The sequence below is a fragment of the Mustelus asterias genome, chromosome 7 (genome assembly GCF_964213995.1).
Source record: "Mustelus asterias chromosome 7, sMusAst1.hap1.1, whole genome shotgun sequence".
Taxonomy (NCBI): Eukaryota; Metazoa; Chordata; class Chondrichthyes; order Carcharhiniformes; family Triakidae; genus Mustelus; species Mustelus asterias.
Window position 1 is genome coordinate 139561677 of NC_135807.1, and position 72089 is coordinate 139633765.

Genomic DNA, 72089 nt, shown 5'->3' on the forward strand with positions numbered 1-72089 from the left:
CCTAAAAGTCAAATAAATGTGTCCATTACTTGGACTATGTGAACAACTAGAGTTAGAAATAGAACCATAGAAAATTACAGCTCAGAAACAGGCCTTTTGGCCCTTCTTGTCTGTGCTGAACCATTTTTTGCCTTGTCCCACTGACCTGCACTTGGACCATATCCCCCCACCCCCCTCTCATCTCATTCAACACAGAGATTGCGTCAGGCAGGCAAGAGAAAGACTTGCATTTTATATTGCATTTTTCATGCCCTCAGAACATCCCAAAGTACCTTTCACAAGAACAAGAATCCCTGAATACGGTCACCTTGGTCCAGTGGTCAATGTACAGCGAGAGTACTGCATTGTTGGAGATACACTATCTCTCAGCTGAGAGGTTAAATCGAGGTCTCCTGTCCTGGCCAATATTAATCCCTAACCAACATCACTCAAACCAAGTTAGCTGGCCATTATCTCTTTGCATTTGTGAGAGCTTTCTGAGCATAAATTGGCTACTACTTTTTCCGACATCACAACAGAGGCTTATACTCCAGAGGTATATTGCAGAACATTATGCCACATTTTTACAGACAGGAGGGGGTTAATTTAAACTGCTCTAATTTCTCCTCTCATTACCTGTCTATAAGCAGAAAGGTGATTTTGATTTGATTCCCTTTTATGAGCAGTAACTTATTTCCCAACTCCTCAGTTTTGATGCGACCCAATTTTCTATTAATAACTCCACAGCAGACTGGAGATTGAATGAACTCACAGGGTTAGTTTATTTACGAGGAGTGCAGCAGTGTTGCCCCCTTTGCATTCACACAGTAAGAAAGGGATAGAGAAAAGAAAGATTTACCGTGCAGACAACACAGAGAAACAAAGTATTTCAGAGTCCAGAAGCCAATGGGATATTCCTTTACAAAGGTCAGCAGGCTGCAAACCAATGCTAGATAATGTTTCCAGTGATTCACACAGTCAGATAGGCACACAGGGCTGAATCGGTCATGTTGGAGATGGTACAGAATTTCCAGTGGAAACAGTGTAAATGGGGTTAGATGTTCAATCTGGGCAGAGCTCCTTTCCTGTGAGGCTGCTGGTTAGATGGTGAACATCAGACTGAGAATTTGCAATGCAGCAAGGCAATGTTTATTGGTTCCACAAACTAGAGATCCATGTCACATGTTTCCTTTGTCATGGACAAGGGATCTGCATCCCTTGTCTGGTCCCCAGGATTGTTAAATGTCTCAACTATTAAGAATCAAAAGGAAGGTTGGGGAGGGCCTTTGTCCTAGCAGACAAGCAGACTCTGGTTGGCCAACCCAGGTCACGAAACACAGATGGCCCTTGCATAGCTCTCTTTGAATTCAGTCTGTGCCCAGCCATAAGGGAGTCATTAGTGTCTCTTCAGGGATAACGAGGCATGCACCTAGAACATAGAACATAGAAAAAATACAGCACAAACAAATACAGCCCACAAGTTGCGCCGGTCATGTCCCTACCTACCTAGGCTTATATATAGGCTTACCTATAATCCTCAATCCTATTAAGTTCCATGTACTTATCCAGAAGTCTCTTAAAAGACCCTATCGAGTTTGCCTCCACCACCACTGACGGCAGCCGATTCCACTCACCCACCACCCTCTGAGTGAAAAACTTACCCGTGACATCTCCTCTGTACCTACTCCCCAGCACCTTAAACCTGTGTCCTCTCATAGCAGCCATTTCAGCCCTGGGAAAAAGCCTCCGAGAATCTACCCAATCTATACCTCTCAACATCTTGTACACCTCTATCAGGTCACCTCTCACCCTACGTCTCTCCAAGGAGAAAAGACCGAGCTCCCTCAACCTATCCTCATAAGGCATGCCAACCAATCCAGGCAACATCCTTGTAAATCTTCTCTGCACCCTTTCAATCATTTCCACATCCCTCCTGTAATGAGGCGACCAGAACTGAGCACAGTGCTCTAAGTGGGGTCTGACGAGGGTCTTATAAAGCTGCATCATTATCTCCCGACTCCTAAACTCAATCCCTCGATTGATAAAGGCCAGCACACCATACGCCTTCTTAACCACCTCCTCTACCTGCGAGGCCGATTTAAGAGACCTATGGACCCGGACCCCAAGGTCTTTGTGATCCTCTACACTGCTAAGAGTCTTACCCTTGATATTATATTCCTTCATCCCATTTGACCTGGCAAAATGGACCACTACACATTTATCCGGGTTGAAGTCCATCTGCCACTTCTCCGTCCAGTCTTGCATCCTATCTATGTCACGCTGCAGCTTCTGACATCCCTCCAAACTATCCACAACACCACCAAGCTTCGTGTCATCGGCAAACTTATCAACCCATCCCTCCACTTCCTCATCCGGGTCATTTATGAAAATGACAAACAGCAAGAGTCCCAGAACAGATCCCTGGGGCACTCCACTGGTGACTGACCTCCATTCAGAAAAAGACCCATCTACAACCACTCTCTGTCTTCTGCAGGCAAGCCCCAGTTCTGGATCCACAAGGCAACAACCCCTTGGATCCCATGCCCTCTCACTTTCTCGAGAAGTCTTGCATGGGGGACCTTATCGAATGCCTTGCTGAAGTCCATGTAAACCACATCTACCGCTTTTCCTTCGTCAATGTGTTCAGTCACATTTTCAAAGAACTCCCCCAGGCTCGTAAGGCACGATTTGCCTTTGACAAAGCCGTGCTGACTACTTTTGAGCATACTAAACTTCTCTAAATGTTCATAAATCCTGTCCCTCAGGATCTTCTCCATCAACTTACCAACCACTGAGGTTAGACTCACCGGTCGGTAATTTCCTGGGCTATCCCTATTCCCCTTCTTGAATATAGGAACTACATCCGCAATCCTCCAATCCTCCGGAACCTCTCCCGTCTCCATCGACGACACAAAGATCATCGCCAGAGGCTCTGCAATCTCTTCCCTCGCCTCCCACAGTAACCTGGGGTACATCCCATCCGGTCCCGGTGACTTATCTATCTTGATGCTATTCAAAATTTCCAACACATCCTCTTTCTTAATGTCCACCTCCTTGATATTGCCAGGAAACCCTTTCTATTTGAGGGTCACAGATATATATAGACAGCCAACCATTCCAAAACGTCTTTATGCAAATTCCAGAAATGGTTCTGAGAACATTTATATATATTTTATAAAAAATATACAGTGTGAGGTCTTAGTCCCTTCACAGATATCCTGAGAATATAAAAGTACCAGATAAATACAAATGTGTTTTTGTAAAGAATACCCCATCTTGGGTAACCAGATCTTCTCATTAGGATGGCATGAGAGTTCAAAGTCACCAATACCCACCACCCGCCGGCATTCTCTCTACAAGTCGATATGGAGAAGAAGCATTTGTGAATTCTTTGCCTAATATTCCTGCTTTAAAGATAATTAAAGATTATCCGTAGCATCGAACAATGAGGTTGTCCGAATTTGGGTTAGGAAATGAAACACCTTCTCCCACATTGCTTTAGCGAAAGTTGACTTCCTAACTCTCTGGATTCAGCCTTTATCAGGATCTGCACAGGAGACAAAATCAGAATGAAAACACTTGTATCTGATTCCAAACCGATTTCTTCGTCAGAACTTAGCGGCCCTTGTTTAACTCCTTCAGTTCCTGATTCACTCACTTTACACCATCTCAGAGTCTGGTTGAACGATGCAGTTTAGTGAAGCATTGGGTACGTTATCCTTCCAAACCCTCTCAGTGAAAATTACAACATTGCAACATGGCCACGGAGTGTGAATAAACCACAACCGAGGGTTAAAACTGAACCCTTGTCCCAAACCCTTCATCATAAACTCTGCTTCTCGGTAATGATTTTTGTGTTAAAGTTCCTTTCAGCTCCTCAAAACAAGAGCTACCTTACAACTTTCACAGGCGTTTACAATGATTCAATAATTTTGATCAAATGTCCCGGATTAAGCGGCAAAGAATCACACGTCAGCTTCTGTTCCAATCTCCAGATAGTTGAGGACCGGGGCTCTGGTTCCAGCTCAGCCTCGGTGAGTTACTCCGGGATTGGGGGGAAGGGGGGTCGCTCCTCGCTGTCTGTGACAGTGCAGCAACGATGTGGAGATGCCGGCGTTGGACTGGGGTGAACACAGTAAGAAGTCTCACAACACTTTCTACAAACATGCAAGAAAGCCAGTATTCTGCAACTTGATTCTGTCTGTTTGCACTGTTTGAGAGCACATTTCCACTCCATCTGACGAAGGAGCAGCGCTCCGAAAGCTTATGGTATTTGCTACCAAATAAACCTGTTGGACTTTAACCTGGTGTTGTGAGACTTCTTACTGTGCAGCAACATCAGGACCTTTGTCACATTCTGCAGCTAATCTGAAACATATCCCCGTGCGGGTTCTGGCCAACTCCACTGGCTGGGATTGCCGAAGATTTTGTCACCATCAATTCTCATCGTTCAATGTTGCATTTAATTCCCCCTAACTTCCCCCCACAATCAGCATCGCCCCCCGCACCCCCAACCATCCCCACCCCCACCCCCCATCACCCCCCCACACCCCACAATCACCTGCCTCACCCAATTACCCCCAATCACCCCCCGCCCCCCCAGTCACCCCCCCCACACCCCCAATCACCCCCCACCCCCCAACCACCACCCCCTGCCCCCCAATCACCCCACCCCACAATCACCCCCACCCCTAATTACCCCCACCACTACTCCTCAATCAACCCCACCCCACCCCTACAATCATCCACAACCCCACAATCACCCCCACCCCCCCAATCGCCCCCACCCACCATCACCCCAACCCCCCAATCACCTCCACCCTCACTCCCCCAATCACCCCCACCTCCCAATCACCCCCACCCCCCAATCACCTCCACCCCCACCCCCCCAATCACCCCCACCCCCCCAATCACCCACACCCCCCAATCACCCCAACCCCCCAATCACCTCCATCCCCACCCTCTCAATTACCCCCCAATCACCTCCACCCCCCCAATCACCTACACCCCCCAATCACCCGCACCCCCACCCCCCAATCACCCCCACCCCCAAATCACTCCCACCCCCACCCCCCCAATCACCCCCACCCCCCCAATCACCCCCAACCCCCCCATCACCCACACCCATCCCATGGCTGATTCAACATTCCTCATGTCCACTTTCCTGCCCTTTCCCGTAACCCTGGATTCCCTTACTGATCAAAAATCTATCTCAGCCTTAAATATACACAAGACTCTACCCCCACAGCTCTCTATGGCAAGGAGTTCCAAAGATTCAACCCTCTGAGAGAAGAAATCCCTCCTCATCTCAGTCTTAAATTGGTGTCCCTTTATTCTGAGACTCTCCCCTCTGGTCCTAGACTTGCCCATGAAGGGAAAACATCCTCTCAGCATTTACCCTGTCAAACCCCTTAAAAATCCAATATGCTCCAATGAGATCACCTCGCATTCTGTTAAATTCCAGTGAGCCCCAACCTGTTCACCTTTCCTCATAAGACAATCCTTCCATACCGGGGATTATCCTGGTGAACCTTCTCTGAACTGCCTCCAATGAAATAATACCTTGCCTTAAATAATGGGACCAAAACTGCTCACAGCTCCAGATGTTGTCTCACCAGGACCTTGCACAGCTGTAGGAAGACTTCCCGACTCTTATTCTCCACCCCCTTGAAATAAGGACCAACATTCCATTAGCCTTCCTGAATGTCTACAGTACCTGTGTGCTAACTTTCTGTGTTTCGTGCACAAGTCCTCTCCCCAAGTCCCTTTGTGTTGCAACTTTCTGCAGCTTTTCTCCATTTAAATAATACTCCGTTCTTTTGTTCTCCGTTCCAAAATGAACAACTTCACATTTTCCACATTATACTCCACTGGCCAACTTTTTGCCCACTCACTGAACCAATAAATATCTCTCTGCAAACTGTCCGTATCTGTCTTGCAATTTGCATTTTCACCCATTTTCATGTTATCTGCAAATTTGGCAACAATACATTCGCTTCCTTCCTCCAAGTCATTAATCTATACTGTAAACAGTTGTGGTCCCAGTTCTAGTCTCTGTGGAACTCCACTGATTACAGGTTCCTAACCTACAAAAGAACCCTTATCCCCACGCACTGTTTCCTGCCCATTGGCCAATTCCCTCTCCATGTCAATATGCCACCGCCATGGGCTCTTATATTATGACTTAACCTTTTGTGAGATACCTTGTTGAACACCTTCTGGAAGCCCAAATACATCTACATGTACTTGGCCATGATTGATGCACACTCGAAGAGGCCAGAAGTTGTTATTATGAGATCTTCTACATCTGAACAAACCACTGAAAAACTTGACAAAATGTTTGCAAGGTTTGCTAAACCAGAACAGATTGTTAGTGATAATCATTCACAGTTTACTTCACAAGAGTTTGAAGATTATTTGAAAGTAAATGGTGTATTCAGCATATAACATCCACACCTTATCATCCATCAATCAATGAATTAACTGAAAGATTCGGACAATTCTTGAAATATTCTCTAAAAGCTTCAATAGAGCAAGGTTCATGATCACGTCATGTGAATAGCTTTTTGGCATCTTATGGAAACACTATTCATATAACTCACCAAAGTTCACCTGCATTACTATTAAGGGGAATGATGTGGAGATGCTGCCGTTGGACTGGGGTGAACACAGTAAGAAGTCTCACAACACCAGGTTAAAATCCAACAGGTTTATTTGGTATCATGAGCTTTCGGAGCGCTGCTCCTTCATCAAGTGAGTCTAAAGAGAAAGTTGATTTGTTATTACCTCCAGAAATTTCAGAGATAGTAGAGCGTCAACAACAATCTCAGGTAGCTCGATGAGAAATGAGGGCAAAACAGCACTGATTTCCACACGGAGATCGAGTGTTAGCGTGTAACTATAACACAATTGAGAAATGGGTACCAGCCATAATTTTAGCAAAAACAGATCCAATTTCTGACACAGTTTAAACTGAAGGTGAGCTAGTTTGGTGATGCCATGCTGACCAACTGACATCTCAAACTGACTTCTCAGAATCATCTCCAGACGTGCTAATTTCTTTGGTCCCTAATGTGGTGAATAATACTACGCAGGACATAGTTGAATCTGAGTTGCCTTATGATTGCATCTTAGATACTAAACTGAGTGAGAATGATGCAGAATTAATTCCAAGAGAAGAAGTGTCTACTTAAATTCCAAATCATATGGCTAGGGTCATAGACAGCCAAATTCCAGAACATTGTCTAGTCGTGTGTCGAGAATATTATTGATCCAATGTACAACATTCTAGCAATTTGTTGTCATCACCACAGAAGTAAAGGGGGAGGGATGTTATATATTTAATGGTTGTGTGATTGTTTTAAGAGCCTGTCACATGATTTGATGGTGATATCATTGTGGTGTTTCACCAGCTTCTGTCTTAGTTTAATTTTCTGTTCTGTGCAGGGAGCATCACTTTCAATAAACCTGTTGTGTGTTATTTTGAATCCATGTGTGCAAGCCACATCCTTTTCTTTTTATTTAAAATCCGCAACCCCTAACATAGTTAGGACATTACAGTAGGACTTTTAATGTCATCCAAAAAGATGGCCCATTGGCAGTGCAGCACTCCCTCAGTGCTGCGCGAGAGTAATTGCCTGGATTTCTGTGCACAGATCCCTGGAGTGGGGTTTGAGACAACAACCTTCTGACCCAGAGATGAAAGTGTAACCAGGTGAGGCAGAGACTGGAGATCTGCTGGGCTTGGAGCCTCTCGCTTCTACATGTTCACTTCAGTATTTCAAGAAAGCACGGCCACATAACTGGAAGTTTAAACAATGTGGTTCCCTTGAGTCAGGAAGATACCCTTAGCTCAAGGTTAATTGGTTGTCCCAGAGGGCAGATTGAAGGATGAGCCGGAGACTCAAAGCCCCTGATGGCTGTGAGTGACAGTTATGGAGAAGTTAATAATAATTTGTAACTTTTACCTCTCAGGTAGGGGCTGGAGTTTTGAGTAGGTAACTCAGAGTACATCGGGTTTTAAAAACATGTCCTGTCTCAAAGCAGTTCTACTGGATTTTGGATCCGTCCCATTCAATACAAGTTCCTTTATGTGTGGACAGGAACAGGGATGATTGATGCATTAGGAGCAGCTGACAAAGCCACACACGAACTCTGGAGAAGTCACAGGCTGGATATTGCATCTTTATTCTGGATATGTTCTCCCAGCCGCACTGTATTCCCTTGGGAGGTCAGGATGCAAAATCGTGGCTGGAATTTGGGAACATTGAATATCGAAACTATCGGATTGCAGATTCAGCAACATTTATCCTCATGAGCAGAGTTTTCTTAAACTGTTCATTTCTCTCATCTATCAGTGCTGGAGCTCAGCTTAATTCTGTTCACTGCAATCACCTTCGCAGTCGCTGGGTCAAAATCCTGGAATTCCCTCCCTAACGGCATTGTGGGTCAACCCACCGCACGTGGACTGCAGCGATTCAAGAAGGCAGCTCACCACCACCTTCTCAAGGGCAGCTAGGGATGGGCAATAAATGCTGGCCAGCCAGCGACACCCATGAACAACATTGAAGATAAAGAAATGTCACAATGTTATTCGAAGAGAAACTGGTGTCCAGGCAGAATTTATCCTTCAACAAACATCTAAAAATCAACTCCAATTCTCCGATCATTGGCACCTTGCTGTTTGTATGAAATTTGCTGCAAACATTATGGCCACAGGGGCAGCTTCAGTTCGCCAGCACTTTGAAATGTCCTCATGTCACAACAGGTGCTACATAAATGCAGAGTCAGTCTTTCTTTCCTTTGCATAGCAAAAAACATAAGTAACTGAGGAGGGAGAGAGATGGAGGAGGGAGGGAAATGGAGGAGGGAGAGAGATGGAAAAGACAGAAAGAGTTGGAAGAGGGAGGGAGACGGAGGAGGGAGAGAGGGAGAGAGATGGAGGAAGGAGGGAGACAGAGGAGGGAGAGAGATGGAAAAGACAGAAAGAATTGGAGGAGGGAAGGAGATGGAGAAGGGAGGGAGACAGAGAGGGAGGTAGAGGAGGGAGGGAGAGGGAGGTAGAGGAGGGAGGGAGATGGAGAGGGAGAGAGACGGAGGAGAGAGGGAGATGGACAAGGGAGAGAGACGGAGGAGAGAGAGAGATGGAGAGGGAGAGGGAGATAGATGGAGGAGGGAGGGAGATGGAGAGGGAGAGAGATGCAGGATGGAGGGAGAAGGAGGACGGCGAGATACGGAGGGGGAGAGAGGTGGAGGAGGAAGTGAGATGGTGGTGATGATTTTGATTCGAGTTTCTGGTGGGTAATTGAAAATTGCCTCCATTGAATTGTTTTGTTCTAAAACTGGGATTCTTGTTATTTTTTGCCACTTATTCTTATCCTATGTGGCAATTCAAACAGAAGCACCAACAAAACTGCACTCCATCAGCACTGCTCTACAATGTCACCTCAGGCTGTAGCACTGATTCTGTTCCTGGGCAGATAGATGGAAATGGTCCTAGGATTCTTTTCCAAGGATAGTAAATGCCCTGGCTGATAGTCATCCCTTGACTAGCACTGCAGGAAGCAGATTAATCTGTCATCTACCTCACTGCTGTTGCTGGAATCTTGCTGTGCACTCTTTACCTGTACAATGACAGCGACTGGACTTTGGAAGAAATTCATTGATTGGGGAGATGCTCCCTGAGAATGTGAAAGACGTACAGACATTCCTCTCCACCTCTCCGCAATTGCAATGCTCTGGAGCAGTTGGTGATGGGAGATGGAGAGAGAGTCTCCAAACCGGATCCCTGAACCATGGGAGGATCACCCTGGCCTCAGAAACATGATTCAAAGTTTCGAATCTTGGGCCAGCTCAGTCGAGTCTGTTTTCCCTGTATTGGGAGCAAAATGATTCACTGAGATCCTGACTTGACCTCAATGTGAAGAAATATAACTCCAGACAGCTGAGAAAACTGGGCCTGCTGGAGGAAGATTGGAAGATATCTGTGGTTTGATTTGCTTATTGATTAGTAAGCAAGAATAACATATTGTCAGAATCTGGACTTTGCTGGTGTCTTGGTTACATGTCCCACCATCCAGTCCGTCACTCTGTTACAGGATCATTGCATATTCTGTAACATCAGGAGATTACAGAGATTGTCAGAATGTCTTTCTCCCCTTATCTGCTGCTCCTGAAAATTGCCCACCTGAATACAAAGTGGAAGTTGTTATTCGCAAAGAATTCTGCCTTAACTTGGCTGCAACCTCCTCGCAGCCGGAATATAGTAATGGATGACAACGGGAGGTTACACATGATCTATTATGTCACTTTGACCAGGTCCACAAAGTCTTTGTGGACCAGCTGTCACATGGGATTAGAAATGTTTGTTTTCCTCTGTATACTAACCAGGATAAATCAGAAAAGATGAGAGACAGAGAGCATGTTAAATGGCCCATTATGAACTTCAGAGTCTAGAGATGCTCTAACCTAATGAGGATAGATCCTGTGCATTCCATACCCAATTAATTATTCATGGCAGCGGCATCAATCGGCTTTCATTTTGTTTTAGAGCCAGTAAGTAACTTAGAAAATTACATTAATGTGCAAGTGTTGTCAGAAGTCTTTAGTTTATTAAGACATCCTGTAAAAAGTGTGTTCAAAAATAGACAAATTCAGGCAAAGGATAAACAAATCATTTCTACAGAAACTGCCTTTAAACTTTCCATTCTACTGAGTATGAATCAGTTACCTGGTGCTGCCTTTAGAGGGAAAGAACTTGCATTTCTGTAGCACCTTTCACATCCTGAGGCTGTCCCCAAATGCTTTTTAGACAATGAAGTCTCTTTGAAATGTGGTCACTGTTGTAACTTAGGGAAATAAAACGGCCAATTTGCACGCAGCAAGATCCCACAAACAGCAGTGAGGTATCAACCACTCCCCTGCTTCTCTTTGATCTGATTTATTATTGTCTCACATGTGTTGGGATACAGTGAAAAGTATTGTTTCTTGCGCGCTATACAGACAAAGCATACTGTTCATAGAGTACATAGGGAAGAAGGAAAGGAGAGGGTGCAGAATGTAGTGTTACAGTCATAGCGAGGGGGTAGAGAAAGATCAACTTAATGCGAGGTAAGTCCATTCAAAAGTCTGACAGCAGCAGGGAAGAAGCTGTTCTTGAGTCGGTTGGTACGTGTCCTCAGACTTTTATATCTTTTTCCCAACAGAAGAAGGTGGAAGAGAGAATGTCCGGGGTGCATGGGGTCCTTAATTATGCTGGCTGCTTTGCCAAGGTAGCGGGAAGTGTAGACAGAGTCGGTGGATGGGAGGTTGGTTTGAGTGATGGACTGGGCTACGTTCATGACCCTTTGTAGTTCCTTGCGGTTTTGGGCAGAGCAGGAGCTATACCAAGCTGTGATACAAGCAGAAAGAATGCTTTCTATGGTGCATCTGTAAAAATGTGATCTTTTACATCCACCATGAGAGCAGACGGGGTTTCAGTTTAACATCTCACTTGAGGGACGGCACCTTGAATCCAGATGTGTTCAAGGTTCTTGATCCACCAAACATCTCACTGATAGGCCAGCGTACCCTTACAATGAAAATGCTGACAGCTGTAATCCCCGAGTTTAATCGCTCAAACATTCTGATTAGAGAATATTTCTGCAGCTGTGAGGTAACTCACTGAGGGAGAGAACCACATCTGGACCCCCCATACTTTCCAGATGTTGTGATCATTGGAACCAAACATTGAACAGCAAACATCTCTCATTGAGCACCTAGCCCAGGGCTGAGGGGCTCTTTAAGCTAAATGAATTAAAGGTGAGTTAGTTGCAATGCTGGGTGGCGGGAGAGAATTCTGGAGAGGAATTCTAGAAATGTCTGCTTCAGAAACAATCAGTGGGGTTCAGCAGGTGGTGTTTGATGTGTAGATGGACAGTGACCCACACTGAAACCTCTGACTCGCCACAAACCAGCCCCTTGGTCCAGATAAAAGAGGCAAATTGTTCACTGGGATTGACATCAAAGTTTGGAGAGTGTAACTCTTCTACAGACCTCATGCTTCTGTACGATTTAACAGACGCTGCCAGACCTGCTGAGATTTTCCAGCATTTCCTGTTCGTATGTCCAAACTCACCTGCTCCTCTTGAGTTAAGCTGCCTTCACCACATGTCAATGACTTATATGCTGAGCCCCAAAACATCATTTTCTGAAAGGAATCTCTCTAATTTACATTTGAATTGAGGCTGACAGCCGCCACATCTCCTTAAACTGACCACACACTGATCAGGCTGTTGAGTTGGACGATCAGCCATGGTTATAATGAATGGCGGAGCAGGCTCGAAGGGCCGAATGGCCTCCTCCTGCTCCTATCGTCTATTGCTCTATATGAGTGTATACTGCGTGTACGGAGAATTTATGAGTGTATACCAGTGTGTACTGGGTGTATATAGGAAATTTATGAATGTATTCTGGGTGTACAGAGAGTTTATGCGTATGCCAGGTGTACAGAGAGTGTACACCACAAACACAGGGAATGTGTGAAGAGGGTAAGCGGGGTAGAGGATTGGTTGAAGGTGTGCAGAATAATTGGAGTGGCGAGTTTCTGCACTGTAAGGGTTCTGTGATTCTTTAAGTTGGATTGTAGATTTGTGTTAATTCTGCATTAATGAGAGTTAATAATCAGAATCCTTTGCTTGTGGTTACTTGTAAGTTGCAATGTTGCGAAAGCTGGCGTTGTGTACTTGTTCTTTGCTTTGTCACGAAGGGAATGTACAGACGGAGTGACTGAGCTGTAAATCAGAGATCAACATCGGACTCTGTGACCCTCCATCCTCGGACCAGCAATTCACATTTATCTATTGCTCCTCTCCTTGTTTCTTTCTCCTGCTGCAGAATTTACATTGTCCAGTTCCTGCCCTTGTCAACCACTCTGATGTAATCTGTGCACTCCACTTTTAGCAAACGTTTCCCAGATTCCTGGCAATCTCTTCCAGGTTCCAAGGAGAGGATAGAAAGATGTTTTCGCGATTTGAATAAAGTGTTTCTGCTGGCTCTCCTTCAGCCAAACATTTCCAAATACTGGCTCATGTACTCAAGGAGGGAACGGATATTTAGAATAAAGTGTGAGAGTTGCAGTAAATGGCTCCCCGATTAAATATTTATTTTTATATTAAATCAGGAATTCAGGAGTAACCTCTTTACCCAAAGAGTGGTGAGGATGTGGAACCCGCTCCTGCAGGGGAGTGGTTGGGGTGAATAGTGCGGATACATTGAAAGGAAACTGGATAAACACACACGGGAGGAAAGAATGGAGGAGATGAAGAGGGGGTGGGAAGTGATTCATGTGGAGTAGAAACACTAGCATGGAGCGATTGGGCCGAATGGCATGTTTCTGTGTTGTACAGTCAATGTAACTAGGCTATGAATTTTCACAGCTGATTTGTACATTTACCCTCCAATATGGGATGGGAATTTTTCTGTATTTAATTCCAACCAATCCGTGGATACACAACGAGATCAGCCTTGGTGTAATTCACGGAACTTAACTGAGCAAATGTTACACACACAGAATGTTACCGTGAACTTTAAACCCCAGCCAATGAGGAGGTGTGTGGTTTGGAGGTGGGAGGGGAACCTCCAGGTGGGGGTGTTCCCAGGTATCTGCTGCTCTTGTCCTTCTAGATGGTAGCGGTTGTGGGTTTGGAAAGTGCTGTTGAAGGAACCTTGGTGAGTAGCTGCAGTGCATCTTGTAGATGGTACACACGGCTGCCACTGTGCATCGGTGGTGAGGGAGTGAATGTTTGTGGAAGGGGTAACGATCTAGCCGGCTGCTTTGTCCTGGATGGTGTTGAGCTTCTCGAGTGTTGTTGGAGCCGCACCCATCCAGGCAAGTGGGGAATATTCCATCACACTCCTGATTTGTGCCTTGCAGGTGATGGACAGGCTTTGGGGAGTCAGGAGGTGAGTTACTCTCTGCAAGATTCCTAGTCTCTGATCTGTTCTTGTAGGCACAGTAAGTAGTCTCACAATACCAAATTAAAGTCCAACAGGTTTATTTGGTAGCACAAACTTGGTGTTGTGAGACTACTTACTGTGCCTACCTCAGTCCAACGCCAGCAACTCCACACCATGACTGTTCTTGTAGCCACAGTGTTCATGTGGCTGGGTCCAGTTCAGTTTCTGGTCAACGGTAACCCTCAGGATGTTGATTCTGTGGTGGATTCAGTGATGGCAATGCCATTGAATGTCAAGGACTGTATACTGTGTAACCATGTGTGACTGTGTGGCCATGTGTGACTGTGTGGCCATGTGTGACTGTGTGGCCATGTGTGACTGTGTGGCCATGTGTGACTGTGTGGCCATGTGTGTAACTAGAAAGCCAGGTTGGATCATTGTATTTCTAACCAATGTGAAGCATTCACAGTCGAACAGCAAGAGCAGAATGACCCTTGAGGACAGACTGACACTGCAAAGTGAGTTCCAGAATTCAGGTTTTCCCAAGGAAGCAACATGCCATCAGAAAGCAGAATTCCAGAGGAGGGGAGCTTGGCATTCCCAATTCTGGGAATTCCCACTTCCCTTTTCCAATCAGCATTACTGAAGTTCAGTGAGATCAGGTGAATCAGCTGTGGGTTCATGTAGTTTAAAGTTTATTAATTAGTGTCACAAGTAAGCTTACATTAACACTGCAATGAAGTTACGTGAAAATCCCCCAGTCACCACACTCTGGCGCCTGTCCGGGTTACACCGAGGGAGAATTTAGCATGGCCAATGCAGCTATCCAGCACGTCTTTGGGACTGTGAGAGGAACCCGGAGAAAACCCATGCAGACACGGGGAGAACATGCAGACTCCGCACAGATAGTGACCCAAGGCTGGGAATCGAACCCGGGTCCCTGGCGCTGTGAGGCAGCAGTGCTAACCACTGTGGTAGCGCTAATGATTCATGTTGCCAAGGTACCTGCACCAAGGGTCCTCCAGAAATCGATAAACCTCGTTCCATGCATTGCTTCTTATCTCCAGCTCTGAGGTACCCAGTAAATTTGTTAGAAGGTAACACAAGAGTAACTTTGGAATACAAACTCTGGCTTGGTGTCATAGTTGATCTCAGAATGGTGAACACTCACACCCACAATGATGACATCTGGAAGTCCCTTGTTGGCGAGTTGCTGGGCAGGATGGGGTTAAAAGTTCACACTGTCTGACCCTGCCAATAGACCAGGAGAAAGAGTAAAAATATCCAAACTCGGGCTTAACGCCAGCTGCTGTTACTGCTCCAGATTAGCTACACAAGAAATAGAAGCAGGCATAGGCCATTCGGCCCCTCAATCCTGTTCCACCACTTGAAAAGACCATGACAGATCTGAGTGTGGCATCAACTCCACTTTCCTGTCAGCCCTCCATAACTCTCGACTCCCTTATTAATCCAAATCTAACCCAGCCTGGAATATATTCAATTCCCCAGCTCCCTTTGCTCTCTGGGGAAGGGAATTCCACCTGTGAGAAAAAAATTCTCCTCATCTCCGAGTTAAGTGGGAGAGCCCTGATTTTTAAACTGTGTGTCCTAGTTCCAGACACCCCAAAAGGGGGAACCACCCACTCTGCATGAACCCTGTCAATTCCCCTCAGGATCTTGCCTCTACCTGTGCTGCGGAGAACATCAAACACACACACACACACATATATCGATGGAGCGATGATTCAGTGAGTGACTGTGCACACATTGCCATTTACAAATACTCCATTTTAATCTTCAGTTTGAAATATCACATTACATTGATTAATCAGTTCCTGCAGAAATAAATATATTGCACTTTTAAAAAACAATTCTTAATAGATGTAACTCCATGATTTTGTTTTAATATAATCCAATACATGAGAAAAACACAGTCTGGGATTTTTCTAATACTTTTTAAAAAGAGGAGTGAACATGCTCGCAAAACTTGTACAACGATAAAGGGTGAGTGCGGCAAGCTACAGAATGACTGAGATATTCTACTGGGATAATACCACTCACACACTCAATCACACTCTCTCTCTCACACACACACACTCCCACAGACACTCACTCACAATCATACACTCTCACACACACTCACTCACACAATCACACTCTCATACACATTCACAATCACCCACACTCACAATCACACACACTCACAATCACACACACTCACAAACACACACTCAGTCACAAACACTCACACACACAGTGTATTTGAGATGTGACTGTGGCTCTGATCCCATCAATAGGCTTCAGTTTGTCAGCTGCAGGGTGTTAGTGGACACAGGGCAGGTAGATTCACTCCCACACCACACTCAGAATGCTGTCACTGTTGCTGTCCTCACTCACTGGGGATTCCCAGCAAGTCGATCTGATTTAGTGCTCACAAACCAGGATAGCATTTGCAGTTTATTAACAGCAACAGGCCTCAGGATTATTAGTGGGAGGAGAGGGAGTGGGGATTGGCTGTGCCCGAGTCAAATCGCCTTCTCCGAGGATGGAATTGCAATGCATTGGAGCTGTTGCAGGTGAGGTGGGAACAGTGCACTCTGGGGGTTGTAGTCCAGCAATGATTGCTGGGATTTGTAGTCCAGTTGCTGCAATGTGTTCTGGGAGTTGTAGTCCAGTTATTGCAATGCCCTCAGAAACATGTAGCCTTTTTGATTTGGCAGTGCCCTGCAGGGGCTGCTGTTGCTTGGTGTGTGAATCTTGTGTTGTTGTTGTACAGCCTGTCCCACTGACTCTGTGCATCCTTCACAAACACCACATTCCCTTGTGTGAAATGCACCGTTGTTGAGTCAATCATACAAAGTGAGTCATTACAGTTGAGGAGTGTCGCAGTCCCTGGATAGCAGCATATGGCCCTTGCTGGAAATAGTGGTGGTATCTGGGCATGTGAAAGGTTGGAAATGTTGGCCCACTTCCTTGCATAGAACTTGCAATGGCTGATGGCGTCAGAGGCATTGCGATGCGGCTGTAGGGTGGGAGTGATCCCTGGATAGGGTGAGGGATGGGGGCTGCTAATGAGGCCGCGCTGCTAGCAATTGCAGTGAGGGACTGAGGATGCTGGAAACCAGAGAAATTGGAGGAAGATGCGACCCAGGTGCTCAGGGACAAATTATCTGAAGTCGTAAATGCTGATCCTGCAAAATAAATCAAACACAGAATGATAAAACAGTGTCACTGATAGAGAATAAACTGGGAAAACAGTGTCACTAATAGAGAATAAACTGGGAAAACAGTGTCACTGATAGAGAATAAACTGGGAAAACAGTGTCACTGATAGAGAATAAACTGGGAAAACAGTGTCACTAATAGAGAATAAACTGGGAAAACAGTGTCACTGATAGAGAATAAACTGGGAAAACAGTGTCACTAATAGAGAATAAACTGGGAAAACAGTGTCACTGATAGAGAATAAACTGGGAAAACAGTGTCACTAATAGAGAATAAACTGGGAAAACAGTGTCACTGATAGAGAATAAACTGGGAAAACAGTGTCACTGATAGAGAATAAACTGGGAAAACAGTGTCACTAATAGAGAATAAACTGGGAAAACAGTGTCACTGATAGAGAATAAACTGGGAAAACAGTGTCACTAATAGAGAATAAACTGGGAAAACAGTGTCACTGATAGAGAATAAACTGGGAAAACAGTGTCACTAATAGAGAATAAACTGGGAAAACAGTGTCACTAATAGAGGACAAAATGGGAAAACAGTGTCACTGATAGAGAATAAAATGGGGAAACAGTGTCACTAATAGAGACTAAACTGGGAAAACAGTGTCACTAATAGAGGATAAAATGGGAAAACAGTGTCACTGATAGAGAATAAACTGGGAAAACAGTGTCACTAATAGAGAATAAAATGGGAAAACAGTGTCACACCGACCAGAGGATGAGACGTCACACCCCTCCCCACCCCCTAGGGAATGAGACATCGCACCCTCCTCCCCCCCCAGGGAATGAGACGTCACACCCCCTCTCCCCCACCCCCCCCAGGGAATGAGACATCACACCCCCTCTCCGCCCACCCCTCCAGGGGATGATAAGTCACACCCCCTCCCCTCCTCCCACCCCACCCTCCTCCCCCCCGACCAGAGGATGAACGGCAGAGAGGCTCTCTCCGCTCTCTGCTTTGTTTTTCGCCCCCGAGCGAGTTCTGTCAGATTTTGTCAGCTCCGATCATTCCGGCGGTTGCTAAGCCTCGCCCGCTGGACCGGCGCTGGAAAAAAGCGTATGGGCCGCTGGAGCGTGGCATCCGGGCCCGGATCTGTTTGATGCCCACACCCGGCACTTAGTCTCTAAATGGTAAAATCGGGCCCAGTGTCATTGATAGAGGATAAAATGGTAAAACAGTGTCACTGATAGAGGACAAAATGGGAAAACAGTGTCACTGATAGAGAATAAAATGGGGAAACAGTGTCACTGATAGAGGATAAAATGGGAAAACAGTGTCACTAATAGAGGATAAAATGGGAAAACTATCACTAATAGAGGATAAAATGGGAAAACTGTGTCACTGATAGAGGACAAAATGGGAAAACAGTGTCACTGATAGAGAATAAAATGGTAAAACAGTGTCACTGATAGAGGATAAAATGGGAAAACAGTGTCACTGATAGAGAATAAACTGGGAAAACAGTGTCACTAATGGAGAATAAAATGGTAAAACAGTGTCACTGATAGAGGATAAAATGGGAAAACAGTGTCACTAATGGAGAATAAAATGGGAAAACAGTGTCACTGATAGAGAAAAAATTGGGAAAACAGTGTCACTAATAGAGAATAAAATGGGAAAACAGTGTCACTAATAGAGAATAAAATTGTAAAACAGTGTCACTAATAGAGAATAAAATGGGAAAACAGTGTCACTGATAGAGAATAAAATGGGAAAACAGTGTCACTGATAGAGAATAAAATGGGAAAACAGTGTCACTAATAGAGAATAAAATTGTAAAACAGTGTCACTGATAGAGAATAAAATGGGAAAACAGTGTCACTGATAGAGAATAAAATGGGAAAACAGTGTCACTGATAGAGAATAAAATGGGAAAACAGTGTCACTGATAGAGAATAAACTGGGAAAACAGTGTCACTGATAGAGGATAAAATGGGAAAACAGTGTCACTGATAGAGAATAAAATGGGAAAACAGTGTCACTAATAGAGAATAAAATTGTAAAACAGTGTCACTAATAGAGAATAAATTGGGAAAACAGTGTCACTGATAGAGAATAAAATGGGAAAACAGTGTCACTGATAGAGAAAAAATTGGGAAAACAGTGTCACTAATAGAGAATAAAATGGGAAAACAGTGTCACTAATGGAGAATAAAATGGGAAAACAGTGTCACTAATAGAGAATAAAATGGGAAAACAGTGTCACTGATAGAGAAAAAATTGGGAAAACAGTGTCACTAATAGAGAATAAAATGGGAAAACAGTGTCACTAATAGAGAATAAAATTGTAAAACAGTGTCACTAATAGAGGATAAAATGGGAAAACAGTGTCACTAATAGAGAATAAAATGGGAAAACAGTGTCACTAATAGAGGATAATATAGGAAAACAGTGTCACTAATAGAGGATAAAATGGGAAAACAGTGTCACTAATAGAGAATAAAATGGGAAAACAGTGTCAGTAATGGAGAATAAAATGGGAAAACAGTGTCACTAATAGAGGATAAAATGGGAAAACAGTGTCACTAATAGAGGATAAAATGGGAAAACAGTGTCACTAATAGAGAATAAAATGGGAAAACAGTGTCACTAATAGAGGAGAAACTGGGAAAACAGTGTCACTAATTGAGGATAAAATGGGAAAACAGTGTCACTAATAGAGAATAAACTGGAAAAACCGTGTCACTAATAGAGAATAAAATGGGAAAACAGCGGAACAAATAGAGAATAAAATGGGAATATAAATGACCCTGGTAATTATAGGCCGGTTAGTCTTACTTCGGAGGTTGGTTAGTTAGAACCATAGAACCATAGAAAATTACAGCTCAGAAATAGGCCTTTTGGCCCTTCTTGTCTGTGCCGAACCATTTTTTGCCCAGTCCCACTGACCTGCACTTGGACCATATCCCTCCACACCCCTCTCATCCATCAACCCGTCCAAGTTTTTCTTAAATGTTAAAAGTGACCCCGCATTTACCACTTTATCCGGGAGCTCATTCCACACTCCCACCACTCTCTGCGTGAAGAACCCCCCTCTAATATTCCCTTTAAACTTTTCTCCTTTCACCCTTAACCCATGCCCTCTGGTCTTTTTCTCCCCTAGCCTCAGCGGAAAAAGCCTGCTTGCATTCACTCTATCTATACCCATCAAAATCTTATACACCTCTATCAAATCTCCCCTCAATCTTCTACGCTCCAGGGAATAAAGTCCCAACCTATTCAAGCTCTCTCTGTAACTCAGCTTCTCAAGTCCCGGCAACATCCTTGTGAACCTTCTCTGCACTCTTTCAACCTTATTTACATCCTTCCTGTAACTAGGTGACCAAAACTGTACACAGTACTCCAAATTCGGCATCACCAATGCCTTATATAACCTTACCATAACACTCCAACTTTTATACTCGATACTCCGATTTATAAAGGCCAATGTACCAAAGGCACTCTTTACGACCCTATCCACCTGTGACGTCACTTTTCGGGAATTCTGTACCTGTATTCCCAGATCACTCTGTTCAACTGCACTCTTCAGAGTCCTACCATTTATCCTGTACGTTCTACTTTGGTTTGTCCTTCCAATGTGCAATATTTCACACTTGTCTGCGTTAAATTCCATTTGCCATTTTTTAGCCCATTTTTCTAGTTGGTCCAAATCCCTCTGCAAGCTTTGAAAACCTTCCTCACTGTCCACTACACCTCCAATCTTTGTATCATCAGCAAACTTCCTGATCCAATTTACCACATTATCATCCAGATCATTGTTATAGATGACAAACAACAATGGACCCAACACCGATCCCTGCAGCACACCACTAGTCACAGGCCTCCACTCAGAGAAGCAATCCTCCACAACCACTCTCTGGCTTCTTCCATTGATGTGGAGATGCCGGCGTTGGACTGGGGTAAACACAGTAAAAGGTTTAACAACACCAGGTTAAAGTCCAACAGGTTTATTTGGTAGCAAAAGCCACACAAGCTTTCGGAGCTCCAAGCCCCTTCTTCAGGTGAGTGGGAATTCTGTTCACAAACAGGGCATATAAAGACACAAACTCAATTTACATGAATAATGGTTGGAATGCGAATACTTACAACTAATCAAGTCTTTAAGAAACAAAACGACGTGTGTGGAGAGAGCATCAAGACAGGCTAAAAAGATGTGTATTGTCTCCAGACAAGACAGCCAGTGAAACTCTGCAGGTCCAGGCAACTGTGGGAGTTACAAATAGTGTGACATGAACCCAATATCCCAGTTGAGGCCGTCCTCGTGTGTGCGGAACTTGGCTATCAGTTTCTGCTCAGCGACTCTGCGCTGTCGTGTGTCGTGAAGGCCGCCTTGGAGAACGCTTACCCGAATATCAGAGGCCGAATGCCCGTGACCGCTGAAGTGCTCCCCAACAGGAAGAGAACAGTCTTGCCTGGTGATTGTCGAGCGGTGTTCATTCATCCGTTGTCGCAGCGTCTGCATGGTTTCCCCAATGTCCCATGCCTCGGGACATCCTTTCTTGCAACGTATCAGGTAGACAACATTGGCCGAGTTGCAAGAGTATGTACCGTGTACCTGGTGGATGGTGTTCTCACGTGAGATGATGGCATCTGTGTCGATGATCCGGCACGTCTTGCAGAGGTTGTTGTGGCAGGGTTGTGTGGTGTCATGGTCACTGTTCTCCTGAAGGCTGGGTAGTTTGCTGCGGACAATGGTCTGTTTGAGGTTGTGCGGTTGTTTGAAGGCAAGAAGTGGGGGTGTGGGGATGGCCTTGGCGAGATGTTCGTCTTCATCAATGACATGTTGAAGGCTCCGGAGGAGATGCCGTAGCTTCTCCGCTCTGGGGAAGTACTGGACGACGAAGGGTACTCTGTCCACTGTGTCCCGTGTTTGTCTTCTGAGGAGGTCGGTACGGTTTTTCGCTGTGGCGCATTGGAACTGTTGAGCAATGAGTCTAGCGCCATATCCTGTTCTTATGAGGGCATCTTTCAGCGTCTGGAGGTGTCTGTTGCGATCCTCCTCATCCGAGCAGATCCTGTGTATTCGGAGGGCTTGTCCGTAGGGGATGGCTTCTTTAACGTGTTTAGGGTGGAAGCTGGAGAAGTGGAGCATCGTGAGGTTATCCGTGGGCTTGCGGTACAGTGAGGTGCTGAGGTGACCATCCTTAATGGAGATGCGCGTGTCCAAGAATGCAACCGATTCCGGAGAGTAGTCTATGGTGAGCCTGATGGTGGGATGGAACTTGTTGGTGTCATCATAGAGTTGTTTCAGTGATTGCTCACCATGAGTCCAAAGGAAGAAAATATCATCGATGTATCTAGTGTATAGCATCGGTTGAAGGTCCTGTGCGGTGAAGAAGTATTGTTCGAACCTGTGCATGAAGATGTTGGCATATTGAGGTGCGAATTTGGTCCCCATGGCTGTTCCGTGTGTCTGGATGAAGAACTGGTTGTTGAAGGTGAAGATATTGTGGTCCAGGATGAAGCGGATGAGATGTAAAATTGCATCTGGAAACTGACAGTTGTTGGCGCTGAGCACTGAGGCCGTTGCAGCAATGCCATCGTCATGGGGGATGCTGGTGTAGAGTGCTGAGACATCCATTGTGACGAGGAGCGCTCCTGGTTCAACTGCTCCATGTGTGCCGGGTTTCTGTAGGAAGTCCGTCGTGTCGCGACAAAAGCTGGGGGTTCTTTGTACAATGGGTTTCAGGATGCCCTCGACATAGCCGGAGAGGTTCTCGCACAGGGTCCCATTGCCCGATACGATGGGACGGCCGGGTGTGTTTGCCTTGTGTATCTTCAGGAGACAGTAGAGATCTCCAACGCGGGGAGTACGTGGGATGAGAGCACGGAGGGTGCTCTGAAGGTCCGGATCAAAGGTCTTGATCAGAGTGTTGAGTTGACGGGTGTGTTCTTTGGTCGGATCTGCAGGTAACTGTGTGTAGTGTTCCTCGTTGTTGAGTTGTCGGTACACTTCTTTGCAGTAATCCGTTCTGTTCAGTATGACGATGGCCCCTCCTTTGTCTGCTGGTTTGATGACAATGTTGCGGTTGGTCTTGAGAGCGTGGACGGCGTTACGTTGTGCTTGGGTGATGTTTGGGGCTGTCTTGTGAGTGCGGCTGATGAATTTGGTGTTGACGCACCTCCTGACGGCTTGGGCATACATGTCAAGTCGAGGGCAGCGGCCTTCCGGAGGAGTCCAATTCGACTCATTCCTCTTCGGATGCACTGCAGATCTCTCTGTCGGCTGTTCTGGTTCATTGGCTGTCTCATTGTGTTCGCTGTTGGCCTCTTGGGGTTTGTGGAAGAACTCCCTCAGCCTCATTCGCCTGATGAATTCCTCTGTGTCTGCTGCAAGACTGATGGGGTCTATTTTGGTGGTGGGGCAAAAATTAAGCCCTCGGTTGAGAACTTCGATTTCATCTGGTTGAAGTGTGTAGTCGGACAAGTTGACAATGGACTTTCCTGCAGTGGTGCTGTTTTCTACTGTGGTACCGGGGGAGGCTTGGTTGCTGCTGGTGGTGATGCCGAGTTTCTCAAGTTTCCTGTTCTTGATTTGCATGTAGATGGCGTAGTTCCTTTGTCTCGTCCACTTGGCAGAGTTTCGCAGCTGGTCTGCATCCCGAGCGCAAGTTGAGAATATGGATTCTATCTTGGTTTCCAGACTGCGGCGTTTGCTGTAGAGTTGGTGTATGAGGTGGTTGAGGAGGGTGAGAGAGGTGCGACGGCACAGTCTCTCAGCGTAGTCTGTGTTATAGGTTGACCTGAGTGGGTTCGTGACCTGTAGTCCTTTCGGTATCTTGTCTGCTTTCTTGCATCTTTGTAGAAACTTGATGTCTGTGTCGATATGCGCGATCTTCTTGGAGATCCTCTCCACTTGGAGCCGGCAGTTTGCGGTGTCGATGGTAGTCATGATGTGGAGATGCCGGCGTTGGACTGGGGTAAACACAGTAAGAAGTTTAACAACACCAGGTTAAAGTCCAACAGGTTTATTTGGTAGCAAAAGCCACACAAGCTTTCGGAGCTCCAAGCCCCTTCTTCAGGTGAGTGGGAATTCTGTTCACAAACAGGGCATATAAAGACACAAACTCAATTTACATGAATAATGGTTGGAATGCGAATACTTACAACTAATCAAGTCTTTAAGAAACAAAACGACGTGAGTGGAGAGAGCATCAAGACAGGCTAAAGACGCTGCGACAACGGATGAATGAACACCGCTCGACAATCACCAGGCAAGACTGTTCTCTTCCTGTTGGGGAGCACTTCAGCGGTCACGGGCATTTGGCCTCTGATATTCGGGTAAGCGTTCTCCAAGGCGGCCTTCACGACACACGACGGCGCAGAGTCGCTGAGCAGAAACTGATAGCCAAGTTCCGCACACGCGAAGACGGCCTCAACCGGGATATTGGGTTCATGTCACACTATCTGTAACCCCCACAGTTGCCTGGACCTGCAGAGTTTCACTGGCTGTCTTGTCTGGAGACAATACACATCTTTTTAGCCTGTCTTGATGCTCTCTCCACACACGTCGTTTTGTTTCTTAAAGACTTGATTAGTTGTAAGTATTCGCATTCCAACCATTATTCATGTAAATTGAGTCTGTGTCTTTATATGCCCTGTTTGTGAACAGAATTCCCACTCACCTGAAGAAGGGGCTTGGAGCTCCGAAAGCTTGTGTGGCTTTTGTTACCAAATAAACCTGTTGGACTTTAACCTGGTGTTGTTAAACTTCTTACTGTTCTTCCATTGAGCCAGTGTCTAATCCAATTTACTACCTCCCCATGTGTACCTAGCGACTGAACCTTCCTAACTAACCTCCCATGAGGGACCTTGTCAAAGGCCTTGCTGAAATCCAGGTAGACAACATCCACCGCCTTCCCTTCATCCACTTTCCTGGTAACCTCCTCGAAAAACTCTAATAGATTGGTCAAACATGACCTACCACGCACAAAGCCATGTTGACTCTCCCTAATAAGTCCCTGTCTATCCAAATATTTGTAGATCCTATCCCTTATCACACCTTCCAATAACTTGCCCACCACCGACGTCAAACTTACTGGCCTATAATTTCCCGGATTTTTTTTGGAACCTTTTTTAAACAACGGAACAACATGAGCCACCCTCCAATCATCCGGCACCTCCCCCGTGAATACTGACATTTTAAATATGTCTGCCAGGGCCCCTGCAAATTCAACATTAGCTTCCCTCAAGGTCTGTGGGAATATCCTGTCCGGTCCTGGGGATTTATCCACTCTGATTTGCCTCAAGACAGCGAGCACCTCCTCCCCTTTAATCTGTAAAGGTTCCATGACCTCCCTACCTGTTTGCCCTATTTCTGTAGACTCCATGCCCGTTTCCTCAGTAAATACGGATGCAGAAAAACCATTTAGTATCTCCCCCATCTCTTTTGGTTCCACACACAGTCTACCACGCTGGTCTTCAAGAGGGCCAATTTTATCCCTCACTATCCTTTTGCTCCTAACATACCTATAGAAGCTCTTTGGATTTTCCTTCACTCTGTCTGCCAAAGCAACCTCATGTCTTCTTGATGGAAAAGGTCCTTAGGGATGGGATTTACGACCATTTAGAAAGATGCGGATTAATCCGGGATAGTCAGCACGGATTCGTGAAGGCCAAGTCGTGCCTCACAAATTTGATTGAATTTTTTGAGGAGGTAACTAAGTGTGTTGATGAAGGTAGGGCAGTTGATGTCATATACATGGATTTTAGTAAGGCGTTTGATAAGATCCCCCATGGTCGGCTTATGATGAAAGTGAGGAGGTGTGGGATAGAGGGAAAGTTGGCCGATTGGATAGGTAACTGGCTATCTGATCGAAGACAGAGGGTGGTGGTGGATGGAAAATTTTTGGACTGGAGGCAGGTTGCTAGCGGAGTGCCACAGGGATCAGTGCTTGGTCCTCTGCTCTTTGTGATTTTTATTAATGACTTAGAGGAGGGGGCTGAAGGGTGGATCAGTAAATTTGCTGATGACACCAAGATTGGTGGAGTAGTGGATGAGGTGGAGGGCTGTTGTAGGCTGCAAAGAGACATAGATAGGATGCAAAGCTGGGCTGAAAAATGGCAGATGGAGTTTAATCCTGATAAATGTGAGGTGATTCATTTTGGTAGGACAAATTTAAATGTGGATTACAGGGTCAAAAGTAGGGTTCTGAAGACTGTGGAGGAACAGAGATATTTTGGGGTCCATATCCACAGATCTCTAAAGGTTGCCACTCAAGTGGATAGAGCTGTGAAGAAGGCCTATAGTATGTTGGCTTTTATTAACAGGGGGTTGGAGTTTAAGAGCCGTGGGGTTATGCTGCAACTGTACAGGACCTTGGTGAGACCACATTTGGAATATTGTGTGCAGTTCTGGTCACCTCACTATAAGAAGGATGTGGAAGCGCTGGAAAGAGTGCAGAGGAGATTTACCAGGATGCTGCCTGGTTTGGAGGGTAGGTCTTATGAGGAAAGGTTGAGGGAGCGAGGGCTGTTCTCTCTGGAGCGGAGGAGGTTGAGAGGGGACTCAATAGAGGTTGATAAAATGATGAAGGGGATAGATAGAGTGAATGTTCAAATACTATTTCCGCGGGTGGATGGAGATATTACAAGGGGGCATAACTATAGGGTTCATGGTGGGAGATATAGGAGGGAAGTCCGAGGTATGTTCTTTACTCAGAGAGTGGTTGGGGTGTGGAATGGACTGCCTGCAGTGATAGTGGAGTCAGACACTTATGGAACATTTAAGCGGTTATTGGATAGGCACATGGAGCACACCAGGATGATAGGGAGTGGGATAGCTTGATCTTGGTTTCAGATAAAGCTCGGCACAACATCGTGGGCCGAAGGGCCTGTTCTGTGCTGTACTGTTCTATGTTCTATGTTCTATAAAATGGTAAAACAGTGTCACTAATTGAGGATAAAATGGGAAAACAGTGTCACTGATAGAGGATAAAATGGTAAAACAGTGTCACTAATTGAGGATAAAATGGGAAAACAGTGTCACTAATAGCGAATAAAATGGGAAAACAGTGTCACTAATAGAGAATAAAATGGGAAAACAGTGTCACTAATAGAGAATAAAATGGTAAAACAGTGTCACTAATACAGAATAAAATGGGAAAACAGTGTCACTGATAGAGGATAAACTGGGAAAACCGTGTCACTAATAGAGGATAAAATGGGAAAACAGTGTCACTAATACAGAATAAAATGGGAAAACAGTGTCACTGATAGAGGATAAACTGGGAAAACCGTGTCACTAATAGAGAATAAAATGGGAAAACATTGGGCCTCATTTTACCTCTTTGATTCTGAGTGCTGAATCTGGGCGTAATTCAGATCTGACTCGGAAACCTGCTCTCAGGCGCCCCCATACGCACTGAACCTGAAAAAAAAATTGCGGGTCCGAAACACGCTGTGGGCGGGGCTTCATGCGGCTGGAACGATCGGAGCTCTGAACTGCGCATGCGCAGTTGGAAAAAAATTTGAAAAAGCGCGCCCGTGTCAGATCGCTCCCGGGTCGCAGAAAACAGAGAAAGCGGCCCGGGAGCGAAAAATGGGAGCGATGGTGCACACACACATCACTGTTCCCCTTATCCACTCCCCCCCTCGCTACCCAGACCGATCACGACCCCTGCCCCCTTCCCCCCCCCTTCACCGATCGCCTGCAGAGTGGCAGCGGACCCTCCTGCACTTCCCTCCCCCCACCAGTGAGCAATCGGGCCTCCCCCCCTACCATAGATACATCTTACCCGGCTCCTCCTCCCTCCCCCCCAGACAACGATCGGCCCTCCCCCCCCGACAACGATCTGGCCTCACTCCCCTCCCCTCCCCCCAACCAAAGAATGATCTGACCTGCCTCCCTCCTCCCCCCCCCGCTCTTCAGCAGCTGGAGCGCCCGATTCAGATTTATATTCAGCAGGTTCATTTTGGCGCGATTCCAGCGAACGCGGTGGTAAAGGGGGAAAGTTGGGCGGGCAGTTCATTAATTCAATTGAAATACATGCAAATGCATTTAAATCGCCGTTGCGCCCATTTCGGGCACGAATCGGATCGCCACCATTCCCGGGTTTCGGTAAAGTGGCCATCTGCGCGGACGTGGACACGGATCGCGTTAATGGCCTCGCGCCTGACTTTATCACATTTTTGTGCCCGAAAATGGGCGGGGCGCAATGGTAAAATAGGGCCCATCGTGTCACTGATAGAGAATAAAATGGGAAAATAGTGTCACTAATAGAGGATCAGAAGATTGGTGATTCAGAACAGGAATCTGTGCGGAACAACAATTTATACTGCATGAGAAGTGAGTGCTGATTGGTTAGCAAGTGGACTCTGATTAGGGGAGGTGTTGCCATGAGAATGCAGCATGGAACAGTTAACTGCCAGCTTTGTTCAACTTCAAAATGGGCAGGTCAACTTTAATTGGTCAAAGAACGTGGACGTGCTCCTTCTGCCCGCAAATTAGAGGCCCTGTGTACAAATATATGTGGCTTCAAGCACACGTAAGTGAGTCATTGCAAACCCAGCTGATAATCTGAAATTGGCAGTCTGTGTAATTCTTAGCACACTCAGGATTGTTTAGCAAATGTTGTCCAATCAGAATCACACCTAATGTTAGGCACCTGGCATCACACCGGCACTGAAATTTATATCCCACACGACTCATTTGTGTGATGGATGGAACGATGCTGGCTTGATGGCAGCATCCTGTTAGTGGTGAAAGCCACTCGTGTTGTTACTGCACAGTCGCAGAGTGAAACAGCTAGCTTCACCTGTTGCTCAAAGTTTTGAGCTAGCTTACGCTTCCAGGGTAATCTGAAGTAGACTGGGCACTTTTCAGGATCAAACATGACAGCTTTAGGCCTGTTCATGAGTTTGTGTGATATACAACACAAAATGGTCTCATCAGGGTAGCCACTAGGGGATTTTCACATTAACTTCATGTTAATGTAAGCCTACTTGTGACACTAATAAAATAAACTCATAAACTTTAACTTATTATCCCACTTTGATGTTGCCTATTTTAGCATCAAGCTCGCATGTTGAGCAAATGGCTCAGGCCTTATTCAGACGGCTGCCAATGAAGCCAATCCGACAGTGTGTGGAACTGTAAGAATCCTAACGCGTCCATTGACCAGTGAAGGTAGTTTATTAATGTATTAGCCACTCAGTTGCATCACAAACTGCTATGATTAAGTCTAATAATTATACAATCAGATTGATCTGTACACCAGAAACGGCAAACCCAGCCCTGTCGATCCTGCAAAGTCCTCCTTACTAACATCTGGGGACTTGTGCTGATATTGGGAGGGGTGTCTCACACTCTAGTCAAACAACAGCCTGATGTAATCATACTTCTGCAATCATACCCTACAGACAATGGGCCCGATTTTACCAACAATTTGCGCCCGTTTTCGGGCGTGAAATCGCTGTAAAGTCGGGTGTGAGGCCTTTATCGTGATCCGCACCCACGTCCGCGCAGATCGCCACTTTACCAAGACCCGCGAATGGCGGGGATCCGTTCCGCGCCCAAATCGGGCGCAACGACGATTTAAATGCATTTGCTGGCATTTAAATTGAATTAATGAACTGCCCGCCCAACTTTATCAGCATTTCCCCCTTTACCACCGCGTTTACCAATCCGGAACCGCGCTTTTAGGGACCTGCTAAATAAAAGTCTGAGTCGGGCGCTCCAGCTTCTGAAGAGCGCGTTCAGTGCTTCCAACGGCTCCCTGACTCAGACCAGTGGTGGGGGGGAGGAGGGAGGTGGATCAGATCATTCTCTGGTTGGAGGGGGGAGGAGGGGAGTGAGAAACATAGAACATAGAAAAACTACAGCACAATACAGGCCCTCCAGCCCACAAAGTTGTGCCGAACATGCCCCTACCTTAGCGATTACTAGGCTTACCTATAACCCTCTATCTTACTAAGTTCCATGTACTTATCTAAAAGTCTCTTAAAAGATCCTATCGAATCCGCCTCCACCACCGTTGCTGGCAGCCCATTCCACACACCCACCACCCTCTGAGTGAAAAACTTACCCCTGACATCTCCTCTGTACCAACTCCCCAGCACCTTAAACCTGTGTCCTCTTGTGGCAACCATTTCAGCCCTGGGAAAAAGCCTCTGACTGTCCACTCGATCAATACCTCTCAACATCTTATACACCTCTCTCAGGTCACCCCTCATCCTTCGTCTCTCCAAGGAGAAAAGACCGAGCTCCCTCAGCCTATCCTCATAAAGCATGCCCCCCAACCCAGGCAACATCCTTGTAAATCTCCTCTGCACCCTTTCTATGGCTTCCACATCCTTCCTGTAATGAGGCGACCAGAACTGAGCACAGTACTCCAAGTGGGGTCTGACCAGGGTCTTATATAGCTGCAACATTATCTCACGACTCCTAAACTCAATTCCTCGATTGATGAAGGCCAGTACACCATACGCCTTCTTAACCACAGCCTCAACCTGCACAGCTGCTTTGAGCGTCCTATGAACTCGGACCCCAAGATCCTTCTGATCTTCCACTCTGCCAAGAGTCCGACCATTAATATTATATTCCGCCACCCTATTTGACCTGCCAAAATGAACCACCTCACACTTACCTGGGTTGAACTCTATCTGCCACTTCTCCGCCCAGTCTTGCATCCTATCAATGTCTCGCTGCAACTTCTGACATCCCTCCACACTATCCACAACACCTCCAACCTTTGTGTCATCAGCAAACTTACCAACCCAACCCTCCACTTCCTCATCCAGGTCATTTATAAAAATCACAAAGAGTAAGGGTCCCAGAACAGATCCCTGGGGCACTCCACTGGTGACCGACCTCCATGCAGAGTATGACCCATCTATAATCACTCTTTGCCTTCTGAGGTCAGATCGTTGTCTGGTTGGGGGGGGGAGGAGGAGGAGGCGGGTCAGATGTATCACTCACGGCCGGGGGGGGGGGGGGGGGGGGGGAGGTCCGATCATTGTCTGGTGGTGGGGGGGAAGTGGGTCAGATGTTTCTCAGGAGGGGAGGGGGGGTGAGGCCAGACCATTCTCTGGGGGGGGGGGGGGGGAGTGAGGCACGTTCGTTGTCGGGGGTGGGGGGGGTGGAAATGAGGCCAGATCGTCATCTGTGGGGGGGCGGGAGGAGTGATGCCAGATCGTTGTCTTGGGGGGGGAGAGAGTGAGGCCAGATCGTTGTCTTGGGGGGGGATGGGGGAGGGAGTGAGGCCGGATCGTTGTCTTGTTGGGGGGGGAGGGAGTGATGCCAGATCATTGTCTTGCGGGGGGGGTGGGGTGGGGGAGGGAGTGAGGACAGATCATTGTCTTGGCGGGGGGGAGGGGGGGAGTGAGGCCGGATCGTTGTCCTGAGGGGGGGGGGGAGGGAGGCGGGTAAGATGTATCTCAGGGAGGGGGGCAGATGGATCTCTGGTGGGGGGACAGATGGATCTCTGGTGGGAGGGGCAGATGGATCTCTGGTGGGGGGGCAGATGGATCTCTGGTGGGGGTGCAGGGGGGCGCAGGGGGGTCCGCTGCCACTCTGTGGGCGATCAGTGGGGGGGAGGGGGGCAGGGGTGGTGATCGGTCTGGGTAGTGGGGGGGTGAATAAGGAGGACACACACTCATCGCTGTCCCCCTTATCCACCACCCCCTGCTACCCAGACCGATCGCCACCCCTGCCCCCCTCCCCCCCACTGATCGCCCGCAGAGTGGCAGCGGACCCCCCTGCGCCCCCCTGCACCCCCACCAGAGATCCATCTGCCCCCCCCTCCACCAGAGATCCATCTACACCCTCCCCCCCACCCCGAGATACACCCTCGCTCTCGCTTGTCACTCCCGGGCCGCTTTCTCTGCTTTCTGCGGCTCGGGAGCGATCTGACACGGGCGCGCTTTTTCCAATTTTTTTCTAACTGCGCACGCGCAGTTCAGAGCTCCGATCGTTCCAACAGTGCTAAGCCCCACCCACAGCGCGAATTGGACTGAAGATGGCTGAGAGCGTATGGGGACGCCTGAAAGTGGATTTCTAAGTCGGATCTGTACTACGCCCAAATACGGCACTTAGAATGAAAATGGTAAAATTGGGCCCAATGTCTCAGGCATCCCCATCACCATTCCTGGCTATGTCCTGTGTCACCGGCAGGACAGACTCATGTGGTGCACAGCCTACCATTACCAACCAGAGAGAGGATCAAACCCGGTTCAATGAAGAGTTCAGCAGGACATGCTGGGAGCAACACCAAGCGTACCAAAAAATGAAGTGTCAACCTGGTGAAGCTACAACACAGGACTACTTGTGTGTCAAACCGCATAGGCAGCAAATAATCGACAGGACTAAGCAATCCCGCATCCAATGGATCAGATCCAAGCTCTGCAGTCCTGCCATATCCAGTTGTGAATGGTAAACACACTGGAGGAGGCGGCTTCACAAATATCCCCATCCTCAATGATGGAGGAGCCCAGCACATCAGAGCAAAAGATCAGATATTCACAACAATTTTCAGCCAGAAGTGCCGAGTGGATGATGCATCTGGACCTCCTCCAGAGGTCCCCAACACCTCAGATGTCGGTCTCCAACAAATTCAATTCACTCCAGACTGAAGGCACTGGATACTGCAAAGGTTATGGACCCTGACAATACTGCAGCAGTAGTGCTGAACACACGTGCTCCAGAACCTGCCGCGCCCCTAGCCAAGCTGTTCCAATACAGCTACAACACTGGCATCTACCCATCAATGTGGAGAATTACTTCACTATCTCACAGCCACTGCAGCATCATTAGAAATCATAGAGGGATGAGAATTTTTAAAATTGGGGTCAAATTGCTCTTTGGTTGGAACGGGAAAAGTGAATAATTAAAATGAGGTTCCTCGGGAAGAAGTGAGTGTTCCCACAGTGTGAGCTTGAAGAGGGACAGAGGAATTCTCCCCAGTGTCCCAGGGCCAAGATTTATTCCACAATCAATATCGCTAAAATTGGTCATTGTCACATTGCTGTTGGTGGGATCTTGCTGTGCACAGATCGGCTGCTGTGTTTCCTACATGACAGCAGTGACTACATTTCGAAGGTACCTGATTGACTGTAAAGCCATTTGGGGTATCCTCAGGTTGTGAAAGGTGCTATATAAACACGGGAGCTGCTTTTTACCTCTGGTTTGCGTAGCTTGGTTATCGTCACCTAGACCATCATCATCTCCGCCGTATGTTCGGATAGGTGAGCGTGCGTATGTGTGTTTCTGGATTAAATTCTCCACACTTTCTCTGTGAAACAGGAGAGTTAGTGTTAACAGACATAACCTGACAGATATCCTGCATCAAATAAATACCAGGTCAACTCCTTCTCAATTTCAATTCATGACCAATGAGATTGTATTAAAGAACAAAGAACAATACAGCACAGGAACAGGCCCTTCGGCCCTCCAAGCCCGCGCCGCTCCCTGGTCCAAACTAGACCATTCTTTTGTATCCCTCCATTCCCACTCTGTTCATGTGGCTATCTAGATAAGTCTTAAACGTCCCCAGTGTGTCCGCCTCCACCACCTTGCCCGGCAGCGCATTCCAGGCCCCCACCACCCTCTGTGTAAAATACGTCCTTCTGATATCCGTGTTAAACCTCCCCCCCTTCACCTTGAACCTATGACCCCTCGTGAACGTCACCACCGACCTTGGAAAAAGCTTCCCACCGTTCACCCTATCTATACCTTTCATAATTTTATACACCTCTATTAGGTCACCCCTCATCCTCCGTCTTTCCAGTGAGAACAACCCCAGTTTACCCAATCTTTCCTCATAACTAAGCCCTTCCATACCAGGCAACATCCTGGTAAACCTCCTCTGCACTCTCTCTAAAGCCTCCACGTCCTTCTGGTAGTGTGGCGACCAGAACTGGGCGCAGTATTCCAAATGCGGCCGAACCAACGTTCTATACAACTGCAACATCAGACCCCAACTTTTATACTCTATGCCCCGTCCTCTAAAGGCAAGCATGCCATATGCCTTATTCACTACCTTCTCCACCTGTGACGTCACCTTCAAGGATCTGTGGACTTGCACACCCAGGTCCCTCTGCGTATCTACGCCCTTTATGGTTCTGCCATTTATCGTATAGCTCCCCCCTACGTTAGTTCTACCAAAATGTATTACTTCGCATTTATCTGGATTGAACTCCATCTGCCATTTCTTTGCCCAAATTTCCAGCCTATCTATATCCTTCTGTAGCCTCTGACAATGTTCCTCACTATCTGCAAGTCCAGCCATTTTCGTGTCATCCGCAAACTTACTGATCACCCCAGTTACAGAGTTATAGAGTCATATAGATTTACAGCATGGAAACAGGCCCTTCGGCCCAACTTGTCCATGCCACCCCTTTTTTTTAAACCCCTAAGCTAATCCCAATTGCCCGCATTTGATCCATATCCCTCTATACCCATCTAACTGTCTAAATGCTTTTTAAAAGACAAAATTGTACCTGCCTCTACTACTACCTCTGGCAGCTTGTTCCAGACACTCACCACCCTCTGTGTGAAAAATTCCCCCTCTGCTCACTTTTGTATCTCTCCCCTCTCACCTTAAACCTATGCCCTCTAGTTTTAAAGTCCCCTACCTTTGGGAAAAGATATTGACTATGTAGCTGATCTATGCCCCTCATTATTTTATAGACCTCTATAAGATCACCCCTCAGCCTCCTACGCTCCAGAGAGAAAAGCCCCAGTCTATTAGAGATGTAGTGAGTTATCCTGCTTTACACTGAGTAGAGAGTTACCAGCAATGTGATTCTGACGGATTGTCTGCTCATTTCTGCTGCTGATTTTTAGTTACTAACTCAACATTCTGATTTCTGGATTTACTGCTTTACATTTCCTCTATCCAAGAAATATTTTACTTTAAATTTTACTTTAAACTCCCAAAGGTAGGGGAGTCTAAAACTCGAGGGCATAGGTTTAAGATGCGAGGGGAGGGATACAAAAGAGTCCAGAGGGGCAACTGTTTCACACAGAGGGTGGTGAGGGTCTGGAACAAGCTGCCAGAGGTAGTAGTAGAGGCGGGTACAATTTTGTCTTTTAAAAAGCATTTAGATAGTTACATGGGTACGATGGGTATAGGGGGATATGGGCCAAACGTGGGACTAGCTTCATGGTAAAAACTGGGCGGCATGGACAAGTTGGGCCGAAGGGCCTGTTTCCATGCTGTAAACTTCTATGACTCTAAATTCCCTCTTTTTGAATTGCCACAGGAGCTGCCTCTTCACAACAAGCTGCCGTTCCTCGATTAGCTTCCTTTACAGATGTGGCAGGTTGATATTGGGGAATCGTCAGTTTAAAGTGAGAGAAAGTCACATCTCACTCTCCAGAATAGATTTTAAAAATCTTATTTATCAGTGAACAGGTTCTGATATCAGTAATGAAAAATTAAAACCTGCCTGCCCACCATCAGTAAAGATTTTATCAATAATAAAATCAATAGATTCAAGTGTTTAAAATCAACATGTTAAAATATAATGTTGCCTATTTTAAATCCTATGGTAATAATTCATGGGATGATAGAACAACCGAGAATAGGAGGCCTTTCAGCCCATCCACCCCATGCTAGCTCTTTGTTTTATCTTTCCCCCTTTGCAAATATTCATCTAATTTCCTCCAGGCCTGAACTCAATCTGTTTTCTCTCCAATAGGTTACCAACTCCCTCCGAAGAGTAACTCTGGTTTTCTCCGGATCCCACTGAAAGTTAACAGTTCAAACCCTTCCCCTTATCATAGAAACGAGAAACAGGAGGAGGCCATTCAGGCCTTCGAGCCTGCTCTGCCACTCATTGTGATCATGGCTGATCATCGAATTCAATATCCTGATCCCCCCCCCCCGCCCCCCCATGTCCCTTCAGTCCCAAGAGCTATATCTAATTTCTTCTTGAAATTTGACAACATTTTGGCCTCAACTACTTTCTGTGGGAGTGAATTCCACACATTCACCACCCTCTGGGTGAAGAAATTTCTCCTCACCTCAATGCTGAAAGGTTTACCCCTTATCCTCAAACTATGACTCCGAGCTCTGGACTCCCTCACCAGCGGGAACATTTTCCACATTTAAACCTCTCTCCCTGCAACAGGCAGTGGGGCCCGATCCTCACAAACTGAAACATTGCCACCACCGCTGCATTGAGAATAAGAATCAGAATGCAGTTACCAAAGACAGAAGTGAGCGTTTAAAACTTGTTCAGACAGACACAGGAAACATGAAAGAGACACAAACATCGACAAATATCAAACAGTGAGCCCCGGACAAGGAATTGGATTATCTGAGCCAATCTGAGGATGATTTCTTTGACACGTTCAACGTGCTTGCTTTAAACACAGATCCATCGCAGGTAATCCCGTTTCCACCAGAATTATTCCTTATTCACACCCAATTTATCGGGAGTTATTTGGGTATTGGAGGAGGTCCAATCAGTGAGTGTCTCAGGGAAATGGGGTGTAAAGATTTTGAGAAGGGGGTGAGTCTGCAGCGCAGATACACCACTGGAAGAACACCGTCTTCAGTGTTCATCGCGGGTGGGGGTTTAGTGGGATTGAGTGATCGCATTATGTGACTGAGGGAGACATTCCGTATATCTGCCCTGTGTTTACAATCACTCACAAATCACAAACTCAAATTGTGTTAAAAACATTCATTGTGTCAGCCCACGGATCAGTTCGGCCAACCATTAATTATTTATATCCTGCTGAAAACAGAAACTTGGAAATCTTGATTGCTGAATTTACCAGCGGGACGGTTGTTCATTCCAACGGGTCAAAGTTAGTCACTGAAACTTCAGATATTAACTGCATTTTTAAACATTATTTTTCCCCAGACAAGGTCTATCTCGGGGTCCTGTTAACGATCTGTCTTTGTACCGGTCAGGAAAGCCATTGGGAGCGGGAGTGAGCGGCTCAGTCTGGGCAAAGTGCTGTCAAATTATAATTTAAATGTATTTTATCATCAGTGGTTGGAGCTGATGGGCTCTCAGAGTCGCAGCTTTCAATCAGTAACAGGACAGATTGGATTATTGGGCTGTTTGTCCCAGTAACTGCCTGTAAACTAATCACATCTCTCTGAGGACACATCCATCAAACCCAATCGGCTCCCTGAACAGTCTTCAGACAAATGAGACTTTTAAACACTAGACATCGGTTACAGTTACAGCGCCTCTGTTAACCAGCACTTTCCCGGTCCATTTCTAAAGATCTAGTTTAGCTGGAGTTGGAAAGACAGGTGAGTGCAAATTCCAGGCCTCTGGCCCTGCCCATAGTGCTGGAGCACAGCGCTGGGGGGGGGGGTCCATCTCACCTGCTCTCCTTTCAACTTCAGGTTCATTTGGTACAGAACACACAGGCTGGAATGGGTGAGATGGGATTGGGTGAGATGGGATTGGGTGAGATGGGATTGGGTGCGATGGGATTGGGTGCCATGGGATTGGGTGAGATGGGATTGGGTGCGTTGGGATTGGGTGAGATGGGATTGGGTGAGATGGGATTGGGTGCGATGGGATTGGGTGCGATGGGATTGGGTGCGATGGGATTGGGTGCGATGGGTTTGGGTGCGATGGGATTGGGTGCGATGGGATTGGGTGCGATGGGATTGGGTGCGTTGGGATTGGGTGCGATGGGATTGGGTGCGATGGGATTGGGTGAGATGTGATTGGGTGCGTTGGGATTGGGTGGGATGGGATTGGGTGCGATGGGATTGGGTGGGATGGGATTGGGTGTGATGTGATTGGGTGTGATGTGATTGGATGCGATGGGATTGGGTGCGATGGGATTGGGTGAGATGGGATTGGGTGTGATGTGATTGGGTGCGATGGGATTGGGTGCGATGGGATTGGGTGCGATGGGTTCAGTGCGATGGGATTGGGTGCGATGGGATTGGGTGCCATGGGATTGGGTGCCATGGGATTGGGTGCGATGGGTTCAGTGCGATGGGATTGGGTGCGATGGGATTGGGTGAGATGGGATTGGGTGTGATGTGATTGGGTGCGATGGGATTGGGTGGGATGGGATTGGGTGCGATGGGATTGGGTGCGATGGGATTGGGTGGGATGGGATTGGGTGCGATGGGATTGGGTGCGATGGGATTGGGTGTGATGTGATTGGGTGCGATGTGATTGGGTGCGATGGGATTGGGTGCGATGGGATTGGGTGCGATGGGATTGGGTGCGATGGGATCGGGTGCGATGGGATCGGGTGCGTTGGGATCGGGTGAGATGGGATTGGGTGCGATGGGATTTGGTGAGATGGGATTGGGTGAGATGGGATTGGGTGCGTTGGGATTGGGTGCAATGGGATTGGGTGCGATGTGATTGGGTGCGATGTGATTGGGTGCGATGTGATTGGGTGCGATGTGATTGGGTGCGATGGTATTGGGTGAGATGGGATTGGGTGCGATGGGATTGGGTGCGATGGTATTGGGTGCGATGGGATTGGGTGCGATGGGATTGGGTGCGATGGGATTGGGTGCGATGGGATTGGGTGCGATGGGATTGGGTGCGATGGGATTGGGTGAGATGGGATTGGGTGAGATGGGATTGGGTGAGATGGGATTGGGTGAGATGGGATTGGGTGCGATGGGATTGGGTGCGATGGGATTGGGTGCGATGGGATTGGGTGCGATGGGATTGGGTGCGATGGGATTGGGTGAGATGGGATTGGGTGAGATGGGATTGGGTGAGATGGGATTGGGTGAGATGGGATTGGGTGCGATGGGATTGGGTGCGATGGGATTGGGTGCGATGGGATTGGGTGCGATGGGATTGGGTGCGATGGGTTCCCATGGAAGAGAGGGGAGGGAGGTGGAGAGTCCAGACCCAGTAATATGTTTGTCCAGGAGACGGGGAATCACAGGGACTGTGTTCACACATCTCAGCTGATGTGACAGGTCCACAGAGTATACACAGAGTCTGTCAAAGTGGAAAATACAGGAACCAATGTGGATACTGTCTGAGACTCATGTATACAGATTGTGTGTACATGGACTATAACAGAATCTGTTGGGCAGCATGTACATGGATTGTTTGTATCCAGATTGTGTGTACACGGATTGTGTGTACACGGATTGTTTGTATCCGGATTGTGTGTACACGGATTGTGTGTACACGGATTGTGTGTACACGGATTGTGTGTACACGGATTGTGTGTGCACGGATTGTGTGTGCACGGATTGTGTGTGCACGGCTTGTGTGTGCACGGATTGTGTGTACACGGATTGTGTGTACATGGATTGTGTGTACACGGATTGTGTGTACACGGATTGTGTGTACACGGATTGTGTGTACACGGATTGTAACAGACAAAGCTCTCCATTAATTCAGGTTTCACAATGACTTTGTACACACATTTCCTATTTTAACCCAGCGCAGCCACCCAGATTTTACAGCCCTCTCTCTCTGTCTGTCTCTCTTTCTCATTATGTCTGTCTCTCTGTCTGTCTGTCTGTCTGTCTATCTCTCTCCCTCTGTCTGTCTCTCTCTTTCATTCTGTCTCTCTCTCGTCTTACTTCTCTCTATCTCTATCCCTTTCTCTGTCAGTCTCTCCTTTTCTCTCTCTCTCTCTGTCTCCCTCTCTGTCCACCCCCAGTCCATTCCCAGATTATTAGTGAAACGCTCAGTCTAATTCCCTGAATCGAAACATCTCCCGCTTCCAGGATGCGGATAAAATCTCAGGATGGGAAATTCTCCGGATGCTGTCAGTCCTGTGGAAGATTTCCATCATTTCATTTTCTGATTTTGCAGTTAGAACATTCAAACTCAGGGTTAGAACAGAAACAAGAGAGAAATACAGAATGAGATGAAGAAAAGTGTCTCTGACTGGGAATTGAAGAAATGAGCCTTACTCCTGAAAACAGTACCTCTCCATGTCAGTCAATCGGGAAGAGTCCCGGAATCCTTTAGCGAAAGGATTGCTGTCAATTTTTAATTTGGTAATCTGGAGAGAGATAATACTGATTACAGATAACCCGCACTCCGAAAAACCAATCATTTCAACAGGAATTTCAATTCACAACCAAACTCTATAGTCTAATAATCTCATCAAGACAGATTGTCAATCTGAATCAAGATTCTTTATAAAACAAAACTTAAGATATTAGTCTCAGTAAAAATCAAATTGTCATTAAAATATCCCACTGGTTCATTTTAAACCGCCCCCATCCCCCGGGCTTTAACCTGCCCAGGACTTGGGTTAAACCCACTCCATGCGGGTACAGTCTGCCCACTGCTCAAAGGATCAGTAGCTCTGAGCCACCTCCCAGCCTTAACAACAACACCCCTTGCCCAGCATGAGCCAGGATGCTGATTCTGTTACCCTGCGCCCCTCACCATCACCCTCTGGCCCCAGCACACTGCAGATATCTTCCCCAAACCCAACTGGGGGAATAGGACTGGAAGAAGAGGCCCTTCAGCCCATCCTGCCTGTGCCGGCCACCAAGCACCCATCGTAGTCCCATTTCCAGCACTTAGTCTGTAACTTTGTACGCTTTGGCATTTAAGTTCTCATCTAAATGTTTCTGAAACATTGTGAGGGTTCGTGTCTCTACCACCCTTTCAGGCAGCGAGTTCCAGATTCCCATCACCCTCTGGGGGAAAACATTTTTCCACAAATCCCCTCGAAATCTCCTGCCCCAACCTTAAATCTATACCTCCTGATTACTGGCCACTGGATGCAGGCTTCCAGTCACAAAATCAACCTACAACCATCACCCTCTGCCCCCGGTCTCTCAGGCAATATTGGATCCAATTTTCCAAATTGCCCTGGATCTCATGGGCTTTTTCATCAGCCTTCCGTGTGGGATCTTGTCAAAAGCCTCACTGAGTCTTTGTAAACTACATCAACTGCACTGCCCTCATCTACACTCCTAGTCACCTCCTCCACAAATTCAACTGAATGGTGCTTGGGTGTCCCAGGGTCTGTGGGGTGGGGGCTGGGGTCACTGGAGGTCTGGCTGTCCCCTGGATGCTGTGAAACTCCAAATTATCTCTGGTGAAAGTAACCAAGACATTCCATAGAATTGCTATAGTACAGGAGGCCATTCAGCCCATTGAGTCAGCACTGCCTCTCCAAAAGAGCATCTAACCCAGGCCCATCCCATGATGGCCAATCCACCTAACCGACACATCTTTCAGACTGTAGGAGGAAACTGGAGGACTTGGAGGAAACCCACGCAGACACGGGGAGAACGTACAAACTCCACAGTCTGGGATTGAACCTGGCTCCCTGGTGCTGTGAGGCAGCAGTGGTAACCACTGTGCCACCATGCCCAGGGTTAACATCAATCTGCCATCAATATCTTTGTGAAAATGTCTGTCAAACCCTTAATAATGATCTGGGATAACCTGGTGTTGTTAAACTTCTTACTGTGTAAACCCTTAATACCCATTGTCACCAAATTCTATATAAACTGGCGCCATGAGAGGAAGGAGCCAGCAGACTGAGAATCTTTATAACTAGTTAATGGGATTGATATTTAGACAAGTTGTGAACCTTCAGTGATTAATTCAGCCAGGTTCCTCTGATAGGCTGCACTCGGTTAGGGAATCAAATCCTGACTTTTTTTGCAGATTTTGAAACTCGTGCTGGTGAAATAAATGAGCAGGAACTCACCAGCTGGTTCTGATACGCTGTGACTGCAGTAAACACAGTCTCTGGGAAGATGAAAGTTCGGAATTCCTCGGATTTCAGGTTGACCAGAGAGGCAGTGTGATCTTTCTTTTTAATGATGTGGACTCGAGGCTGGTATTTATGCATGGAATTCAGAATAATCTGTGGAATTAATTTATCACAGTTACAGCGAGGCAGAATCAGATCTCCAGAATCCAGATTGTGAACTTATTTGAATTAAACAGAAATGGAGCAAATCAGCAGCGAGCCAATGAATCCCAATCTTCACAAACTCAGCAATTATCCATCATGCGGAACTTCCATCGGGAACAGAATGGGATCAGGAATCACAAACACCAAACCTCCTGGAAAAATCCCATATCCCGGGCTCCAGAAACAGAAACCTATTTTTACAAACATCATGAAATAATGGACTGCTCAAATCAAATTCCAAATGCAGTGAACACCTGACGACAAAGCTGATTCCAGAATATTCCGCTGCAATTCAGTTTCACTCCATCCATTTGATGAAATTCATTCATTTGCATCTTAAACAGAACAACTTTCATAATGATCTGTCTATAACACACCTGTACCTCACACACACACACAGTAACCTGTCTATAACACACCTGTACCTCACACACACAGTAACCTGTCTATAACTCACCTGTACCACACACACACACAGTAACCTGTCTATAACACACCTGTACCTCACACACACAGTAACCTGTCTATAACACACCTGTACATCACACACACACACAGTAACCTGTCTATAACACACCTGTATCTCACACACACACACACAGTAACCTGTCTATAACACACCTGTACCTCACACACACACAGTAGCCTGCCTATAACACACCTGTATCTCACACACACAGTAACCTGTCTATAACACACCTGTACCTCACACACACAGTAACCTGTCTATAACACACCTGTACCTCACACACACAGTAACCTGTTTATAACACACCTGTACCTCACACACACACAGTAACCTGTCTATAACACACCTGTACCTCACACACACACACAGTAACCTGTCTATAACACACCTGTACCTCACACACACACACAGTAACCTGTCTATAACACACCTGTACCTCACACACACACACAGTAACCTGTCTATAACACACCTGTACCTCACACACACAGTAACCTGTCTATAACACACCTGTACCTCACACACACACAGTAACCTGTCTATAACACACCTGTACCTCACACACACACAGTAACCTGTCTATAACACACCTGTACCTCACACACACAGTAACCTGTCTATAACACACCTGTACCTCACACACACACAGTAACCTGTCTATAACACACCTGTACCTCACACACACAGTAGCCTGCCTATAACACACCTGTACCTCACACACACAGTAACCTGTCTATAACACACCTGTACCTCACACACACAGTAACCTGTCTATAACACACCTGTACCTCACACACAGAGTAACCTGTCTATAACACACCTGTACCTCACACACACACAGTAACCTGTCTATAACACACCTGTACCTCACACACACAGTAACCTGTCTATAACACACCTGTACCTCACACACACAGTAACCTGTCTATAACACACCTGTACCTCACACACACACAGTAACCTGTCTATAACACACCTGTACCTCACACACACACACACAGTAACCTGTCTATAACACACCTGTACCTCACACACACACAGTAACCTGTCTATAACACACCTGTACCTCACACACACACAGTAGCCTGCCTATAACACACCTGTATCTCACACACACACACACAGTAACCTGTCTATAACACACCTGTACCTCACACACACACAGTAGCCTGCCTATAACACGCCTGTATCTCACACACACACACACAGTAACCTGTCTATAGCACACCTGTACCTCACACACACAGTAACCTGTCTATAACACACCTGCACCTCACACACAGAGTAACCTGTCTATAACACACCTGTACCTCACACACACAGTAACCTGTCTATAACACACCTGTACCTCACACACACACAGTAGCCTGTCTATAACACACCTGTATCTCACACACACACACACAGTAACCTGTCTATAACACACCTGTACCTCACACACACACAGTAGCCTGCCTATAACACGCCTGTATCTCACACACACACACACAGTAACCTGTCTATAGCACACCTGTACCTCACACACACAGTAACCTGTCTATAACACACCTGTACCTCACACACACACAGTAGCCTGCCTATAACACACCTGTATCTCACACACACACACAGTAACCTGTCTATAACACACCTGTACCTCACACACACACAGTAACCTGTCTATAACACACCTGTATCTCACACACACACACACAGTAACCTGTCTATAACACACCTGTACCTCACACACACACAGTAGCCTGCCTATAACACGCCTGTATCTCACACACACACACACAGTAACCTGTCTATAGCACACCTGTACCTCACACACACAGTAACCTGTCTATAACACACCTGTACCTCACACACACACAGTAGCCTGCCTATAACACACCTGTATCTCACACACACACACAGTAACCTGTCTATAACACACCTGTACCTCACACACACACACACAGTAACCTGTCTATAACACACCTGTATCTCACACACACACACACAGTAACCTGTCTATAGCACACCTGTACCTCACACACACAGTAACCTGTCTATAACACACCTGTACCTCACACACACACAGTAGCCTGCCTATAACACACCTGTATCTCACACACACAGTAACCTGTCTATAACACACCTGTACCTCACACACAGAGTAACCTGTCTATAACACACCTGTACCTCACACACAGTAACCTGTCTATAACACACCTGTACCTCACACACACAGTAACCTGTCTACAACACACCTGTACCTCACACACACAGTAACCTGTCTATAACACACCTGTACCTCACACACACACAGTAACCTGTCTATAACACACCTGTACCTCACACACACAGTAACCTGTCTATAACACACCTGTACCTCACACACACACAGTAACCTGTCTATAACACACCTGTACCTCACACACACACAGTAACCTGTCTATAACACACCTGTACCTCACACACACAGTAACCTGTCTATAACACACCTGTACCTCACACACACACAGTAACCTGTCTATAACACACCTGTACCTCACACACACAGTAACCTGTCTATAACACACCTGTACCTCACACACACACAGTAACCTGTCTCTAACACACCTGTACCTCACACACACAGTAACCTGTCTATAACACACCTGTACCTCACACACACAGTAACCTGTCTATAACACACCTGTACCTCACACACACAGTAACCTGTCTATAACACACCTGTACCTCACACACACACAGTAACCTGTCTATAATACACCTGTACCTCACACACACAGTAACCTGTCTATAACACACCTGTACCTCACACACACACAGTAACCTGTCTATAACACACCTGTACCTCACACACACACAGTAACCTGTCTATAACACACCTGTACCTCACACACACACAGTAACCTGTCTATAACACACCTGTACCTCACACACACACAGTAACCTGTCTATAACACACCTGTACCTCACACACACACAGTAACCTGTCTATAACACACCTGTACCTCACACACACACACACAGTAACCTGTCTATAACACACCTGTACCTCACTCACACAGTAACCTGTCTATAACACACCTGTACCTCACACACACACAGTAACCTGTCTATAACACACCTGTACCTCACACACACAGTAACCTGTCTATAACACACCTGTACCTCACACACACACACACAGTAACCTGTCTATAACACACCTGTACCTCACTCACACAGTAACCTGTCTATAACACACCTGTACCTCACACACACACAGTAACCTGTCTATAACACACCTGTACCTCACACGCACAGTAACCTGTCTATAACACACCTGTACCTCACACACACAGTAACCTGTCTATAACACACCTGTACCTCACACACACACACACAGTAACCTGTCTATAACACACCTGTACCTCACACACACAGTAACCTGTCTATAACACACCTGTACCTCACACACACAGTGACCTGTCTATAACACACTTGTACCTCACACACACACAGTAACCTGTCTATAACACACCTGTACCTCACACACACACACACAGTAACCTGTCTATAACACACCTGTACCTCACACACACAGTAACCTGTCTATAACACACCTGTACCTCACACACACACACACAGTAACCTGTCTATAACACACCTGTACCTCACACACACAGTAACCTGTCTATAACACACCTGTACCTCACACACACACAGTAACCTGTCTATAACACACCTGTACCTCACACACACAGTGACCTGTCTATAACACACTTGTACCTCACACATACACATGGTAACCTGTCTATAACACACCTGTACCTCACACACACACACACAGTAACCTGTCTATAACACACCTGTACCTCACACACACAGTAACCTGTCTATAACACACCTGTACCTCACACACACACACACAGTAACCTGTCTATAACACACCTGTACCTCACACACACAGTAACCTGTCTATAACACACCTGTACCTCACACACACAGTAACCTGTCTATAACACACCTGTACCTCACACACACACAGTAACCTGTCTATAACACACCTGTACCTCACACACACACAGTAACCTGTCTATAACACACCTGTACCTCACACACACACAGTAACCTGTCTATAACACACCTGTACCTCACACACACACAGTAACCTGTCTATAACACACCTGTACCTCACACACACACAGTTACCTGTCTATAACACACCTGTACCTCACACACACACAGTAACCTGTCTATAACACACCTGTACCTCACACACACACAGTAACCTGTCTATAACACACCTGTACCTCACACACACACAGTAACCTGTCTATAACACACCTGTACCTCACACACACAGTAACCTGTCTATAACACACCTGCACCCTCACACACACAGTAACCTGTCTATAACACACCTGTACCTCACACACACACACAGTAACCTGTCTATAACACACCTGTACCTCACACACACACAGTAACCTGTCTATAACACACCTGTACCTCACACACACAGTAACCTGTCTATAACACACCTGTACCTCACACACACACAGTAACCTGTCTATAACACACCTGCACCCTCACACACACAGTAACCTGTCTATAACACACCTGTACCTCACACACACAGTAACCTGTCTATAACACACCTGTACCTCACACACACAGTAACCTGTCTATAACACACCTGTACCTCACACACACACAGTAACCTGTTGATAACACACCTGTACCTCACACACACATTACCCTGTCTATAACACACCTGTACCTCACACACAGACAGTAACCTGTCTATAACACATCTGTATCCCTCACATACATACACACACACACACACACACACACAGTAACTTGTCTATAACACACCTGTATCTCACACACATGCACAGTAACCGGTCGATAATACACCTGTACCCACACACACACAGTAGCCTGTCTATAACACAACTCTAGTTCACACACACACAGTTACCTGTCTATAACACACCTGCATCTCACACACACAGAGTGACCTGTCTATAACACACCTGTACCTCACACACACTCACACAGTTACCTGTCTATAACAGACCTGTGGGGTTTACACAGATGATCTCTATCGTATACCAGTGGGATTTACACAATCTCTATCATATACACAGTAGCACAGTGGTTAGCACTGCTGCTTCACAGTTCCAGGGACCTGGGTTCGATTCCCGGCTTGGGTCACTGTCTGTGTGGAGTTTGCACATTCTCCCCGTGTCTGCGTGGGTTTCCTCCGGGTGCTCCGGTTTCCTCCCACAGTCCAAAGATGTGCGGGTTAGGTTGATTGGCCATGCTAAAATTGCCCTTAGTGTCCTGAGATGCGTAGATTAGAGGGATTAGTGGGTAAATATGTAGGGATATGGGGGTAGGGCCTGGGCGGGATTGTAGTCGGTGCAGACTCGATGGGCCGAATGGCCTCTTTCTGCGCTGTAGGGTTTCTATGATTTCTATGATATACCAGTGGGATTTACACAATCTCTATCAGTATTCCAGTGAGATTTACACAGACAGTCTCTATCGTATTCCAGTGGGATTTATAAGAACATAACAACATAAGAAATAGGAGCAGGAGTAGGCCATCTAGCCCCTCAAGCCTGCCCCGCCATTCAATAAGATCATGGCTGATCTGATAGTGGTTTAGTTCCACTTACCCGCCCGCTCCCCATGTCCCTTAATTCCCTTATTGATCAGAAATCTATCTACCTGTGACTTAAACATATTTAACGGGGTAGCCTCCACTGCTTCAATGGGCAGAGAATTCCAGAGATTCACTACCCTCTGAGAGAAGTTCCTCCTCAACTCTGACCTAAACTGACTCCCCCTTATTTTGAGGCTGTGTCCTCTAGTTCTTGTTTCCTTTCTAAGTGGAAAGAATCTCTCTGCCTCTACCCTGCCTAGCCCCTTCATTATCTTATATGTCTCTAAAAGATCTCCCCTCAGCCTTCTAAACTCCAACGAGTACAGGCCCAATCTTCTCAATCTCTCCTCATAAGCTAACCCCCTCATCTCCGGTATCAACCTGGTGAACTTTCTCTGTACTCCCTCCAAGGCCAATACGTCCTTCCACAAATAAGGGGACCAAAATTGCACACAGTACTCTCGTTGCAGCCTCACCAGTACCTTATGCAATTGCAGCAAGACCTCCCTGCTTTTATACTCCATCCCCTTCGCGATAAAGGCCAACATTCCATTTGCCTTCTTGATCACCTGCTGCACCTGCAGACTGAGATTTTGCGATTCATGCACAAGGATCCCCAGGTCCCTCTGCACAGTAGCATGTTGTAATTTTCCACCATTTAAATAATAGTCCATTTTACTATTATTCCTTCCAAAGTGGATAACCTCACACTTGTCAACATTATACTCCATCTGCCAGATCCTCACCCATTCACTTAGCCTATCCAAATCTCTCTGCAGACTTTCCGCATCCTCCACGCAATTCGCTTTCCCACTCACCTTTGTATCATCCGCAAACTTTGTTACCCTACACTCGGTCCCCTCCTCCAGATCGTCTATGTATATGATTTACACAATCTCTTTCTTATTCCAGTGGGATTTACACAGACAGACAGTCTGTATCATATTCCAGTGGGATTTACACAGACAGACAGTCTGTATCATATTCCAGTGAGATTTACACAGACAGTCTGTATCATATTCCAGTGAGATTTAGACAGTCTCTATCATTTTCCCATCAGATTTCCAGACAATCAGTCTGATTTTCCAGTCAAATTTACACTGTTTATTAGCAGAGTTTGTTTGAAAGAGCCTATTATAAAAATGTTGCCATTTGCACACTCTGGGCCCAGATCCGGCATAAAAATCAGTCCCACACTCACATGACCGTGTTGATCCAGTTCATTGTTGGTGAGTTTGACTTTTTCAAATGAAACCATTTGTTTGAGAAGCTGTTCCCCTGTGAATGGACAGTCTGGGTGAACATATAATCTGTAAGGAGAGAGGAGCAGTGTTACACAAAGTGCACTCAGATTTGGAAGATTAAAGGGGAGATTTGATTGCAGATAAATATAAACAGAAACACTTTCCACTGGTGGGCAGTCCGGAACTAAATTCTGAAGTGAAATTAGGAAACATTTCTACACACAGGGTGGTCGGAATGTGGAATTCCCTTCTCCAAATGGCAATTGATGCTAAACTGATTTAAATCTGAGATTGACAGACTGTTATTCACCTGGTATGAAGAGCTTTGGGCTAAAAACGGGTAAATTCAGTTAGGTCACATATTAGTCATGATCGCATTGAATGGTGTAACAGGCTCGAGGAGGGGCTGAGTGGCCTCCCCCTGTATTGCATGATGTAGAGGTGCCGGCATTGGACTGGGGTGGGCACTGTAAGAAGTCTCACAACACCAGGTTAAAGTCCAACAGGTTTATTTGGTATCACGAGCTTACAGGCTCGAGGGGGCTGAATGGCCTCCTCCTGTTGCTCTGAGATAGTGTACCTGCAGACATGCTGAACTGTAGCGCTGAGTGTGTTTGAACCCATTCCCAGACACAGCTCTCTGTAGATTCATTAAAAACTGAAACTAAGATTAGTTGTGATGTAAGATTTGATAAGGTCCAATCCAGTGTGTCCCAGGGGGGAGAGTCTGCCCAGTGTCTGGGGGTGTGGGGGGGGGGGCGGATTCCCCAGTGTCCCAGGGGGGAGAGTCTGCCCAGTGTCCGGGGGTGTGGGGGTGGGGGGGGCGGATTCCCCAGTGTCCCAGGGGGGAGAGTCTGCCCAGTATCCGGGGGTGTGTGGGGGGAGGCGGATTCCCCAGTGTCCCAGGGGGGAGAGTCTGCCCAGTGTCTGGGGGAGGTGGGGAGGGGGGGGTGCGGGGGGAATTCCCCAGTGTCCGGGGAGGAAGATTCTCCCCAGTGTCCCAGGGGGGAGAGTCTGCCCAGTGTCTGGGGGTGTGGGGGGGGGGGGGCGGGGGGGCGGATTCCCCAGTGTCCCAGGGGGGAGAGTCTGCCCAGTGTCCAGGTGGGGGGTGGCGGGGGGGGGGGGGGGGGGTTTCTCTGGGTGACTTCTTGAGATTTTGTTTAGTGAAGAAATTAAACACAGATGGAGTCAGTGGCTGAGTGAGGGGAAAATTTACGGAGAAACTGTAACCTCTGGGTTGTTGTGAGTGCAATACAGAATCCTCGAGTGTTTTTATTCTGTGTGAGTGTCTGCACGGTGTGAGATACTGGCCCAGTCTCACACAGTCTCTGTACAGACTCACACAGTCTCTGTACAGACTCACACAGTCTCTGTACTGGGCACACAGTCTCTGTACAGGGCACACAGTCTCTGTACAGACTCACACAGTCTCTGTACAGGGCACACAGTCTCTGTACAGTCTCACACAGTCTCTGTACAGGGCACACAGTCTCTGTACAGACTCACACAGTCTCTGTACTGGGCACACAGTCTCTGTACAGTCTCACACAGTCTCTGTACAGGGCACACAGTCTCTGTACAGACTCACACAGTCTCTGTACTGGGCACACAGTCTCTGTACAGGGCACACAGTCTCTGTACAGACTCACACAGTCTCTGTACTGGGCACACAGTCTCTGTACTGGGCACACAGTCTCTGTACAGGCTCACACAGTCTCTGTACAGGCTCACACAGTCTCTGTACAGGGCACACAGTCTCTGTACAGGGCACACAGTCTCTGTACAGGCACACACAGTCTCTGTACAGACTCACACAGTCTCTGTACAGACTCACACAGCCTCTGTACAGGGCACACAGTCTCTGTACAGGGCACACAGTCTCTGTACAGGGCATACAGTCTCTGTACAGGCTCACACAGTCTCTGTACAGGCTCACACAGTCTCTGTACAGGGCACACAGTCTCTGTACAGGGCACACAGTCTCTGTACAGGGCACACAGTCTCTGTACAGGCACACACAGTCTCTGTACAGGGCACACACAGTCTCTGTACAGGCTCACACAGTCTCTGTACAGGGCACACAGTCTCTGTACAGGCTCACACAGTCTCTGTACAGGCTCACACAGTCTCTGTACAGGGCACACAGTCTCTGTACAGGCACACACAGTCTCTGTACAGGCTCACACGGTCTCTGTACAGGGCACACAGTCTCTGTACAGACTCACACAGTCTCTGTACAGACTCACACAGTCTCTGTACAGGGCACACACAGTCTCTGTACAGGGCACACAGTCTCTGTACAGGGCAGACAGTCTCTGTACAGACTCACACAGTCTCTGTACAGGCTCACACAGTCTCTGTACAGGCTCACACAGTCTCTGTACAGGGCACACAGTCTCTGTACAGGCACACACAGTCTCTGTACAGGCTCACACAGTCTCTGTACAGGGCACACAGTCTCTGTACAGACTCACACAGTCTCTGTACAGACTCACACAGTCTCTGTACAGGGCACACACAGTCTCTGTACAGGGCACACAGTCTCTGTACAGGGCAGACAATCTCTGTACAGACTCACACAGTCTCTGTACAGGCTCACACAGTCTCTGTACAGACTCACACAACCTCTGTACAGGCTCACACAGTCTCTGTACAGGGCACACAGTCTCTGTACAGGGCACACACAGTCTCTGTACAGACTCACACAGTCTCTGTTCAGACTCACACAGCCTCTGTAAAGGCTCACACAGTCTCTGTACAGGCACACACAGTCTCTGTACAGACTCACACAGTCTCTGTACAGACTCACACAGCCTCTGTACAGGGCACACAGTCTCTGTATAGGGCACACAGTCTCTGTACAGGGCACACAGTCTCTGTACAGACTCACACAGTCTCTGTACAGGCTCACACAGTCTCTGTACAGACTCACACAGTCTCTGTACAGGCTCACACAGTCTCTGTACAGGCTCACACAGTCTCTGTACAGGCACACACAGTCTCTGTACAGACTCACACAGTCTCTGTACAGGCTCACACAGTCTCTGTACAGGGCACACAGTCTCTGTACAGGGCACACAGTCTCTGTACAGGCTCACACAGTCTCTGTACAGGGCACACAGTCTCTGTACAGGGCACACAGTCTCTGTACAGGGCACACAGTCTCTGTACAGACTCACACAGTCTCTGTACAGGGCACACAGTCTCTGTACAGACTCACACAGTCTCTGTACAGGCTCACACAGTCTCTGTACAGACTCACACAGTCTCTGTACAGACTCACACAGTCTCTGTACAGGGCACACAGTCTCTGTACAGGGCACACAGTCTCTGTACAGGGCACACAGTCTCTGTACAGGGCACACAGTCTCTGTACAGACTCACACAGTCTCTGTACAGGCTCACACAGTCTCTGTACAGACTCACACAGTCTCTGTCTCTCCTCACAGATGTGGAGATGCCGGCGTTGGACTGGGGTAAGCACAGTAAGAAGTCTCACAACACCAGGTTAAAGTCCAACAGGTTTATTTGGTAGCAAATTCCATACTACTCTCTTCACAGACACTGGCGAAGGTGCTGAGCATTGTCAGTGGGTTTGCGGATGAAGGAACTCACCTTGCGGGGAGCGGAGGGTCCGCTTTCCCGGCTACCAGCCAGGAGGAGCGATGGTAAGCGTACCGATATCTCTTATTGTCCATAGACACAATGTCCATCAGCACAATATACTTCGCCTCAGGATCCACTCCAGACAGCGACACTCGGATAGTGGGGAACATTCTCCTGAGGGGGGAACAGAAAGGCAATAAATCCTGAGTTTCCCGATACTAATTATCTGAGGAGGGGCGGGGGGGAGTTGAGAGAAAGCTCATTCCGCAGCAATAACTCCAAAACTCTCCCTCCAGTCGCTGCAAAACCATCAGCTCCCAAATTAGCTAGAGCACTGAGAGAAACAGAGCAGAATAACCCTCACCCTGTGTCCCCTCACCCTCTGCTCCCCACCCCCTGCCCCTTCACCCCTGCCAACCCCACCCCTGCCACCCTCACCCCCTGTTCCTTCACCCCCTGCCAACCCACCCCATCCCCTGCCACCCTCACCCCCTGCCAACACCACCTCCTGCCCCTTCACCCTCTGCTAACCCACCCCCATCTCCTGCCACCCCCAGCCCCTGGGCACCCCCGCCATACCAAATGGAGGTCAACATTCTCACCATTTACTGGTTTGGAGGGTTGAATTTGGGAATGTGTACCCCCCCCCCCCCCCGCCCCCCTCAGCCTGGCCGGCTCTTTCCCAGTGTTTTCTGGTTTAATTTCAGATTTCTCGTGTTTTCTGGTATAAGGAAGCCATTCGGCCCATTTTATGGATGCTAGCTCTTTGAAAGGCGTCTTCAGTTAGTCCCATTCCCCCTGCTCTGTCCTCAAATCCCGGCATCTTTATTTTCCTTAAGGATTTATGCAATTGCCTTTTGAAAGTTCCTGTTCAGCCTGAGTCTGTACCCGCCGCCGTTCCCGGCGGTGAGATTTCCCAACAGATTGGGAAAACACATCTCAAAGCTTTCCCACCGAGAGAAACTTTTACTGAACGCGTTTAGAATAAATCAGATGCAATGGAATGGATTTAAATCCCAATGATAACAAGAACATTATTAACACAATTGCGGTGTCTATGCAGAGATTATAAAATATTATTCCAGCAGTAATGGATTCAGTTAGAAAACTGGATTGCAGGGATTGGAAAGAATTAGAATTTGGATTAATTTCATTATTGGTCACCGTTTTTTGATCATTTGTGAATTGTTTGGGTTTCCAATGTTATTTTCCCTGTCAGTAACTATCCGGAATTGAAGAGGGACATTGAGTCTCGGGTCATCACACACACCAGGTCAGTGAAAAGGGAAATATCTCAACATCGAATTCAGCCGTTTCCACCTCGACAAGAGGAACTTTTACAATTCAGTCCGGCTCCGGTTCATTCATTCACAAAACAACACTCGCTTCTGATAAGATATCCGGTTAAATAAAGAACCTTTCGTTCAAAGCGCCGAGTCCCATTCCCCTGGACAGCGAGTCTGCGGGAAACCCAACTCCAAGTTCTTTTTCGCCAATAATCTCAAAGCCCCGCGTTTCTCTCGAGTAAATTCGGGCAGAAACCGGTGGCTTCAGATTCAATTTGACGGAAATACAATTTACACCGTGAATAAAACCACCCCGTACCCGCTGCAGAGAGAACAGAAGCTGTCACCTGCCGGATTTGGTGATAATCATCTCCGTGCCCAGTTCATGGAACTTGTCCCAAAGCTCTTTGGTCTCCAGGTTACAGGTGATTTTAGCCATGTCGGCGCTGGGGGTGCTGGGGGCGGTAGGGATGAGGGGTTCGGTACAGACCGGGGAGGCAGTGCCGCTGTAATCCCCCATGTCCAGGCTGCCCAGCTGCCCCACGGGCTGCGAACACGAGGATTTCTCCACGAATTGCTCTGTGTGAGAGGGAAGAAAAGCGGCTGTCAGTTCCAACAACATAGCCCCAGGAAGGCTGCAGCACCCAAACCGCGGCTTAAACTGCGGAGCCAGGTTAGCAAAAACCAGAACAGAAACTTTACAAAGTGCAAACTTTACTCAGACTGCAGTGGGTGCGATATTGTGAACGCAGATAGCGCAGGATATCGGCTGCGATTGTATATTGGGAGCTGGAAGGTAGATTCTCAGCACTGACTCTGCGAGGTCAAATTCAGAGCTCCACTTACCCAGGGGTTTGATGGTGAGAGTTTCACTTACCCAGGGGTTTGATGGCGTTCTCCTGTATCTCTTTCTCTTTGGAGTTTGCAGTGGCGATCAGAGCGGCAATGGAGAAAGCGTTAGCCCGGGATGAGAGTTGTGGTTTGGGGCTGTTGTACTCCATGTTCTCAGTCTGGCTCTCTCTCTCTGTCCAGTTCTCTCTCTGCTGCTTGCTGTCTCTGTCCAGTTTGGGTCTCACTGTGTCCACTCCAGTCTGGCTCTCTCTGTGTCCAGTCTGGGACTGACACTCTCACTCTGCTTCACTCACTCTCTCTGCAATCTAGTTCTCTCTCTCTCTGTCTACTTTGGGTCTGGTTCTCTCTCAGTCCAGTTTTCACTCACTCTCTGTCTGTCTGTCTCAGTCTCTCTATCTCTCTCTCAGCCCAGTTTTCACACTCTCTCTCTCTCTCTCCTCCCGCCGCCCATTCATTCGGTGCCTCCCGCAGTTCCTACCCGGCAGCAGCCAATCAGAGGCCGCGGGATCCGCCCCCCCGGCGACGTGAAGGGCAGGCGCCCTGGCAGATTGAGAAGTCAATGTGACAGGAGATTCCCCCCCATTGCACCCCCACACTGCACCCCCCCATACACTGCACCCACCCCCACACTGCACCCTCCCCACACTGCAACCCCCCACACTGCACCCCCCCATACACTGCACCCACCCCCACACTGCACCCCCTCCCATACTCTGCACCCCCCTCCCATACACTGCACCCTCCCCACACTGCAGCCCCCCACACTGCACCCCCACATACACTGCACCCCCCCACACTGCACCCCCACACTGCACCCCCACACTGCACCCCCCACACTGCACCCCCCACACTGCACACCCCCCACACTGCACCGCCCCCATACACTGCACCCCCACACTGCACCCCCACACTGCACCCCCCACACTGCACCCCCCATACACTGCACCCCCCCACACTGCACCCCCCCACACTGCACCCCCCATACACTGCACCCCCCATACACTGCACCCCCCCACACTGCACCCCCACACTGCACCCCCCACACTGCACCCCCCACACTGCACCCCCACACTGCACCCCCCACACTGCACCCCCCACACTGCAACCCCCCCACACTGCACCCCCCATACACTGCACCCCCCCACACTGCACTCCCCCACACTGCACCCCCCATACACTGCACCCCCCATACACTGCACCCCCCATACACTGCACCCCCCCCACACTGCACTCCCCCATACACTGCACCCCCCATACACTGCACTCCCCCCACACTGCACCCCCCATACACTGCACTCCCCACACACTGCACCCCCCATACACTGCACCCCCCACACTGCACCCCCCATACGCTGCACCCCCCATACACTGCACCCACCCCCCACACTGCACCCCCCATACACTGCACCCCCATACACTGCACCCCCCCCCACACTGCACTCCCCATACACTGCACCCCCCATACACTGCACCCCCCCCACACTGCACCCCCCATACACTGCACCCCCCATACACTGCACCCCCCCACACTGCACCCCCCATACACTGCACCCCCATACACTGCACCCCCCATACACTGCACCCCCACACACTGCACCCCCCATACACTGCACCCCCATACACTGCACTCCCCATACACTGCACCCCCATACACTACCCCCCATACACTGCACCCCCCATACACTGCACCCCCATACACTGCACCCCCATACACTACCCCCCATACACTGCACCCCCATACACTACCCCCCATACACTGCACCCCCCATACACTGCACCCCCATACACTGCACCCCCATACACTACCCCCCATACACTGCACCCCCATACACTACCCCCCATACACTGCACCCCCCATACACTGCACCCCCCATACACTGCACCCCCCATACACTGCACCCCCCATACACTGCACCCCCCATACACTGCACTCCCCGTACACTGCACCCCCCACACACTGCACTCCCCATACACTACCCCCCATACACTGCACCCCCCATACACTGCACCCCCCATACACTGCACCCCCATACACTACCCCCCATACACTGCACCCCCCATACACTGCACCCCATACACTACCCCCCATACACTGCACCCCCATACACTACCCCCCACACTGCACCCCCCATACACTGCACCCCCCATACACTGCACCCCCCATACACTACCCCCCATACACTGCACCCCCATACACTACCCCCCATACACTGCACCCCCATACACTACCCCCCACACTGCACCCCCCATACACTGCACCCCCCATACACTGCACCCCCCATACACTGCACCCCCCATACACTGCACCCCCCATACACTGCACTCCCCGTACACTGCACCCCCCACACACTGCACTCCCCATACACTACCCCCCATACACTGCACCCCCCATACACTGCACCCCCCATACACTGCACCCCCATACACTACCCCCCATACACTGCACCCCCCATACACTGCACCCCCCATACACTGCACCCCCCATACACTGCACCCCCCACACTGCACCCCCCATACACTGCACCCCCCACACTGCACCCCCCCACGCTGCACCCCCCCACACTGCACCCCCATACACTGCACCCCCCATACACTGCACCCTCGACTACACTCTCCCACTGCAGCCCCCCATGCACTGCACCCCCCACTGCACCCCCCCACTGCACCCTACCACCACGCATACAGCACCCCCCCCCCCCACTGCACCCACCCCTCACACATAGCCCCCACCCACTCCCTCCCCATCCACCCACAGCCCCACAAACTGCACCCCTAACCCCCCTCCCCTCCGTGGTAGAGCTGCTCTGGGGATTTCCCATGCTGGTGAATGATGATTTCCATCATTACCTTGTGAAAGATTCCCATCCGCCCTGTTTCTCTGCACAATGTTCTCAAACTCCACACCATCCTGCATGCTTCACATTCCTAATGCAGATTTTACAATCATATTTCTCCCAGATTCCTTAAATTGCTGTTCAAATTAGAAACCTTTCAATTTTGGAGCCAGGTGTTATGTTTAGGTTCCTGTGCAATGGTGACATCCACATGGAACCCACTCACTGTCATCACAGACTGTGGGCTGTGGGTGCTGGGGGACACCTGGTTTGACACACGCTCACAGACACACACATATTCACACACACACTCATTCACACACACACACATACATATTAACACACACACATATTCACACTCATTCACACTTACACACATGCACACATAATCACACTCATACACATACATACACACATATTCATACACACTCATTCACACACACACACATACATATTCACACTCACACACACTCATTCACACTTTCACACATATTCACACTTACACACTTACACACATATTCACACACACACTCATTCACACACACACAATCTCAATCACACTTACACACGTACTCACATACACTCAATCGCACACACACTCATTCACAAACACACACACACTCTCACTCAACATTCACACTGATTCTCAGTCTCACTCACAGTTTCTATACATTCACTCAGTCACACTCACATTTCGCCATTTCGCTGTTTCTGTTGAAGCAGATTCGCTGCTTTACCCGGGAAAGCTGGATCGCTGCTTCTTTCTCCGGCTGCGATTAGGAAATGAGGCCAGTCTCGATCTAACAGTGTTTGTGTCATTAATTTGTTCTGAAATCAGATTCGCTCCCCTCACACCCCCAAACACATCAAACTGTCCCGCTAACAGTGTTCCCGTTTCCAGAGCGGCTGTCCGCGTGTTGCTGCCTCTACATTTCCAATGATCAATGCAGAAAGTGTAAGTTTAATCGAATGTAAGAATTATTCCAGTTTCCCGCGTATCTTTAAATTTAACAATAAATTAGTTCTTACTGTGCTTCAAAGACAAATTTCTTTCCACAAAGTAAAGACAGGGGGGGAGAGAGAGAGAGTGAGGCTGTAACTGACATTAGCTGGGAAATATTGTGAAATTATCACATTATCGTAAAACACCATCCCGGCTCCGGCTGCACCTGTTCTTGCTGTGAACAAATAGGCACTTTTAGAAAAAACAACTTCAATCCTTTGTCCAGATCTCACTCTCTGGATGCAGTGAGACTCCCCCAGAATTTTAGTGCTGTTTTCCAGTCCCCCGGCCGGTGAGCGGGGAGAATTAGCCGAAAACTCACCGCTTTCCCGGGCCAAGTCCCGCATTGCCGACTATTCCGCTTCCAAAGCGGGTTGAGATGTTACTCTGCCGCTTCACCAACACCGATTCAAAACTAAAACAAAGCAGGTTGTTTGGTGGAAGAGTTTCTCAGGAAGAGGCCAGGATTATCCCAACACACAATCCCAAAACGGCTTGGGAAAGACTTTACACGGAGTCTGTTATTTTCTATATTTGACCATTTTCTCTCTAACGGCTAATTTGACCTTCATTTTATTCAGCAGGAATTGTATCCCTGTCTGTATTTAATTCCTACAATTTACAGCCTTGCTGAATGATTATAAAACAGTCCGATTATCTCGGGAAAATGAGGAGATGTTTTATTTACACCGATCAGAACACCGGCGGAACGAGTGTTGGTGTAAAAGGCGGACAGTCACTGGGCACATTTAATTTCCAAATGGAAATTAATTTATGAATACAAAATCCATCTTTCACTCCCCCCCCCCCCCCCCCCGTTCAAGGATAACAAACAGCAAAATACCGTTTCTTTAAAATCGGATTTTTAACAGAGATTTGAAAATTTTGTGTCGATAAAAATGTCTCCCAGCGGCGTTTGAAACAACGAGAAGGTAAAACTCGGGGCAAGCTTTGGGAATGTTTTCCTTTCGGGAAACCGCGGGGCAGGAACCGTGGATTCAGCTGAAATATTTTCACCTGGATCCAGATGAATATTTTCAAAATACAGATATGATTCAGAGGGAGTTAGGAGGGATAGAATGTGGGTAAATATCTGAAAACATTGTTGGAAATACATTATTCTGTACAATCTAGAGGCTGCTTTGGGTGTTGGTAGGATTATCCAAATCTTCATGTTCCTCATATACTTGCGTATATTTGTTGCAAAGATGATATAATTCTGTTATATTTGATGAATTTTATTAATCATTGGGATTTCTGTTAGATTCAAACCCGAATAACGCAGCATAGAACCGACAGATGGTTCCTTCTGGGCGAATGTTTGGGACGAATTACTGGGAATAAAATATGTAGTTTTATTTTCCGCTGCGCTGAAGAAAGATTAGCAATCACCTTGACTGGAGTGTGGGAGTTGCTACAGCTCTGACCCAGTAGTGAATGTCACCCTAAAGTGAAAGCAATGCAGTTTACAGCGTTTCGCTGAAATCAGCAGCTTTTAATAATTCCATTAGACAGCCGCACCTACTGGAAGTAAATATAGCTCCGGAGGTTTAATCAAGCATACTTGACAATTAGATTATCATCAAATTGCCAGTGGATAATGTGCTTTAAGCTTTTCCAGTTAGTGTCACTCCTGGCTGAGAATTATTCGCACATTTGGACCCTCCAACTCCCCTGATATCTCCTCACACTTTCCCGGCGCGAACAGCCGAACCGGGTCAGCTCTGTGCAATCAATCCAACTCCTGATTTTCCACCAATTCCTTTTTAACCCGTCAAATATCACCCCCACTTCACACACCTTTCATTCGATAGGGACCGTGCTAAAATAAATAAATACTGCAATCAATCTAATACTAAAATAAATAAGATTAATACTAAAATAAAAACGGAAAGAATACTAACATTCCAAAATAAATCGAATACTAAAATAAAGATTAAAATAAATCCAGTTTTTGGTAAAATGGCTGGAATGATTATTCTGGGAAGCAGCTTTCTCGGAGCTGAAGATTCTGTAAATTCATTAGTTACCAGGGCAGAAAGGATTGTGTTTCTGAGCGTTTGCGGAATGAGCCGAGGACAAGGCAGTGACTGAGAGTCTGTCTCAGAGTCTTCAAAGTGCAGAGGGGGGCAGAGCAGCGAGGGGCCGAAACAAAATCCTAAATCATTCCCCCAGCCTCTCTCTCTCTCCCCCTGTCTCCCCCCTCCCTGTCTCTCCCCCATCTGTCTCTCCCCCCTCCCTGTCTGTCTCTCCCCCTGTCTGTCTCTCCCCCCTCCCTGTCTGTCTCTCCCCCCTGCCTGTCTCTCCCCCTGTCTGTCTCTCTCCCCCCTCCCTGTCTGTCTCTCCCCCCTGCCTGTCTCTCCCCCTGTCCATCTCTCCCCCCTCCGTCTCTCCCCCCTCCCTGTCTGTCTCTCCCCCTGTCTGTCTCTCCCCTCTCCCTGTCTGTCTCTCCCCTCTGCCTGTCTCTCCCCCTGTCTGTCTCTCCCCCCCCCTGTCTGTCTCTCCCCCCTGCCTGTCTCTCCCCCTGTCCGTCTCTCCCCCTGTCCATCTCTCCCCCCTCCCTGTCTCTCCCCCCTCCCTGTCTGTCTCTCCCCCTCCCTGTCTCTCCCTCCCCCCTCTCCCGCCAGTGTATATTTTATTTTAATTTTTAATATTTTAATTTTCACAGCACTAACTCCAATCAAAATGAAATATTGAATGAAGCGCAGATTCTCATTCCTGAATGAAGAACTCAGACGGGGTTTGGTTTTTGAACTGCAGTCAGGGTTTTTGCTGAGTGGATTTCCCTAATCCGAGTTGTTTTTTTTACCTTCTCCTGTGCAGTGAGAACCACCTCTGGGGTTGGTTCTTACCACAACTTAACCACAAACAGCCGAATCACAGCAACCTCACAGCCGCAAACCCCACGGCGAGCCGCGGGCACAGATTCCCCCCTCTTCTGGTGGTGAATGCGGTTGGAATGTTTTCCTATCCGGTGACAAATTCTATATTTAAAATTTCTGCCAGTTCCCGGTTAGTCCACGGAGAGAATGGTTCCTAAACCAGAGGGGAAATGGGTGAAACGATTTAATTCCTGGATGTGTATGTGTTTCCCTGTCACTACGGAATGAAGTTTCCTCTACATGATCCTATCTTTAACTCGCCATGCTGAGCGTTCCGGGATATTTCCCTGGAAGATATTCGCAGCCAGACATTGGGAAGAGGAGGCCGTTCCGGCTAGAATAAAGAGCAAACCCTTGGTGATGAGGCGCGGAGTGTAGAATATTGTAGAGTGTTTTGTGCTTTACGAGAACTAACGGGTTCAAACTGTTTATTTCAATCCCTGTATTAAATTATTTGACAGCTGCAGAGGTCAGTTTAAATATAAATTAATAATGTCCAACTTTCAACGCGTCAGCTCGCTTTGCATGTGAGTGTGTAGTAATAACGCTTGCTAATTAGAAACACACAGGCCATACAGAAAGCTGCCTGTGTGTAATCTCCTCAAACTACTGAGGGACAGTCAGTGAAAACATATTTAAAAGTGGATGAGTGATATCTTGAGTTCAGTGTCTGTCCTTTAGTCTCAATAAATCAGAATACAGGGACCTGGATTTCATTGGAGCTTCTGCTAATGAAATGGCTGCAATATCATCGCGACGCCCGCTCACCTTTCAAGGCTAGTCCTAATCGAATTATGGTGAATCGGGAACTCAGATCGTATTATTGGATTAAATGCTTTCAATTTTTTTAAAAAAAACAAAACGGCACACTAAGATGTGTCTGTCCCTGCGGCCAATCAATCCTTCCTTCAGTTACAGTGGAATAATACACCACACACTCTCCCGCTCTCTCCACTGAGGACAAGAAAACTCTTCAAATCTAAGATTCTAAATTTTAAAAACCTCTAAAGAGAATTTGGAGAATAATTTACTATCTGCGGGAATGATTCTCTCAATTTCATCTATTCACATTCTGAGCTACAGAGGTTGGGTAGAATTATATAATACTTATTAAAACGATCCTTACGCTGTTAAGCAGCAGCCCTCACTTGCTGGAGTCAGTTTAGTGAGCCAGGGGACAAGCCGCAGAGAGTGGCGGGGAGGGGGAGTGGAGCGGCTGAATGTGGACAGGCGCTAATCTGCGCAGCAATTTGTGTCGATTCTCATCAGACCGGAACGCTCTCCCTGGTGACAGTTTGCTGGGTTATTTACACATTCATAACGGGCTGAGCACTAACAAAAAGCTAGCATTTTCACAGCAAAAGTCTGGACCCTGAACTTTCGAGGACTTCCACTCCAACCCTATATACACACTTTACATTGGGAGGCTGATCTGTGGGGGTGTATCTATAGGTTCAGTGTTAGGGGGGTTTGTGGTGGTTTATCTATAGGTTCAGTGTTGGGGGGGTTTGTGGGGGTGTATCTATAGGTTCAATGTTGGCGGGGTTTGTGGTGGTTTGTCTATAGGTTCAATGTTGGGGATTTATGGTGGTGTATCTATAGGTTCAGTGTTAGGGGGGTTTGTGGTGGTATATCTATAGGTTCAGTGTTAGGGGGGTTTGTGGTGGTTTATCTATAGGTTCAGTGTTGGGGGGGTTTGTGGGGGTGTATCTATAGGTTCAATGTTGGCGGGGTTTGTGGTGGTTTGTCTATAGGTTCAATGTTGGGGATTTATGGTGGTGTATCTATAGGTTCAGTGTTAGGGGGGTTTGTGGTGGTGTATCTATAGGTTCAGAATTCTCCACTGGGTCAATCAGGTCTTTCTGATCTCAATTCCAATCGATCAGGTGGACTCCCTTATCTTTAACTGCAAGTTGCAGCCCATTTTGGCCGTCTCTGAAGGGCCTCTCAGACAGGGTCAAACAGGAGGATAATTTCATTCTGGCCAATCCCACAACCTGAGATTATAAAATATCGGGTAGTAGAGAATATAAAAGAGCCAATGGCTGGCCAAGCTGAGGAAGGAACAAATCAGCATGCAGATACAGAATCTGGGTGATGCGAGACTCCTATTCTTCGCCTGGGATTGGATGCGGCGGGGGAAGTGAGTTCATTCTGATACACAGACAAAGCTTGTCGAAATTTCGGAGGGAAATTCTCAGTTGATATGGCTAATTAGTTAGACTCCACGCTGACTTCTCTTTTGATGCCGGCTGGTTGACTAATTGCCAGGCGGCTGCTGGGGAAGGCAAGGTTAAGTTCAGATGCAGTTGTGGCTGCGTGTGATTGTTCTCTGCACTGTCGGTGCCGATGTGAACTGACAGTCAGCAGACGGGAGATGTGTTAATTTAACTGATTAGGACTTTAACATTTAGCCAGAACTTTGGATGAAGGTCAATCCTTTCAAACTGCAAAACACACGAGGTATTTAACTGTCGAATCCCAGGGGCACTGCTTCTTTCAGCCTCACTGGGGTGAAGGAGAACATTTTGGTTTCTGGGAGGCTGGCAGGAATATCCCTGTAGCTTCTGACACTGCTTTCTGTTCCGGCTGTCAATCGCTCAGAACTTTCCCCACCACCATCAGCACTTCCTTTCAAAGAGTCTGGCATTTCTTTTGGATTTTTTTTAACCTCAGGATCTCCCCAATGCTTTAAAACCATTGTCACGAATTAGTGAAGTGTGATCCCTGTTGTAATGTAGGAAACAACCAGCCAATATATGCATAGCATGATCCCACAAAGGGCTCTGACATGTGACCCAGATTGTGAGTGGAATTGATTACAAAATTAGGGAGGTTATGCTTCAGTTATACAGAGCATTAGTGAGACCATGTTTGCAGTATTGTGTAACCTTGTTGGTCATCTTATTTGAAGAAACTTACATCCTTCTTTAAATAAGAGATGACCAATAAGGTTACACAATACTGCAAACATGGTCTCACTAATGCTCTGTATAACTGAAGCATAACCTTCCTAATTTTGTATTAAATTCCACCCACAATAAACAATAACATTGTATTAGCTTTCCTCATTACTTGCTGTACCTGCACACAAGCCTTTTGAGATTCATGCATTAGGACACCCAGATCCCTCTGCACCTCAGAGTTCTGCAATCTTTCACCATTTAGATAAGGTATTGAGGAGGATTGTGAATCTCTGGAACTTTCTTCCTGAGAAGGCAGTGGAAGCAGAGTCTTTGTGGTGGATAGATTGTTGGTAAACAAGGGGGGGGGGGGGTAATACGCTATCGGGGGTAGGCCAGTGGGAGATTTGAGGCTACTCTCTCACAGCAGTGAGTTGCACATTCTCACCACTCTCTGGGTAAAGCAGTTTCTCTGAATATCTGATGGGATTTATTAGTGACTGTCTGATATTTATGGTGTCTAGTTTGGGTCTCGCTCACATGAAAACATCTCTCTGTTTACACCATTGATCCCTTTCCTAATTTTAAAGGCTTCTACGGTCACCCCTCAGCTTTTTGTAGAGAAAGGACCCACAGCCCATTCCAAATAAAGGTTGGAAAGCGCAGATTGGCAATCTGGCAGTTTTCAGCTAAACCAGCAACATAAAAAAACTGAATTAAATCCACTTCCCAATGGATATGTAGACAACACAAACTGCCTGTAAGTAACCACTCACTGTTCAAGATTCTCTTAAGGTTAATGTGCAGTTTCAGTCAGCAGTTAGGAAGGCAAATGCAATGTTAATATTCATGTCGAGAGGGCTAGAATACAAGAGCAGGGATGTACTTCTGAGGCTGTATAAGGCTCTGGTCAGACTCCATTTGGAGTATTGTGAGCAGTTTTGGGCCCCATATACAAATAACAAAGAACAATACAGCACAGGAACAGGCCATTCGGCCCTCCAAGCCTGCGCCGCTCCCTGGTCCAAACTAGACCATCCTTTTGTATCCCTCCATTCCCACTCCATTCATGTGGCGATCTAGATAAGTCTTAAATGTTCCCAGTGTGTCCGCCTCCACCACCTTGCCTGGCAGCGCATTCCAGGCCCCCACCACCCTCTGTGTAAAATATGTCCTTCTGATATCCGTGTTAAACCTCCCCCCCCCCCTCACCTTGAACCTATGACCCCTCGTGAACGTCACCACCGATCTGGGAAAAAGCTTCCCACCGTTCACCCTATCTATGCCTTTCATAATTTTACACACTTCTATTCGGTCACCCCTCATCCTCCGTCTCTCCAGTGAGAACAACTCCAGTTTACCCAATCTCTCCTCATTACTAAGCCCTTCCATACCAGTATCTAAGGAAGGATGTGCTGGCCTTGGAAAGGGTCTAGAGGAGGTTCACAAGAATGATCCTGGAATGAGGTGCTTGTCGTATGAAGAACAGTTGAGGACTCTGGGTCTGTACCCGTTGGAGTTTAGAAGGATGAGGGGGGATCTTATTGAAACTTACAGGATAATGCGAGGCCTGGATAGAGTGGACGTGGAGAGGATGTTTCCACCAGTAAGAAAAACTAGAACCAGAGGGCACAACCTCAGGCTGAAGGGACGATCCTTTAAAACAGAGATGAGAAGGAATTTCTTCAGCCAGAGAGTGGTGAATCTGTGGAACTCTTTGCCGCAGGAGGTTGTGGAGGCCAGGTCATTGAGTGTCTTTAAGACAGAGATAGATAGGTTCTTGATTAATAAGGGGATCAGGGGTTATGGGGAAAAGGCAGGAGAAGGGGGATGAGGAAAATATCAGCCATGATTTAATGGCGGAGCAGACTCGATGGGCCGAGTGGCCTAAATCTGCTCCTATGTCTTATGGTCTTATGGTCACTGGGTAACACGAGTTCAAGGCCATGAAGGTAGAAGGTGCTTTAAAAGGAACAATCCAAGTGCTGTGCCAGAGGTTCCGAGCATTTCAGTAAAAGACTTTACTCTGGTTAATGGAGCACAGTTTATGTGTTTGTGAAATGTGTCATGTGATTCCAGCTGGGAGTTATACCTGTGGTACCAGGTGTGAAGATTGTCTATTGAGGAAGTTGTCTCTGTTTCAGATTTTCACTGACTGCAACTTAACATCAGGACAAGTTGATGAAACTAAAATCCAGGTTCCCAACCCTCTGAAGTAGAGATATTGGGTGGATGGAATGTGAAGAATGTATAAAGGAAAGGTGAGGATTCTTTCAATTTGCTCCTGATGCTAATGAACAGATCCAGGCTTTGTCGAATAATGCAGTCAGGTACAAAAAGTCCCAGAAAAAGACAGGTGAAAAGTCTGAGAAGAGGTACTCCCCATGATAGAGTCCATTCATTAGAGCTCTCTGCTCAGGGATAATAACAACCTGTTATTATTAACAATTGGAAAGACATTGCCGAGGGAAACAAAAGAAAACTTGCATTTCTATAGCACCTTTCGTAATCACTTGACATCCTAAAGTACTTTCCAGCCAATGGGGTACTGTTTGAAGTGTAGTCAGTGTCTGTCTGGACAATCCATTCACTGAACATTTCAGTTTTTAGAGTTATTAAAAACCTCTTTGCAAGTTCCTAGTTTGAACCTCTGAAAGGTCTCCCAAAAGTAACATCTTGTTGAAAAGTGAATGGTCACTTCTGGGCATTCTCACCACTCGCCTTGTCGAGCTTTTATCTCTTTGCTTCTTCTTGGATGGAATTTTTCTCCTGGGGTTTTTTTTCTGCCTCTTTGCCTGAAATGCTGTGAAAATTCATGAATACATTTATAACGACTAAAATCTCGATAAATATTTAATTGAGTGTCAAACACAGAGAATTGCGGAAGTTCCAATTTGGAGTGAGATCTTTAGATTGTAAGGATTTATCTCCCAGGAAAACACAATGTACCTCAAACACAGCAAGTGGATATACGTACCAGAGGATCCAACTACCACAGTGGCCAAGGGTCCTAGATCTTTCCTACATCCAGCAATTTAAGATGATTCACACATTTCACTTGATTGCGAACCATGGTTGGGACCTCACCTGATTCTGCTGATAGCCCCCACATCAACACTGCTGTTAACGTGCTGGGGATCAGTGCCAATCAGTGCCCTGAATGGTGAGGGCACCTCAGATACTGGCACCATCCCTGGCACATCTCACCACCCACCCTTTTCCCACCCCTCCCGCGTCCACCTCTCCTAAAGTCTCTCGGTTACATATTTAAAAAGAATATCCATACAGCGACAGGAATAACTGTCTTAATAAATCTACTGATGCAAAGCATTTCAGAAATCTCACAGTGAACGTATACAGATCTGAAAACATTGTTACAGGACATTAGTTTGAAAATCAATGAGATTGTCTGGAAATATTTGACTCAGTAACTAATGGTCATTACAAATTTGAAGACTGTTCAGTTACATTCAATGTCCCTGAGTATATATATGTTTCTAGGAACTATTGGTTAAGCTGCAGTTAAAGACTGCAGTCATGGAAGCCCCATTATAAAGTGGACATTAAATCTATACCAAGCAGTGTAGATTCAACAGGTTGTGCAGTTATGCAGAGAGGTTTAGGGATTGTTTTCACTCGCACAGTGAGATTAAAATATGTTTTAATAGAGAGATTTTTAAATGTAGAAGGAATGGGGAGAGATTATTTCTCTTGGTTGGCGAGTCAATGGGGTGAGGGAAAAGATTGCTCCAGGAAAATCCCAGCCAAATCTTTTCAGGAAATATTAGATAAATATCTGAAATGAAGGGAGGTACGAGCTCTGGAAAGGGTGCAGCTAGAAGATTAATTCTAGAATGTTCCAACCAACAGCTAGAATAAATGAATGACCCCTTTCCATATTGTTAATTTTCTCTGGTCCAATGCACTGAGTGAGTAATGAGGCAATGGAATAGTGGCATCCAGAGTAATGAACTAGTGATCCAGAGACCCCGGGTAATGCTCTGGGGACCCAGGTTCAAATCTCATCATGGCAGAAGGTGAAATTCTCACCGAGTGTGTTGTGGAGCCATCCTAGTCTCAGAAGACAGCTCATCATCCAAATTACCGAGTGCCAGAGAGAACTCAAAAATATATAGCCCATCATTTCTGTACACTAACTGTATCAAAGCAGAATATCTAGTTTATCTTCCACATTGAGTTCATGGTGACAATTCAGAGGGGATTGGGTTGTCCCAGGAATTGGGCTGATGCAGGAATGCTGACGGATCTGAATTTTAAATTTCCTTGGCCTTTCCTCTGCTGCCACTTGGATGTTGTACATTGTTCGGACTGGGATGGGAGGAGTGCGCCGTTTAGCTAGCCACAGCTCACACTGACAGTTTAAAAGTTCAATTCACTCACCAAAATGCCCAGTTACTTACTTTCCCTGCTGTTAGACCTAGAACAAAAGAGACTTTAAATAGACTTCTTTCAATAAACTTAGAACAATTGATTTATTATAAAAAAAATAATTTCAAAATATTCCAAAGATAAAAGACCGAGACAGTGCCACAGAATGGACATCTCACTCAACAATTTAAAATAATATATATTTCAAATTGAACCAACTTATTATCATTCCAATTGTTTTCCCCAAAAAATACAATTCTACATGGACAGATTGTGCCAGATACAGATGGATATTTCGATTGCAAGAACTAGTTAACATATAATTGTAATCCAGAAGTGTAACTATCACTTTTAAAATACCCCAGCACACACATGTGCACACGCATGTAAACAAACCGAGGGCAAACAGGTAATGTCCTGCAGAGATGGACAATTGAAGAAAAAAAAATTATAACAAAGAATAAAGTTCGCAGGGTTTTACTGCTGTCAATCTGGTGTTCGCTGGTGTGAAGACAGATCACCGGTTCCAGTACATACCTGGAGGTTTTCATCAACAGAGCTTCAGTATGGAGGAAAATAGAGTCAGATTAATCCTTCTTGTCTCAGCCTCTCAGGATTCCAAAGACAGACAAGTTTCACTGAGATGAGGAATCCTAGCTGGACACTGATATCCACTCTATTTCAGGCAAGACAAGGAGAATGGAGCAAGTGCTGGAATATGGGATTAGCATGATTTTAGTGGTAGTTTTTGTTGGTGCAGGCTCAATGGGTCGAAGGGCCTTTTCCACACTGCAACTCTGTGACTATGACACTATAATGTGAGCTTGGCAACTTTTCACTTGCTCAGTTCAGTCCCTACTGAGTTCAAAAAGCAACAAGTTCAAAACTTACAGTTCCTCTGTCAGGTGGTTTCCAGTAAATCGCCAGCCTTTGCCTTTGAACCAGTTTTTTCAATCAATTAAAATAATTGCATTTCAAATAAGCAACCAGCTCTCCCCTCACATCAGGTGATTTCTTGGAAAAGGCAATGCTTGCTCCCAGTTCAAAGGTGAACCTATGACCAAAGCTAAAGCCAAATGTCCAAATAACACAACATCTTTCCAAATTTTAAAAGAAAAATACAGTTCTTGAAAAAATAGTTTTCCCAACAGCATTTATACCAACGTTACGCTCACAGGGCAGAACATTTCAAAGAAAACTCCTGCTGACAGTTCTTTTTTTTAAAACCAGTCTGCCCGGTCAGTTTCACTATCTGCTGCACTGCTGTATCTAACCTTCATCTGGAAGCTTAAAGAGGTGGGGGCTGAGGGGGATCAGGGGTTGGTTGTTGCGGGGGTGAGGGGATGGTGGTGGGTTCGAGGGATGAAATTATTTTAAGTATAGTACCACAAAACTCGTACCCTTGCCAAACTTTGTTTTTGAATTTAAACCATCTGATAAATATCAGTCTAGATTTTCATTATGCTGTAAAGTAGGTTAGCACAATTCTGATGACATGCTGTGTTAATGTGCCGGGGGCTTGAGAACCATCAGATTAATATAAGAAACTAAAAACTGAGACTGATGAAAACCAGGATGTTGACTCACTATTGTCTGTTTTAGTACTTTTGTAAAGTCTGGGGATGGAATCGCTATTTGTCACCATGAGATTGCTTATAGAAAGGTTTCACAAATCTCCACGCCATCCTAGTAAATCCTGGGATGATGATAGTGTCATCAGTGTCAAAGGGCCATTTATGGTACACTGTGAGTTGCCACGATAAGGTTGTATTAGCTACAGAGTTGAGTTATTTTGTAAATGTAGTGATTTCTTTGTTACTATTTTCCTAACATCAGCGGATTGCTCAGTGATTAATTATCCTTAGGGAATCAGCATTGCATCTTCAATCTCACCATCGCTAGTCATTCGGCCAACTTCATACACGTGGAATGAAAGACAAAATCTACATACATGTACAACACCTTTTACAATGTCAAAAATCACTTTATAGCTAATTAAATGTTTTTGAGTTGTAGTCACTGGAATAATGTAGACAATGTTATCAAATGCTGGAGCAGACTCGGGGGGGCTGAATGGCCCATTCTTCCTCCTAACACTTGTGATCATATGTCACTCTGGATGGATGAGATGAGCTGGACTAGACGGCATTTGTCATCCACAATTATCTTGTGAACAGAGAGTGGGATCATGGCTGGAGTTCTGTTTGTTTTGTTGCTAATGGAAGTTTACCATGAGCAGGTTTTGTGGAGTGACAGGAGTATGTTATAGGCTCCTGGTGAATCAGTAACTTGACTGATCCTCAAGGGGATTTTTCATTGACTTCACTATTGCCCTTTTGCCTACTTACCCATTATCTCACCCTATCTTGGCCTTTGCATTAGTTTTTTGAGTTGTTAAGATATTGTGATAAGGTTCTGTTGCATTGTAGATATTGTGAATATATTGTAGTGAGAAACAGCAGAGTCTTCAGGCTTGATGATCAAGAAACACAGATACAATTGTGAACCACAAGTCTTTGTCCACTGGCCTTTTAAAATTGTGTTGCACAGAGGCACCTGAGGGCTCCAATGCTTCTCACTATCTCACTAGTGAATACCTATATTGTTCAATCATTCCACTTTGTTGCTTAGGAGTCTGATTTTTCTCCCCTGTGAGATTACAGATAATCTAGAATCCAATCACACTTCTTGCATGAAATAATTATATTTGAATAATCTCGTTATTGATTGTGTTTTGATTTTCTGAGACTTTGTGGGAGCCTGAAAAATCTCTTTGTTGCCATTAGCCGTTCACCCCAGTGCCTGGATCAAGGTTAAAGGTGAGCAGCAGAATGGTCGCCATGCTTTATAACACTCAGACATCGTTCACTGCACCTGATTTGGTCCAACAGGAGTGATGGGAAAGTATCAGTCGTGCTTTCCACCCTGGAGACCAGAGCAAGGGTTTCCATGACAAAAGCAACATATAAAAATCAACTTGAAGGTTACTTGCTTCTGCTCCAATTCACTACCTCCTCGTCCAGTGCTAACATCTTAACCTGT

At 46.8% G+C, this 72089-nt stretch overlaps 1 protein-coding gene across 3 annotated transcripts; it reads right to left on the reverse strand.

Moving 5' to 3' along the window:
• Positions 1 to 16764: 16764 nt before the first annotated feature.
• tbx20 (T-box transcription factor 20) lies at positions 16765 to 55185 on the reverse strand. Of its 3 annotated transcripts, XM_078217172.1 has the most exons (9): positions 55062 to 55185; positions 54532 to 54763; positions 52908 to 53072; positions 49250 to 49358; positions 41738 to 41896; positions 39987 to 40063; positions 37434 to 37436; positions 33262 to 33374; positions 16765 to 17105 (listed from the first exon to the last, which is right to left on the reverse strand). In XM_078217172.1, the coding sequence occupies exons 1-9, from the start codon at positions 55183 to 55185 to the stop codon at positions 16765 to 16767; spliced, it is 1323 nt and encodes a 440-aa protein (XP_078073298.1). The 3 variants fall into 3 exon arrangements, with proteins under 3 accessions (XP_078073298.1, XP_078073296.1, XP_078073295.1); XM_078217170.1 differs by lacking the exon at positions 37434 to 37436; XM_078217169.1 differs by lacking the exon at positions 37434 to 37436 and having other exon boundaries at positions 39972 to 40063.
• Positions 55186 to 72089: the final 16904 nt, after the last annotated feature.

Coding starts and splice junctions, on each gene's coding strand:
- tbx20 (XM_078217169.1), bottom strand. CDS start 55,185: ATGGAGTACAACAGCCCCAAACCACAACTCTCATCCCGGGCTAACGCT. Junction 49,359..52,907: donor GACCCTCCGCTCCCCGCAAG/GTGAGTTCCTTC, acceptor CTCTCCTTACAG/ATTATATGTTCACCCAGACT. Junction 40,064..41,737: donor CAGCGTATCAGAACCAGCTG/GTGAGTTCCTGC, acceptor ATCTCTCTCCAG/ATTACCAAATTAAAAATTGA.